The 72,089-nt window shown below is 41.2% G+C and overlaps 1 protein-coding gene and 1 pseudogene across 1 annotated transcript; one reads left to right on the top strand and one right to left on the bottom strand.

Moving 5' to 3' along the window:
- The first annotated feature begins 8,461 nt into the window (after positions 1–8,461).
- LOC117704389 (uncharacterized) lies at positions 8,462–14,150 on the top strand (annotated as a pseudogene).
- Positions 14,151–21,467: 7,317 nt separating this feature from the next.
- On the bottom strand, positions 21,468–54,609 carry LOC117702805 (uncharacterized). Its single transcript, XM_076928212.1, has 8 exons — positions 54,546–54,609; positions 51,194–51,334; positions 50,192–50,354; positions 48,922–49,053; positions 48,050–48,236; positions 24,491–24,663; positions 22,786–22,864; positions 21,468–21,524 (listed from the first exon to the last, which is right to left on the bottom strand). Exons 1-8 carry the CDS (start codon positions 54,607–54,609, stop codon positions 21,468–21,470), a joined length of 996 nt encoding a protein of 331 aa, XP_076784327.1.
- Positions 54,610–72,089: the final 17,480 nt, after the last annotated feature.

The raw sequence follows: 72,089 nt of genomic DNA on the forward strand, positions 1-72,089 counted from the left end.
AATGGTTTGCTCTTCCAAAGGCAAACAACTGGAGATTCCCCAGTTTCACAGCTTGAGTGAAGTGACTGGCCAAGAGCCATGCAGGAGAAATGACAAATAACTTAAAACTTATGGAATGCAGCCCATGGGTTACCACAGCCACAGGGGTAGGCCTTGGTGTGGCATGACCATTAAGATGACATTGGACATTGTGCTGTTATGAAGTACTGCTCTGCTTCTTGCCCTCACAAACCCTCTGAATCTATGAGTTATTTGAAAACATTATGGGTGCTTCCTGTCCCCCACCTGACAGTGTCTCTGGCATTCACAATATTAATGCTTGATTTCTTTCAGGCATTGCTGGTGGAGCACATCCTGATTCAGTCACCACCCTGAAAAATATGTAGATTGTTGACTTAGAAAATCCCTTAGAAAATCTTTGGGAGAATAAAGATTTTAGTGAAGGTCTGTAGCCATGTTTGGTACTACTGACTCTGATATGAAAACTTTAGAGAACACCATGAAGATCAAAGGCATACTTAAAGATATGGACCTTTTTTGTTCAGAGAACAAAACCATGGTAGCACTGGCTTACAGGACTCTCACTGAGGGTAGAAGGGGGCTAATTGATTTTGTATACCTTATTTTGCCCTCAGCTTCCTGATAGGACTTATAAAGAATTGCTAAGGAGTAGATACACATTTTGAGGATTTAAGGTAGATATGACTGATTTTTATATAAATGTTTACATTTGTGATACTTTTAAGAATTTTACAAGATTACTTTAAAATAAATAATAAAATAATTACTTCTTTTTTTATTACAACAAATTGCTGCCTTTCAGTAAGAGAAACTAGCTGAGAAATTTGCCTTCTTTGCTTACACTTTGTTAATCTATAATAAGTTGCTTGGTTATGAATGTAAGTAGGTTTTTAAAAATAATTTGTTTTTTTACCTTAATACATAATGTTATTTCCTTTAATGCTAATGATGTATTAACACATTTTTTTATCATAATCATTTACTGGTAGGAAACAAAACACAATCATATTGTAATTGTATACTGCTTGAAAGAATTTGCTCGGACATATAAACAATGGAGGAAAGAATAAAGCATGGTGTGGTGTGGCTGGAGAATTGTCTCTTCCATCCATCGACCATGTGTGTACATGTGAAGGTTGTGTTAGAGCGGGTTGGAACATTGTTTCTACTCTTTACCAATTGTGTTACTTATGTATGTATATATGTGTGGAATACTTAGAGCCTGCATGTTGGAGCTTTGCTGTAACCATTTACTGTGTGAATATGGATATGTCTATCTGTAGGTCTGAATACATGTGTGTGTGTGTGTGTATGTGTGTGTGTGTATCTATGTACTTTTGAGTACATTTGACCTCTTTGGACAGAAGATAATCCCCATGGATTTGTTGAATCTTGAATTAGCACATAGGCATGAAAGAGTTGGCTGAAAGAATCACACAGTGGTCAACATATTACAGGAATACCTGCTCTAGACTTAATTCTTCTTCACAGAGCAGATATCAAATGCTTTATATATTATGCCAGAAGAGAGCAATAAATTATCAAAAAGCATCCCTTAGTTCAATAAAGTGTATTTTATGAAATACCACACAATGTTAAACCCTGTGGGAAGTAACAATTACATGGTTGGAAATTTTCAGGTAACTCCCTGACACTCAAGAACTATGTTGAGTATTGTTAGAAAATGTGAAGCCAGCTTAAAGGCATGTGCACAGAAGGCACCATTCCAAAAGTATCCAGAGGCAGCATGATGAACTACATTCAGGGCAAAGAAGTTGCCTCCCAGACCCAGAAATTCTGATGAGATCCAGCTAAGAATAAAGGAATCATATATGGGATTCACTTATGAATCAGGTGACAGTACAACTGGACAACAACAACAAACATGACCTTCAGGGAGAATGACCTGAGCTTTCAACCAGTGTTGTACCTGCAGCTGATGAGATTCATGTATGAGCCTCAGATGGCCAAAACATCAATGTGAAAGACAAATTCAGCTTCTCAGATTAATCAACATTTGCTGAATCTTGGTGGAAAAAAAGAACCTAAGGACACTGCAAATTATTTACCATGCAGTCATGAATCCCACTGGAGAGAATAATGATAGATAGTATGTGGTTAATCTGAACCACAAGGATGTCTACAAATGGTCTAAGTTGGGGGTTATGTGGTGTGCTAACAGTGTATAACAGAGGAGGTAATGCTCTCTTTCAAGATGGGTGCTCCTAAACTTATGGAGCATGAGGTACTGTGGACTCTTCTAGATACATGCTGTCCATTGTGTGTGTCATGAAGAATGTGTCCAGGATATGAAGTGCATCATCCACAATTAAGTTAAACCCAGTGTCACAGACAGAACTTAGGATTCCTTCTCCACTCTTAAAACGCCCTTGGTAAATGATGACATATTAGAGTTTCAGAGGAATCATCTCAAAAGTGTAATTGTAAAACTTTCTGTGAAATAGCATTTCAGAGAATTCTGCTGCTACTGGCTAACTGCCACTATTCATTTCTCAATGTTATAGGTCTGGACCAGGTCATTATTAGACATACCTGTGTGGGAACAGTAAGAACTTGTATCATAGTTCAAGCTAAGAACTTAAGAAACTCACTATTTGCAATTAATGTAAAAAGTGCCTACTTGGGAATGAACAAAGCTTTAAAAGAATTAGGCTCAACAGCCATTCCACAGCCAGGGAAGCAATAGCATATCCAGGTCAGTGCTGCTGTGTGCTGGATGTGTCAGAAAAAGCAGGAGGATAGCTATGAGTATCCACAACAAAGCATCAAGAACCCTTAGGATGGTAGAAATTATAGTCTATATTATATTGTGTACATTATATTATATATTACATTACGAAATTATTGGTGTACAACAAGAAGTGCGTCTTCTTAGGAGTAGAATTACTTGAGCAGAGGTAACATGAGGGTCCAGATAGGCAAGAGAATTCTGTTTGTACACAGAGGTGTGCTGGATACCCCTCTTGCTGAGCTTGCACCAGGCAGGACTTGAGAAGGCAGAAGCACATCCATAGTGGCTCAGAATTCAGGAGAAAAAGTTCAAGAGTTAAAATTAATACTTGTTTTGATCTGCCATCTGATAATCTTTAGAGGAGATGAGTTAACTAAAGTTAAAAGTCTTTGCTCAAAAGCCTATAATACCTTTAATCCTTAGCTTTGGAAAGGCTGCACCTAAAAAGCCCCAAAAAAGCCTAAGAAGCATTGTCCGGATAGGCTATTACCTCTAAAACTGCCTTTACACCCTGTCTTCAGGGCTGTCCACATGGTTTAGTTCAGTGCTGCGCAACTGCAGCAAAAGAACTCTGCTCATCTTGATTGTTTGTTTGTTTGTTTGTTTGATTGATTTTGGTTTGGGTTTGTTTGGTTTGATTTGGGGTTTAGGCTTTTTATTCCATTGGTTTGTGGTTTGGATATTTATTTTTCTTTCTTTTGTTCTGGTCATTATTTTGGTATTTTGCTGTGGCAATATACACTGACTATACTGATCTAGCTGATTAGAGATTCCTTTAAGCCCCTATTAAGTGAAATGGCTGCATTTTTTGTGAATTAAAAAATCAGTTTCCAAGTCTTCACTTTTTGACCGCTGTGTGTTGGCACACTCCTGTAGGCCCAGAATTCACAGACAGAGATGGATCTCTATGAGCTCCAGGCACCGTGGGCTACATGGTGAATTCCCAGCCAGCCAGTTCTACACAGTACTTTTTAGGGGGCATGGATGTCATGATCTACTCTGTGGATACCCACTTAATAATGAAAAATGTATCCATACTGTATCCTTTAGGTCATATACTTAGAAACCCCTAAAATATGGTGCACACATTCACATGTTTCTGAACTAGTCATGCAGACCAAATTAATGAGAGTCACAACTGTATTGTTCTAAAACCTCTTAGGAAAGGAGTATTCATTCTGGGTGTATACAAGAAACCAGGAAATCCAGAGCTATCTGCCTCTCATTTCCTTGAAATACAGCCTCCGTAATAACTGTAAACTTGAAATGATTTCCCAGATTGAGACTTCCCAGATTTCCATGTTGAGAAAACCCAGACATGTGGAGACTTGGCTTTATTCTTATCTAATATTAGTGTGGCTACACATTCAGAGCTTTTAGGGTTTTGCTTGGTTTTGGAGGGTTGTTGTTTATTTTCTTTTATTTATATGTAGCTTTCTCTGCTGGATGTCTGTGCACCACACACATGCAGTTCCTCCCAAGGCCAGAAGAGGGCATTTCCTTCCACCTAGAGCCAGAGTAATAGGATTGTTAACTGCCCTCTGGGTACTATTGTGGATGGACAAATGCTCTTAATGAAGAGACTTCTCTCCAGTCCCTACATTCAATCTTTGTCCTTCCAGACTTGTGTGGTTTCTCATTGAAAGAGATTACCCCAAAGCAGAGCTAGAAGTTACTGGAGATCTTTATTTAGGTACAGGTGCCTGAAGATGGCATGCTAGTTTTCTTAGGTCACCAGGCACCCATGCAGTACTCTTGTGGGTTCAAGATTATGCCCTAGAATCACAGATTGTCAGGTTTGGAGGAGATCTGTCACCTCTCATGCCAGATAACCATGCAGATTAGGCATGGAATGCCTAATAATGAAATGCCCAATTGAGTCAATCCTCTTAGGGGCAGAGGTGGAGGAAGGAAACACCATTTAAAAGTCAGCTGAACAGTGTTGGGATGAAGCTTCAAACTATTGTGCCAGGATGGAGCCTGAAGCAGAGGTCACATGCCTCTAGTGGAGGGCATGCCTGTGCAAAGCTCGGAAGGGGGATTGAGAGATGGTTGATGTTGATCTTTAACCACAGTAGACTTCAGAGTGTATTGAGGAAGTATTTCTTCCAGTGGATGCTTCAGTCTTGAGAAGTTCTGCTGGAACAGATCTGATTTCTGAGACTAACAGTGAGTCAGAAACTTCATGTGTAAAGAAAACAATCCCCTGCCCCCCCAACCTGATGCTGTCAAACCATGACTTTTAATCAGCAACTTGAGAAGTATTGAGGGAAGGGGTTCCATTACTCACTGTTGGTCACCTCTTTCTAAGCTCATGCTGACACAGAGGGGACACCTGTAAACACACAGAAAAACAGTCACCCTCACATGATATAAGTCTTTTGTCCATCTGTCCATTCTGTGCAAGGAGCCTGGGGCTTACTTACTTGTAGGTCCTCAGCACAGTGCTTGACTCTTGATGAATGCTACCAGCCAGGCAGATTAACCTGGCTCTCACTACTGCCATTTGTGTAGGCGAAAAACAGCTGGACATCTTCTTTCATCTACTAAACTTTCCTGAGTATGCAGTGTGGACTAAGGCCTTTTTTCTTTCTCTTTCAGATAGACATCCCTAGTCTTGAAAGCATTCTGTAAGCCATTCTCAAGGACCAAACTTGTAGCAGCCAAACTGACTACTGAGTATCATTTGCCCTTTGTCTTATAGCTGTTGTCGCAGATGAATGAAGTTACAGGCCTGGAATGTAACTCAGGGGGGTGTTCAGTGTCCAGTGTAGGGGTATACCATGGCTGGGGGGAAGATGGGAGGAGTGGATGGTTCATGGAGCACCCTCATAGAGGCAGGGAGAGTGGGATGGGATAGGGGGTTTCTAAGGGGAGGCCTAGAAATAGAAAACATTTGAAATGCAAACAAAATATCCAATTTTTAGAAAGAATTAAAAAAATAAACCAGATTCACTTCATACTGACCTTCAAAGTTGGAAATTCCTGCAATAGAGGTCCAGCATCCCATTACCTTTGTCATTGTCAGGATACTAGTGGGAGTAGGTTTGATGGAAATATCCTCTCAAGAATATTCACAGAGTCAATGCTTCTTGTGGAGCATCTGAATGAAGTACCAAGTTCAAGATTAGTTCTGCATGAACTTCCCAAAGACAGTGGAGTGGAGCAAGAAGAAATCAAGTAGAAGGCATCCATTTCCATCTCCTTCAGCACCTTTCCTCAGGACAGGGTAACTTGGTTAGGTAGAAGAAGGGAGGTCCTGAGAGATCTGGCCCTCATCTGCTCAGAGAAGGTGCCAGGTGTATTGGGAAAATGTGGGTGACAGGGGTGTATTGAGCAGCATGTAAAGTGAATAAGTAAAAAGTATATTAATACAAAAATTATATTACATTCTTTAACAGAATGGGAAAATGTATTGCTCTACTAACTCTAGGGTGGATACACTGGCAAACACTTTAACATCTAGAGTGACTAGATGTTGTACAGCAGGATACCTTTGTCATTTACATATACTGTGTACACAGCAAAGATAAATAAAATGGAGGACTTGCAGCCCAATGGACTCTGCTCACCTTTTCCAGAACTCTTGAGGCCTCTGTTCACCCAGGTCTCAGGGCTCATCCAAAATGCAGTCCAGAACAAACCCTGGCCAAGTGTTCCTGGGTTCCTGGCAGATGTCTGCCTCAGGCTGCAGAGGCACTAAAGGGCCAGACATGGCCTTCAGAGAGCAGACATTCTTTCAGCCATTCCAGGCGTTCTGCCATCCAAATGCAGACTTATGCAGAGGCCTGTCATCTCAAAAACAATCTCTTAGGTAATCCAAAAATGGGATGTCATCCTATAGTCGTGATGTGTTGGGTAGACCATACAAGTTTACTAACATCTCTATGACTGTTTTCCTGACTTGAAATTGAATTTTGGGATGGATCATCTGTGGAGTGGTTGCTAAGAAAGAAATCATTGACTAACATGAATAATGCAGCCTTATATAAATGGGTTTAACATTCTAGGTGCAGAATAATTAGCTGTGGGAATTAAAAACAAAAACCAAACCAAACAACAGGAATACTAACCACAACAATTTTAAATACAAACTGTTGAGTGCTGGGATGAAAGGCATGTATTAACAATGAACAGCTTTGTAGGTATTCATAATATAAAACAAACAGACATACACTGCTATTGCAGTTGTAGCAGTTGCAGCAGAGATTGCTGTGTGATATTGTGTGCTGCTTCCTTTCCCCAGATAGCTCAGGCCTCCAGTCCTGTACCAGGTGTGCTGGACATAAGAGTAGCCTAGTTGACCTGCCTGCTGCCATGGCATGATTCTGCAGCAACCCTTCTTTTGGTAAACAGGAGTCTGAATCCAGTTGGCCCATTGTTGGGGCATCCAGGAAACTTCAGGGCAGGAAACTACCAAGACACCATCAGTGAAATTTCAAAAGAGAAATCACATTGGGAAAACATGTGCCCTAATGGGAAGAAAAGGCCCTCAAACTTCTAATGCATCAACAATCTTCCCCTCTTCTGTTGAGCTTTGCATGGTGATATTATGTGGCTCAAGGTAGTAGTCAAAGGCACATGTCACCCCGCAAAAGCCATACATGACTACACTGTTACATCTGTGAAGTTATGTGGCATTATAGCACAGATTCAGCACATCCAGGATAAGAATGCAGAAGCCACAATGCCAAAGGGACTCCCTCCTGAACTTATGGGCCCATTACAATTGAGGTTCAACCTGACCTCAGGCCATCCCACTCCCTGCCTAGCATCCTGATTCTTATGTGTGCTATGAGTACAGTGTCATGGTACAACCCCCAACATCCTCATGCCTGGACTTGGGAATTGAGGAAGACAGTTATTGGAGAAGTGACAGCTATGAGGCTACAATGTAGTAGTGCACCATCCAGGTTGACCTTTGCTCACTGACGGCCACTTATACAATTGTCTGTTTGTATTTGAGAAAGGAAGGATGTGCACGTTAATACTTTGAAGAAGAAAAAGTTTACAATTTTACATTTGCCCTGTAGTTGAGACCCTATGTTCCAAAGAAATGGGAGCTTTCCTTGTAAAAGATAGGATTGTAAACCAGAGATTTTGTGAAACACATGCATGTGTATATGGAAACAATGCCCACTATGAAGGAATGGACATTAAGAAAATACTATCCATGTTTTATACAGTTAAAGATATAGAAGAAAGATATTGGCCTCTGGGAAACAGGGAAAACCCGGGGAAGTGGCCTGTATTTCACATGAATTGGCTCAGGTGGTATATTTATTATTGAGAACAATTTCCCACATTCATGGTCTCTAGAGATTTGGGTGCTAAAGAATTTTTTTTTAACCCATGTCAGGGTCCTAACCAACTCTTTCCATCTGAAGCACTTCACTTGTCATGAAGCAGAGAGAAAACTCTAACTTTGGATGGAGAAGTTGCCAAAGGGTATTCCCTGGGTCATATGGGAGGCTCCAGGAAAGAGCACCCCAGAAACTGCACAATTTAGGGACAGCTATTTAGCAGGTAGGTCATGGCAGTATCCAGTGACATCATCAGGAATGCCTTCCTTGGACATTCTCTTGTATCTAGGAAAGAAGTAGAATATTCTGTGATGTCAACTGTGTTGTGGTGACAACAACTACCTGTGGGATATTTCTTCAGTGCCTTTTGGGTTCACAAACAGGCATGTTTTCCAGGCTGCTTAGGCTTTTTCGGAAAGAGAATGGTGATCAAGGAGAGACCACTCCCAGTAAGAAAGAAGCTGGCCTCCTGTTTTGTAAGAAAGGAAGACTGAAATCATTGTGGGGAAGGCACAGTGAGTCCTGGGTAGAGTTGGGGAACTTTCTGGAAGAAATAGGCTTGAGCTGGGCCTTCCAGGAGTATGCCTTACAAGCTGGAGCCTTGGGATTTCTCAATGGTAGAACAATAGTCAAGAATTTCTGATTATTAGTTTGACAGAGAGCCAGGTACTGACAAGCCTGCAGCTACTTTTCTGGGAGCTATTTAATTTCGTTTTGAGTGGCAAAGAATGCCATCAGTAGGAACTATGAGATTAACAGTGTGTCTGTTCATGGTAGGAGTTGAAGCCCTTCATCGTCTAGATTACTACAGGTTAAAGGAGTCTCTGAGGACAAGAACAGAGAAGGATGCTACACTGGTCATGTGTGGGGTCTCAGACACTTTGGGTTTCAACACACATGATTAGACCTTGATGGTACTAAGCAATGTGAACTCCAGGATTTACCTGCATCACATCTGATATGAGCTGACAATGATCCCTAAGTCTGTATGTCTGAGGCATATTATGGATTTCAGTGCATAATACTCTCTGTAATAGAGAGTGTGGCATATGTATGACAATGGTGGTTGGGAAGAGGGATATAGCTGAGCAGAACAGCTCAAAGATAGCTTTTCTGCTCCTTCTGGGATTCATCGTGTCTCTAGCTTTTCCTCTTCCTCACCCTTCGTTTGTTGGTAACAGAATGGTCTCTGCTGCCCCTGGGCCATCCACTCTGCAAATTCATTTGTGTTTATTCATCTCCAGACTCTGCTAGGCAAACATCATCCCAGAATTCCACCATCAGTAACTGGAAAGATATGACGAGATTGGAAGAACTGAAATTGAAGATCAAGAAGATGAGCTTTGAGGAGGAAGAAATTAGTCAAATGCTGAACCTGTACAATTATAATGATTTGAACTACAGGTAGTAATTATGCTCAGTCCCCTGTTGACTGTATTGTGCCCTCTCTATTAACCCAAGTTTTCGTCTCATCAAAGTTGTGTGTCATCTCTAATCATGCATGTTAGAAAGCCCTGACAGGTGTTGTGAAGTAGGATACTTGACCTTGAGGTACTTGGAGTTTGATTGGTTCTGTCCACAGCTGGAAGGACTTGGTCAGATTTGCTGCCTCTCAGTGTGTAAATGAAATGCCTGCAGGTCATCACTGCTTTCCTCTGAGTTTGGTCCTTATACTCTGAGACTATGGCACCTCCCTGGATTTAGCTGGCATTCTAATTGTGTTTGTGGGTGGGTTGGTGTGTATGTGTGTGAATGTAGTTGTGTTTGTGCTGTTCAGGATCTGAGGCTCTGCGACCTTTGATGGGGTTTGAGGATTTGTCAGATGCACAGTTTGCAGGTCAGGATAGTGTTGAGTCAGTAGACAACCAAATTGTTCAACTGAGTACTTTGCTCTTTGTGTTTGCACTGGTGACACATAGGAATCTCCTGGGGAGGAAGTGTTATTAAGCCTCTCCCTGGAAATACTCTTCTTGTCCTCTGAGAATTCATGTAACAATAGAAACCAAGGATTGAGAGACCTGCCTTAAAAATAAAAGAAAAGTCATCAGAAAAATCTATTGGGCCCAAGATTGTGTTGAAGACTAGGAGAAACTTCTCATAGAACCAGTGTATTCCTTCAGGCTCACACGAAATGCTCTTGGAGGTCTCCTCCCTCCATTTGCTCCACTGGCTCTGCTGTCCTGTGCCAAGGATTATAAGTTTAATCAGCACCAATAGGCCCCATGTCCAAAGAGCAAGGATGTGGCATCTATTATTGGCTGGGGTAGTCCAGGATACAGCCCTTCTGCACATGACCCTTACAGAAATATTTGCTCTGTGTGCCATGCCCTAACACAGGATGAACATTGAATTCAACATCATTAAAAGAAACCACGAAAAGACCATTATGAATATCCAGAAAATGACAGAGTCAGTAATTGATGCCATGGAGAAATACAAGGACCTCATTGAAGAAAACTATTCCTACAGGTGAGTGACTGACAAAGCTGAGACCCCAACACTAGACAGGGAATGCTTCTGTCCTTCTAGGACTTTGAACAAAAGTAAGGGCTCTGGTTCTATACTGTTTCTTAAAAGGAACTCTGCCTTGAGGCAAGGGTCATGGATTTGTACCTCTCACACTCAGGTGTCCTAAGTCTGAAGAGTGTAGAAGTGGATAAGTTTGTAAGACCTTTCAGTCTTTATTCTTCCAAATTCAGGATCCTCTACATAGAAAATATTTTCTCCTCGATGGGAATATCAAGCAACACTGAACTTCTATGGCTCTGACAATAGATTTAAACATCTGTGATCCATGACAAAAATGGAAAGAGTGTATTCCTCTTGGGTCTTCTCTCCTCTCTCAGAGGGGAATTGCCCTCTACCTGCTGATGGTTTTCTAGTACCAGGGACAGATAAGCACCCATGAGGAACATTTCATCTTCCTTGATGGACATAAACCCACTTGCTGTCAGGCCTTACAGAAGTAATTTCAGTCTGGGGGAATGTGGCTGGTCTCTGGATGTGACCTGCCTCTAATTGGTGCTGCTGATATGTATACTGGGGACTCTAGTCTGAGGCTGTCTAGGGACTAGGACACTTGCAGGGATGATGTTACTGGGAGGAGTGACAGGCAAATGGAAGCTGGCTGGGAATCACCATTATGTTTGTTTGTGGTTCAGCACCAGGCACTGCCAACTCCTTAGAGAATGTTCTCAAGTGAAAGACAATGTCAGGGTATTGCTGCAGAGTGGGAACAGAAATCTGCTGGTGGAGCAGAGTGAACCACAAGTGTCCTATGGAGAAGATAAGAGTTTCTGTGAGGAGTCCAACAAGAACATCTATGTCCTGGGTGCCAAGCATCAGCAGGTAGGATGAGGCATCAGAGGCAGAGCCCTCATGAGTAACCACAAACATAGACCAACCAGTGTCACTCACTTGAATCATCGGCTTTGCCTAAATTACCTTTCCTTCAAACATGACAGATTACTCATGGTTTTATGCTTACTTATAAGTTTTGGTGTTTCTCTCTCTCTCTCTCTCTCTCTCTCTCTCTCTCTCTCTCTCTCTCTCTCTGTGTGTGTGTGTGTTTGTGTGTGGTGTGTTTGTGGTGTGTAGTGTGAATGCTTGTCCATCTAAGTTTTATTTGGCCAGGTATGGATGATTGTGTTTATACTAATATTTTGTGTTTGTTTAATGCAAGGTGATTTTGCAAGTGTTTTTTTTTTTTGGTATGAGTGTTTGTATATACAACAGTGTGTTTGTGTGTGTGTGTGTGTGTGTTGTTAATACGTGTGTCTCTCTCTATTTCTGTGTGTGTGTCTTTGTTCAGACATGCACCTGTGTGTGTTTCTAGATGCCAAGTTTAATGAGAAAAGCAATCTGAGATTTCAGTTTGCTTCCACGAAATATCAAATACAACAGTCCAATTATTCTGCATCAGAACCTAGCTCCCAAGAGAAACAGAACACAAAAAACTCTTTTAAAGTCAGATTTTCAAATGATTAGGGGCAAACTGTTGATTCTCATTGAAGTCATTTGGAGCAAGTCAAAAGAATATGGTGCATGGAGTTAAGGGGAGGTTACTGTATAAAATCCATGTGTTTATGTCCCTTTTCTGTTCTTGGTGAACTGTCAGGGCCCACTGGAATGTCAGGTGGCTCACTGTGACTTCTTAGCATTCCAGGTTGTTTTCCTCATTGTCTGCTACCATTTACTTTCCAGCTACCTCTACTCAGTAAAAGTTTGCCTTCAAGTTTGTCTTGGATTTTATTCCTTGAGACATTGAGTTGCTTGGAGCTGAATCTGCATCCAGCAGAAGTCCCAGAGCTGTGGTGCGAGAACAGGGCTGCTTCAGGAGACCCTTGAAGGTCATGATACTCTAAAGCACTCAACCAATGTTATCTGTGTAACATTCTGCAACTGCTGTTATTCAAAATCGCTTTCTCTGAGTTAAAATAAGTCTCAATTTGGGTTGGGAGTCATGAGAACCTTCATACAGGTCTGGTAGTATAAAATTTGGTAGGTCTGTGAGAAGCCTTGTTCAGAAAGTGGAAATGAAGTCCCATTTACTCAGTGATTTAAGAACAAACAGTAAAAGTACACAGAGCAACTAGGACACATCAGGGTTGTAGTGGTCTGCAGAGCAGCCCTGAAGGAGAAACTATCCAGATGTCCATCAGGTAAAGAGTGAAAATGTACCATTTGGTGCAGCCCTTCCATGGACTATTGCTCAGTGTGAGATAATCCAAACAAGCATTTGGCCTTTCAACTAGTCAGCCTTATCTTGCTCAAAATGTCCCTGACACAGTCAAATTATGGGGAGAAACTTGTACATTTCTATCCTAGTTATGGGTATTTCTTATTATTCTGGGCTCATAGCTTTGGACACAAAGTCAGTCAGGCTATGGTAAAGGGAGCTCCTATTGGAAGAAGCTGTTTACCTGGGGTCAAGTCTGGAACAGTAAACAAGAAAAAGAAGCTAGTCTACCACCAACATGTGATCCTTAGCTGGGAAACAAACCTTCTCTACACAGCCTTTGGAACTTGCTAAGCCAGATTATATAATAGGCCAAGAAGCCTGATTCCAAGTTAGGTTTAAGGGAGGAAAGCATATCACTGACTGCACTGTTCATATGCTATGCCACTATGTACCTATCCCATTCAAGATTTCATTTTTTATACCTGGAAATATACTGGTAGATTTTTTTTATTAGCAATAACTTGGAAACTAAACCAGTTACTGCAATATACCATGCTGAAAATGTGTGGTGAACACATATATTTTGTGTGTTTGAGAGTGTGCCCTACAAAACCCATAAACATACAGCTGTATGTTCTGTTTCTTCATGACCATCACCTTATAGTTCAGTGTCTAGCCTTGGGAGTAATTTTCTTTAACACACTCTTGCTGATTATAGGACCAGGGCAGTGCCCATGGATTTCATGGGAGATGGTTTTTTTGTGTATTTCCAGATAAAGGGATTGACAAATGGAACACAGGCAGGTTCCTGCACTGGAGAAATAATCAAAGCCTTCACTTCAATTCTTGACAGGTTCCTTATAAGACATCTATATGGTCTTCTACGTAGCTCTCATCTCTCTTGAACTCAGATTCAGACATTGCTACAATGTTACTACTCAGTATAATATACCTGGACTACTGGAGAAATATGTTTTTTTTAACTCCAGTACAGTGTATTTCACAGTTCAGTTTCTAGCAGTTTTTAAAAGCTGAGAAAACGATCCAAGCCCAGGTGCTCTATGACACTTGGGGATCAAGGAATGGCTTCAGCTGATGGGTCATGCTGGACTGTCCAGATGAATAGAACTGGTGTTCGAGGGAGAGCTGAACTGACAAATGCTTACCAGGTCTTTGGCCCTTCCTTCTACAGGTCTAAAATGCTCCTGCAGAAACTCAAACATGGCACAGACCAGGACAAGATCAACCACCAAGAGAACTGCTGTGTGATGTGCACTGAGTGTGAGCAGCAAATGCACCACTATGGCATCTCATCCCTAATCTCCATGGCAATCGTGGGCTGCAGTTTCTTCTTTATCTTGCTTTCTTTGGCGTGAATAGGCCTTAATTTCATCTAGCCACTATCCCAGCAAGAGTGCACATTTGGAGGAAGACAAGTGCTGAGGCACATCAAGAACTTCTGGGCATCCAGGAAGAGTCTGAGAGTGTACATGTTTTCTTGTGCTGATGGGTCATCAATAGTAACTTTATAAATACCAGTCAACAAACTTGCAGACTTTAAGCCAAAAACTGTCACATGTCTCATGCTCAATCTTGAGAGGACATATCCTTCAAACACAGACTCCAAAAAAAGGAGACCTACTTACATTTCTCTTGAAAAGATTATTTCCATCAGTAACTGCTTTGCTAGTATGTTGCCAAGGCCAGCCACAGGCTGTAAGTCTGTGCTGCAAAATTAACAGCCAAAGAATGCTGCTTCCCACAGTTCTGGAGTTTAGATTTTGGTTTGAGTTTTTCTAACTTTGGTTATTTGGTTACCCTTATTTTCATTTGAAATTTGTTATTGATTTGTTGTTGTTTTGTTCTTGTAATTGATTTGATATTTTGATAAGGCTATACACTGTACATATTTACTGTCCCGTTTCAGTTACTTTTGAGTAAATTGAATGTATTATTATGAATGAAAGAGTGATCTCTAACTCTTCACTCATAAGAACCTTCCTTATTCAGGTGAGGTGTCACCAAGTTGAAATCCCACAGCTATCAGACAGAGATGGATGTCTAAATTCTCATGGAGCTTGGGTTTCTTAATTAATTCCTGATCTAGCCTATATGGGTCAGTGAACAGGGTCTAGCAAGAGAGAGAGAGTAGTGATGGAGGGGCAAGAGGCAAGAAGAATGAAGACAAGACAGAAAGTCTGATCAAGTCCCATTTAGCAAAAGGATATTCTGGGTATTTATATGCTTTACCAGGTGGCTTGCAGTCATGGACAAGCAGGGGAACAGAGCTGAAGTTGCTGTACCACGTGTGCCTTGCAGCTTGGGACACTAAACAGCAAAACAAGATATGTTAGAAAAGCAAGATGTTTATCAGAGTGTGCTCAGCTGTTGTAGGCTGTTTGCAAAACAAGTCTCTTGTGTTGGTATATTGCTCAGATGGCTGCAAAGAGGATAGCCACTTTCTGCTAGGAGTCAGCTCCCAAGAACTTCCCAGCCAGACTGAGCTACAAAGGTGTTGGGATCCCACTCCTAGCAGAAAGCAGCTATCCTCTTTGCCGCCATCTTGGGCCATACATTTGTAGGTTGATCCTTGTCCACCCTGAATAAAGACTTGTTTTTCTAGGCTGATATTTTTGCAAGCAGCCCACAACCACTGAGCACACTCTGAGAATCATGTTGTTTTCCTCAGACATATCCTGGACTTGTTGTTTAGTGTCCCCAGCTGCTAGGCACTTGTGGTTAAGTGTCTCCAGCTGCACTCCCCTGCTTGTGCTTATATACCAATGATTGTGTTTCAATAAAGAGACTTGATCAGAAAACTGTCTTGTTTCCATTCTTTGCGTCTCATGCCCCTGCATTCCCACTCTCTCCCTTGCAGACCCCATTGATTGACCCTCATGGCGGGTCACTTGTCATCCAATGTGAGGCAGTGAGAACAAGAGGCTCCTTGAGGGACATTATTGAAAGAAGGGTCTTCGACTGGAAATTTAAAAATGTAACAAAGGTGGTCTCTGCTGGAACCTGCTGCACTGACATTGGTAAGTCATAGTATGAAAAATGGGGCAAGAAATAAGTCAGCATGAACTATATGTGGAACAGATGAGAAATGCTTTAAAGACCCAAGGAGAAAGGGTGAAATTCAGCATTTGTTGTCATTTTTGATTTCATTAAAGCCTTATCTCCCTGATTTCCACAAGAAAGAACCATTGATGACAAAAGATGGCATAGAGTTGGAGATGTACTTAAAGAATTTTACAGCTCATTTGGGACTGAGAAGGTCCCAGTTACTGCCTTTTTATAATGGAACTTGAGAAATGAAATGATCTCACAAAGTGTCTGTCTATAGGTCTATAGTGGTGGTCATTGAAGAGGGTGAAAAAATTTTAAAAGACAGTGAAAAGAAAAAAAAGAAAGGAAAGAAAGAAAGGTTGATTCTTCGAAGGAAGAGATAGACATAATTTCTCTAGATAGTGATGATGATCAGGGAGGGACCTCTACAAGGTCATCCAGCAGGCCTCAAAATTTGGATCAGACTTTAGAGACAAGAGAATCCAAGGGGGAAGGAAGCCAAACCAAATACAGTCCCTCAACCCAAAGAAAAAAATGACTTAGCAGTTCAAAGAAAAAAGATAAAATGCATATACCCAAAATTAAAATCCAAAATAAGACCAAAGGATGATAACTATTTGTCTGAGTTAGACTTGGATAATTTGAACTCAGGTACTGAGTTACCTTCAATGGTGTTCTTATTCTTCTCCACTGCTTTGACCAGACATGTCTTTTGTGCTTCCACATGAACTTTAAAATTGTTTTCTAATTCTGTGAAGAATAAAAATTGGCAATTCATTGATATTGCATTTTGTTTATAGATTACATTTTGTAGAATGACCATGTTTATAGTATTAATCCTACCAATCTCTGGTCATGGGATATCTTTCTATGTTCTAGTGTCTTCTTCAATTTCTTCAGTGCTTTAGTATTCATTTCAGATGGCTTTTATGTCCTTGGTTAGGTTTACTCCAAAATATTCTCTTTCTTAGGCTGCTGTGAATGGAACTGTTTCCTTAATTTTTTCTCAGCATATAAATTATTGTTAAATATGTTGGCTAGTTTATGGTCAAGTTGATATAAGCCAGAATCAGTTGGGAAGAGAGACCCTCAATTGAGAAAATGCTTCCATAAAAGTGGCCAACAGGCAACTTTATTAGACTGTTTCCTGAACAATTATCAATATGGATGAATCCAGCCCACTGTGTGTGTTGCCAGCCCTAGGCATTGTTCTGATTTGTAAAAGAAAGTAGGCTTCATGAGGAGTAAGCCAGTAAGCAATGCCTCTCCATAGCATCTGCTTCAGTTTCTGCTTCTACCTTTCTGCCTGTGTTTAGTGAGTTCCAGGCAAATGAGTGTTGTTCCAGAAGCAGAACATAAACCTATCAAATGCATCATAACAACCACATGATACAGAAACATGGTTTGAAAGTGAGCCTCAGAGCAAAGTGGTCACAACAGATGATCACAACATGTGGTCATAATTATCTTTAGAAGAAACAAAGGTATTTTTGTCACTCTGGAACAGGTAGTAGACAGTCATTTGAGCTAAGGTTATTGATAAGGTATAGCCAATCCTTAAGAAACTTATTTAATCATAAACAGCAATGAACATAATTTTTCTTTACTATAAAATTGTTTTCAAGCCTAAGCCTAAATCAGGATGCTACCTGATTTATCAATATTATATAAAAGGCTATTTGTTTACTAGGAGAGATTTGAAAGAGTGTGAATTCAGATAGAAGGAGAGGTAGAGAGGGTCTTAGAAGAGTTGATTTAGAGGAAAACAATCAGAATGTATTCATGAAAAAAACATTTTTAATAAACAAAAACTAGAAAAGGAAGGAAAAACTGGCTGCACTCATTCTTCTTTCAATCTGAAATTTTGAGTGAAGCTAAATTCAAAAATAAAACATGAATTAACATGACAGGAGAAATTCTAAGACTGCATGAAATGATCTGTATTGACCACATTTAATGAGGTTTACAGTGAGAATTAGAAGTAAAATGTAGAGCAAATAGATGTAGAAAAGTGTTTGAGAAAATGTAAGATTAAGACAAAGTGGTAATTATTAACGAAATGAGTGCAGTTAAGAAACCTAACAGCAAAACACTGAAAGTTTGGAGTGGGGAGTAACGCACTGCAACCCCAACATTAAAATCAGAGGACAAATTTTAGGTGGTCTGCTCTTTCCTTCAACCATGTAGGAATAAGGGAAGGAGCCCTGGTTCGGAGAGTTGGCACAAAGGACTGTACTTGTTGAGACTGCAAACCACCTGATCACCTCAGTCATGGAACTGAAGAAGCTCTGTGTCTATACTGAAGTTCTCTGTGTAGGTCTCCCCATCATTCATAGAGAGGTGATTCTTTTTGCTCTTGGATTTGGCAACACCAGTCTGGAGATGCACAGGATTACTTCCTCCACAATCTCAGAAGTCACACAATTCAGAGGAGATTCACCAGAATCAGTTTCTCATCTGAAGAAACATTTTCTAATATACTGTGTGATCTACTATGGTAACAGCACACAATCTACCTGTAGGGGGCAGTTCTGATGTTAAGGTCCTGTTCTCAATTGTTTCTTGACCTCTCAGTAAACAAACCCATAGGCTAATTGCTGGGCAGAAGGTACAGGTCCCTGGAGCAAAACTGACCCAAAGGTGCATGCTTTGGTGAAAGAAGAACAATGCCGCAATGTGAGGTATCAAAATAAAGTGGCCACTAAGTCTGCTCCTACAGGCAGGTGGTCAGGGAAATTAGCAGGGGACGGATGTGACTGAAAGTTTAAATGGAGGGAAGGTGGGAGAGGTTGAGATAAGAAATTGATGAAGACACTGTTTTCCAATCTGGAGATAGTACAACCCCAAGAGGAGAAGTAGAAAATGAACAAGTGTGTGTGTGTGTGTGTGTGTGTGTGTGTGTGTGTGTGTGTCTGCCTGTCTGCTGTTTGGCTGTCTTTCTGTCTGTGTTTTAGCCTCAGATTTAAGGGAATCTAGGAGGGTCTTCACAGCAAAGTCACTTGCCAGAGTAAAGGTAGAAGTAGAGCAAAGATACAGACAACATCTACCATCCCTTTCTCTTGCTAGCTTTGAGCTGAAATATTCACCCCACAGTCCTGTGTCCTCTGCTGAATGTTCCATTACCCTGGCCTTGTCTGAAGCTTAATCTAAACACTGTTTTGATAGTACTTGATCATGATTTATTTCCCACTTCCACCACTCAGAGAGTTCTCAATTCTGTAATTCATCTGATAAAGCCTAATCTGCACTGTCATGAAGAATGAGACATGAGAAATGTGCTCCATTCCTGACAATAAGAGATCCTGAGGCATGACCCACTTTAATGCCCTACATGGAGGCCTCAAAGTTTAAACACTGAGCATGCTTGTCCCATGTATGTGTCCGTACAGGTCTGAAGAAACATCTCCCTTTTGTTGGGTGTGATCCAGTGCAACTAACACACCACACAAGGAAGGAGAAAAGTCCAAGCAGGGGCTGGATAGATGGCTTATCCATTTGAGAATTTGTTTCTCAGAGGACCTAAAGAACAATGATTAACAATCCCACTCCCTTCAGTTCCAGGTGAAATACACTGACCTCCTCTGGCCTCAGGGGAATTACATGCATGTAGTATACAGACACACAGCAGGAAAAACACCCGTACACATAAAAGAAATAATGGAAAAACAGAAACAACACTCTAACCAAATTTTAAAAAGGCATCAAATATGTTTTCCAGGACAAGAGGACAAAAATCATCATCAGTACAACAATAACACCACCAAAAACAAAACAAAACACACAAACAAACAAAACCCAACATCTCCCAATAGGTCTTAAAACTCATTACCTCTGCTGTCCAGTTATAAGTGATGCTACCTTTCAAGGAAACAAGAGGCATACAGCTCTGTGGTTACTAATTTCTTTGATAATCCCTTAGTGAATAATTTTATTTCTTGGGATGTATTAGAGAAACACTCTTGTGTTTCTCCTCTGTATATTCATCATGAGCATCCAAGGAGTAGTACATTTTAACATAGCTGAATTTATGACCACAAAGATACAGCATGGATGTGGTTTTCAGCAGGAATTTGGGATCCAAAAAGTGTGTCACACTATCCACATCATAAGCACAATTCTTTGTGTAGCTCTGACTGGTTGGGAACTAATAACAAAGCCTAAGCCACTTTACATTTGAAGATGTCCATTCCTACCTGATACTTCTACTGTTACAAGACTGTGAACCACACATGAATACAGACGATTATTATGAGATAAAAATTAGAGATTGCCTTTTTATTCATTAAAATATATTAATTTTATTCAATACCAGCTTAAAGTGGAGGAGTCAAAGTATACATTATACAGCCTTAGCAAAACAGCAAATTACAGTAACAAAAAATAATAAATGACAAACTTCAAAGGAGAAGAAAGAAAACCATATACTCAAGGCAATCAAAACTCTAACCAAAATCAAAACACAATAATTAAGCTAAGCAGCATTCCCTTGCTGTAGAATTTGCTGCACTAACCTATAGCCTGTTGCTGGCCTTGGAAATATAGTACAAAGGCAGTCAGCAATGGTAACAATCTCTTCAAGATGAATGTAGGTGTGCCCCATTGGGGTGGGGGTTTGCTGTTGAGCAATTTCTTCCAAGGCAAAGCATGAGTCATGTTACAGACAATACCTCAAAGTCTTTAAAATTTGCTTGACTGATCTCTCTGAAATTATTGTTGATGACTCATGAGGACAAGTGAAAATTTACATTTTGAGGTTCCTCCTGGATGACCAGCAGATCTTCATGTCCCCCAGCACTTCTTTGAAGCCTTCCATACATGCACTCTTGCTGGGCCATAGTCTAGACAAAAATAAAGGCCTTGTAACATATAGGAACCCAAAGAAAGGAAGAAAATGCAGCCTAGGATTGCCATGGTTATAGGGATGAGATGCAATGGTGGTTCACTTGCTTTGCACACTCAGTGCTGCTGGTGAGGAGTTGTGTCTGAGGGAGACCTTGACCTGTTCTGGGCCCTGTTTGAGCTTCTGTTGAAGTATTTCAGACCAATGGGAGGAAGAGACAAAGGCCTGGTGAAGACCTGCCATGTCAGCTATCCAGCAAACACCAGGTATATTCATCAGGACAATCCAGTATGACTTTGAGCTGAGGTCATCCCCTGTATTCCCAAAAATGAAGGGCCAGAGAGCACCTGGGCCTGGAAGTTTTTCTCAATTTTAATAAATGGCTTGAAAGTGAACTGTGAACTACACACTGTGCTAGAGTTAAACTAAAATGACACACTTCTTCAATAGTCCATATATAATGAATTGAAAAATAACTGTGTAGCAATGTGTGAATAGAGCACTGTATAGCGGCCTTCTAGAAAACCTAGCCACCATTCAAGTGAAGGCTGCTATTATATCTGGAGTGCAGGAACCTGCCTGTGTTTCTCTTGTGAAACCCTCAATCTGTGAATTCCCAGAGAATCCATCTCCCAGGAAATCTATGCTCACTGAAGAGATACTATAATCAGCAAAGGTGTGCAGTATATAAATCTGCCCAAGGGAAAGTATTGAAATGTAAAAGAGATATTAATGAAAAAAGAAAGGATACCACTATATTTATAGCTTCTCTAGTATTATTTGTGGGGAGACTGTGGACCCCTACTTCTTGTTCTGTGGCTTGTCCTGCAGGGCAGTAAACAGGGTCCAGGAGATAACCTGAAAGAGAGAATGGGAGAAAACAGCCAAATGCAAAGGAAGATATTCCTCTAGTCTGATCAAATCCTAATTTTTACTTTTTTACACACAGTGGTTATAAACACATAAAGGCAGAATGTGGGAAAGGGGAAGACACAGGACTGTAGTTTTTCAGGGGGAGTACAGGGTATCAGCTGGGTAAAGGTTCAGGGAACAGGCAACTATGACCCTCTATATTCACTTGTCCTTATCTAAGTTGGTACTATATAACAAGTCTACCTATCTGTAGGAAGCCGCTGTTCACGGTGGTATAATCCACCATTCCAAGATGGCGCTGGCCTCATGTCTTCTCCAGAAGTAAACAATTAACTGCGCAGCTGCAAAGGCAGAAAGCACGCCAAAGTCACTGCCAATCCCAAGGCATAATATTGGGTGGTGAGCGAACAGCCAATCAGAAGTGAATACATCACACTAGGGTGTATCTAAGTGGTGCCCCTTCCTGCTCTTTCCATCTTTCCGCTTTACCGTGACAAGAAGTAAAGTCCTCGTTTTGCAGTAACTACCCGAATACTGTCTCTCCTGTTTCTCTTCCATGGGCATGGGGCGACACGGGAGGCACGAGTTATACCTATCCATAATGTATATGACTATCTAGGCTGGTAAATTTCCACCAGGACTACTTGTTTACAAGATCTTATAGCCATCTGTTCAGTGTTTGTCCACAGAAACCAGGACTTTGTGTTAGCAGGCTGACTTAGACCTATGGCTGATTTTAGGCCTTCAGTGTATAAGCAAGGCTGCCCCTGAAATCTCCTCCCTTCTCCAAGTATAGAAAGACCATGGCAATTCCAATGTTGCAAAGGCAGGGATAGAGGCCTGACCTCCACTAATTAATGAGGACCCTGTAATGGCTCTGATCCTCCTGTCAATGTCCAATGAGGCATGAGGGCCAGACCCATCCCGATGTCTTTTTCCTGGAGAAGGGATACTTTTGACATTAAACCTTATGCAATCAGGCTTGTCCCTCAGGGAACCCAAAAATATATTTTAATTTTTATTTATATTCCCTTGCAGTGCTTAGCCTCAAAAGCTATGCAAGAGTTTAGATCACCGGCCAGAGGGGGTTCTGGGTGGCCCCTCTCTGCCTTTTCTAGAGGTGGGAGTCCCCTCTTTTAGGTTGAGTAGAGAATACCCTGGATAGTGCAACAACCTCGTCCTGTGTCTCATGGTCTTCCATAGCTAACTTATGATAATGTACGGGTTTTGCTATCAAATTATCTACCTGTTGTTTCGCAAGGTTAGTCAGCCTATGTAAGGCCCAGAAACCAAAAGGAACAAGTAAAAGTATCCCAACTACTGGTCTTAAAATGAAAAGAAATACAGTTAACAGTCATGGAGGGGTTGAAAACCAATTCTTGTACCAGACCTCATCTTTGTCCCTCATGTTCTCTTTAACCATCCCTGTCTTCATCTATGTAAAAGCAACATTTTTCTTTAAGGGCTGTACACAGTCTAGACCACTTCACAGTCTTTTCTATTATAAAAGAGTAAACTCTAATTCACTAAACTCTAATTCACACAGCCAGCTTCAGAATGCAAGAGCCAGGAATGAACTCTCCAGCAGCACTCACAAAAAACATGACTGACAAGCTGCTATTCAGGCTCTGTCATTGTGTCCCTAGACCTACATAGTGTAGAAGTGACTGACCATCTTGGGATACAAGGAAAAGGAAAAAGAACCAAAGACCCCCAAAGACAATAATTAGAACTATTCATTTGGCATTTTCCCTTGTCTCTCAACCTTTAAAATTGCTTCCTGCCTGAGATTCCCATAAAGCAAGTGAGCAATGGCCCTTTATTTCCTCCTTGTAAGATACATGCTACTGTAAAGAGAATATATCGCATGGCATTCCTGTAACTTAGTGGCATGTAGGTGCTTGAAGTGTGATTAGTCTATCTCCCTCATGAACTGCAGATTCATGCAGAGCAGTAGCATTTGCTTACCAAACGTCATGAAAGAGGCTACTTGCATAGAATGTAAATGATTAAATGAAGAATTAAATGAGACATAGGTGAGTAGCAGGATAAGTCTGTGGACAGATACATGGGTTTGTCCATGTTTATGGTTAGACATGAGGGCAATCGGACCCTGATGTCACCCCCTACCTGCTGCTGCTTGGCAGAAGATCATAGATCTTCTTGTTGGCCTCCGCACAGAGCTGCACTGTTTCCTCACAGCACACTTGCTGTTCAGTCTGCTCCCCCAGTAGCTTTCTGTTCTTATTCCACTACATCTTTACTTTGTGCTTCAGCTGAGTACACTCACTCAGGAGACGGCAGTGCCTGCTGCTGAACAAACAACCGAAAACCACAATTTCCTGCCAACTTCAATTTGCCCAGAACTCCTCCAAGTACTATCCTCCTTGCAAGGGCCCTGATCCACAGACAGCTGCAGACTAGGGGCCACAGTTTACTCGTGGACACCAAATAAAAGCCTGTCAAATCCAGAGACCAGCCACATTCCACAAGGCTCAAAGTACTTCAAGGAAGAGACCATCATCCACATGGGTGCTTATATGTCTGTGGTATTAGAAAACCATCAGCAGTTAGAGGACAACTCCCCTCTGAGAGTGGATAGGAGTTTCAAATATATGCAAACTTTCCATGTGTCTCATGGATCCCAGAACTATACATTTCCTGTCTGAGCTCTAGAGGTTGAGGTTTGATTAATATTCCCATCGTGGTGCAAATCTTTTCTATCTACATAATCCTGAGTTGGGAAGAATAATGATTGGATTGTTTGAGACACTGTTCAAACCTAGGACAACTGAGTTCAAAGGGTACAAATCCAAGACCCTTGCCTAGAGGCAGATCCTCCTGTTAAAGGCAGACAGTATAGAATCAGAGCCCTGACATTTGTTTAAAGTCTTAGAAGGGCAGAACATCCCCTGCCTAGTGGTGTGGTCTCAACTGTGTCAGTGACTCACCTGTAGGAATTGTTCTCTTCAATCAGCTTCTTGCAATTCTCTATGGCATCACACATCCTGCTGGTCATTTTCTGCATGTTCATCGTTGTCTTCTCATGTTGTAAATGAAGCATCCTGAATTTAATATTCAGCCTGTCATAGGGTTTGGACCAAGGTGAAAATTTCTCTATGAACTAAGGATTCAAGAATTACATGAATTCAGGCTGTATCCTGGACTACCCCAGCCTGGTATATGCCATACCCTTGCTACTTTGAACTGGGTTCTCTTGCTCCATAGTAAACTTATAATGCTGGGCAAGGAACAGCAGAGAATAGATGGGGAACAGATGGAGGTAGCTGACATTCAAGTGATCTCACAGTGGACCTCACAGAACAGAATAGTTCTTTAAGAAGTTTCCATGAGTCTGTGCCACAAGTTTCTGTAACAGACATCAATGATGTCTTCTCTTCTTTTTTTTTTTTTAATTTGATACTTTATTTACATTTCACATGCTATCCTTTTTCCTGGATTCCCCTCTGAATACCCCCTATACCATTTTCCCAACCCTTTGCTTTTAAGTGTGTGTCCACTCCACCCACCCAACCACTCGTTTCTACTTACCATCCTGTGATTCTTCTCCACTGGGGCATTGAGCATTCACAGGACCAAGGGCCTCTGCTCCCATTGGTGTTCCACAAGGCCATCCTCTGCTACATATGAAGATGGAGTCATTGCTCCCTCCATGTGTTCACAGGTTTGTGGTTTAGTGTCTGGGAGCTATGGCTTCTGGTTGGTTCATATTTTTGCCTCTCCAATGGGGCTGCAAACCCCTTCAGCTCCCAGAGTACTTTCCCTAACACCTCCATTTGTGACCCCATTCTCAGTGCAATAGTTGGCTGCAAGTATCCTCCTCTGTATTTATCAGGCTCTGGCAGATCCTCTCAGGAGACAGCTATATCAGACTCCTGTCAGAAAGTGTTCTTGGCATCAACAATAGTGTCTGGGTGGGGAACTGTATGTGGGATGAATCCTCAGGTGGGGCAGTTCCTGGATGGCCTTTTCTTCAGTCTCCACTCTACAATATTTCTCTGTCTCTCCTTCATGACTATTTTGTTCCCTCTTCTAAGAAGGACCAAAATATCCACATTTTGGTTTTCCTTCTTCTTGAGCTTCATCTGGTATTCGAATTATATCTTGGGTGTTCTGAGCATTGGTGATAATATCCATTGATCAGTGAGTGAATACCACATGTGATATTTGTGATTGGGTTACATCTCTCAGGATGACATTTTCTAGTTCCATCCATTTGCCTAAGAATTTCATGAAGTCATTGTTTTTAATAGCTGAGTAGTACTTCATTCTATCAATGTACCACATTTTCATTATCCATTCCTCTTTGAAGGGCATCTGGGTTCTTTCCAGATTCTGGATTTTATAAATAAGGCTGCTATGAACACAGTGGATCCTGTGTCCTTCTTCTGTGTTGGAGCATCTTTTTGGTATATGCCCAGTAGTGGTAAAGATGGATCCTCAGGTATTACTATGTCCAATTTTCTGAGGAACTGCCACTCTGATTTCCAGGGTTGTTGTAGTAGCTTATAAACTCACCAAAAATGGAGGAGTGTTCCTCTTTCTCTACATCCTTGCCAGCATCTGCTATCACCTTAGTTTTTGATCTTAGCCATTTTGGGTTTGAGGTGGAATCTGAGGGTTGTTTTGATTAGCAATTACCTGAGGACTAAGGACATTTGACATTCTTTTGTGGTTCTCAGTCAGCTGGTATTCTTCAATTGAGAATTCTTTGTTTAACTCTGTACCCCATTTATTAATATGGTTATTTGTTTCTTGATTCTAGCTTCTTGAGTTCTTTGTATTTATTGGATATTAGCCATCTTTTCAAATGTAGAGTTAGCAAAGATATTTTCCCCATCAATTGGTTGCATTTTTTTTCCTATTAACAGTGTCCTTTGGCTTACAGAAGTTTTGCAATTTTATGAGGTCTCATTTTTCAATTCTTGATCTTAGTGCATTACCAGTGGTGTTCTGTTCAGGACTTGTGTATTATATTGAATAGGTAGGGAGAGAGGGCAGCTTTGTCAAGTCTCTGATTTTAGTGGTATTGCTTCAAGGTTCTCTTCATGTAGTTTAATGTTGGCTACTGGTTTGCTGTATAGTGCTTTTAGTCGGTTTAGGTATGGGCCTTGATTCCTGATTTTTCCAAGACTTTTATCATGAAGGAGTTTTGGCTTTGTCACATGCTTTCTCAGCATCTAATGAAATGATCATGTGATTTTTATTCTTTGAGTTTGTTTAAAGAGGATTATATTGATGGATTTCCATATATTGAACCATCCCTGCATCTCTGGTATGAAGCCTATTGATCTTTATGGATCAAGTTGTTTTGATGAGTTTTTGGATTTGGCTTGCAAGAATTTTATTGAATATGTTTGCATGGATATTCATAAGTGAAATTGGTCTGAAGTTCTCTTTCTTGGTTGGATCTTTGTGTGGTTTAGGTCCATCCCATCCATATTTTCCAGTGTTGTTGATTACAGGATTTTGTAGTAGAATTTGATCACTGTTTTTGGACTTCCTAGCCACCTACTGACTGACCTGGGTGCTCTTTTCATATTTTTTTTACAATGCAATCCATTCAAAGTTTCTCGATAATGACTGTGGGTCACATTTCTTTCCTTCTGTTCAAATCAAACTCATCTGTGGCAGGTTTTGTGAGCAGACTATGATGGATCAACTTGAAGTTAGCTAGAGGTTTTGTTAGGAGATGTTCATGAATGATTGCTGTTGCATGGTCCAGCTTTGCTGTGCAGAGATTGTAACTTCCATTTAGAATTACATATCTCAGGATCAAAAAGTTTTGAAGGGGGAAATAATTTGTAAGCCAGGGCAGGAGAGCCTGGCTGAATCTAAGAACCTTGTAGACAGCATGGAAAACCCAGTAACTCTTCCTGAAGCTGAAAGATTGCTGAAAGAAACCAGTCTTCTCTTTTGCCTCTCTGAGTAATGAAGGGAAGTGTGTGTGTGCATTTGTGTGTGTGTGTGTGTGTTTGCCTGTGTTTCTGCCTTTCTGTGTGTGCGTGCAACTGTTTTTTTGTATGTGTGTGTGTTGTTTGTGCTTCTATTTGTGGTGTGATTTTATGTATTCATGTGGGCGTATGAGTATGGATGTGAGCCTCTCAGTATGTGTGTCTGTATGTTTGTAAATGTATGTGTATATCTGCATGTGCACATATGGCCATGTGTGTAGATCTTTGTACAATACTGTCTGTGTTTATGAGCACACATACATTCATATATATGTGCTTACCCAGGTATGATTGAACATCTGTGTACTCATGCTGAGCATATGTGAAGGGTAGTTTCCTGTATGGGCTTTTGTGGGTGTGGTTGCTTGTATGTATGAATGTGTGTGTATGTGTGTCTGGCTGGCTGCCTGGTTGTCTATTTGTCTGTGTTTGTATCTGAGTTCTCATAAACATGTTTGTGTTTTCCTGCATATGTGTGTATGGTCACTTGGTCATGGAAGGAACATCTTTAGCAAAGATTGCACCCAACTTAGATGAGAAAGTGCTATGGTCGCTCAGGTTCTTACCACTCTGTATCCATCGAACATTGCATGAAGCCTCCCAACTTTTTGCATGTCCACCTTGGAACAAAGGAGCAAAAAGTCTGTAGTTGTAAATATAAAAGTTCTCAGGAGTTTATAGAGGCAAAAAACTATTCATCCACAATAAAATCATTTGGTGGAAACCAAAGGAATGGGGTACATGAAAGTTAGTAGGCTGCTGTGGCAAATCAAGGTGCCAGGGAGACAGAAAGGCTGGCTGGGCAGTTGTGTCCCTTCTCTGTCCAGGGTGAATGATAACAGCTCACTGGAAGGTCAGGGGTTTACTGTTTCTCCCCTACAGCCTGTTTTCTTCTCATCCTCAATGCTAGCTAGCATTTTCTTTCCACCTTTGCCTAACACTGGCTCAGTTATCCTTGGTTGTGGAACTTGGCCTGAATTTTGTTCTTTGAGACATTCTGAAAAGCAGTGTGCTTGCAGCTGCTTCCAACAGAAGCAGAATTCCCACAGCCATGGTGAGGTGTGAGAACAGGTCTGTCTCAGTGCAGTGCAGCCCACTTATGCTCATGATACACTACAGCTCTGTTTCTGCAGCAATCAGTAGCTGCTTTTATCCCAACCTTGTTCACACTGTGTTAAAATTGACTTCCTGGAAATTTGGGGGAGATGAGGACCCTTCAGATATTGCTGTTGGCAGTGCATGATAGAGCCCTGCCAGAAGTCATGTACCATTCTTCAGAAAGTTGAACTGCAGTCTCTGGGTTACCCAGTGATTCCAGAATGAGAATTGGCTGTCCACAGAAAAACTAGGGGACATTTGTGTTTTAGCAGTATTCCTTAGAGCAGCCCCAAACTGAGTCTATCTAAATGTTCATCAGTCAAAGAATGAAAATGTACAGTGTGGTCCAGCCCTTCCATGGAATATATTGTAGTATGAAATCATACATCATTTGGCCATGAGATCATCAGCCTTCTGTTAGCCAATCAAATCCCTGATACAATCACCTCATAGGAATTAAAGATTTTGTATGAAGATTTTCTAGTTTCCTGACATCATTGCTTTGTGCATTAAGTAAAGCATTCTATGGTTAAGAGAGCTCGTTTTGGAGAAAAATGTTTATCTTGAAGCAACAGGGAAGCAGTGGGTGAGAGCAAGGGGCTGGGTCTTTCTGGGGAACCAAGCCTTTTCTATACAGCCTGGAGAACTTACTAAGTGGGCTTTGCTACAAGGACAAGGACTTCCAAGCGTCACCTTGTCTGTGCACTTTGCCAGAGTTCTTTATCTCCTCTACACACTATGTTCTTTCTCCATCCGACAAAAGTTAACTTTCTTTTCTACAGTAGTACAGGTTATTGCCACTTGCATTTGCATTAATTGGGAAACTAAACAGGTGACAGTGTGCTTGCATGTGTTCACACATGTACTTGTGTATGTTCACGAGTGTGTATGTATCTGTGCACATGTATGTGTGTGCACACAAAAACACACAAATGCTTATAACCCTCCACCAAATCACAATTATCTATTGAACAAGAGCAGGAAAGACTTAAGGAATGCCTGTAGTTCTTGCTGAAGCTGAAGGAGTTAGTCACCTACTCAAAAGACTTGGCAGTAGAACTGCAGCATCCCTTCAATGTCTTCCAAATGAACTTAAGAGCTCAGGCTGGGAGGAGGGGTAAAACCAATTAGGTCCCCTGTATTTTTGAACTTTTGGGGTTTCTTATCATTTGCATGGTTCTCAGCTGTGCATATGTTGTGGATAATCCAGCATGGTATACTGTGATGCTATCATGATGCTACCCTGACAGAGTAAACACCACTAGCATCATATTATCTCTTCTGATCTGTGTTGAAGTGGTTCCCATATTATTATATTATTATTATTATATTATTCACAAGTGTTGCTGAAGATAATGTAGGTTAGAGGTGAGGACAGTTCCTCTCTCGTTGTATTAGTCATTTGCTCTTCCAAAGGCAAACAACTGGAGATTCTCCAGGTTCACAGCTTGTGTGAAGTGACTTGCCAAGAACCATGCAGGAGGAAGGACAAAAGACTTAAAACTTATGGAATGCAGCCCATGGGTTACCACAGCCACAGGGGTAGGATTGGTGTGGCATGGCCATGAAGACTCTGTATCCTGAGGAGAGTATGCTGTTATGAAGCACTGCTCTGCTTCCTGCCCTTACATTCCCTCTTAATCTATGAGTTATTTGTAAACATTAGGGGTATTTCCTGTACCCCACCTGATAGTATCTCTGGCATTCACAATATTAATGCTTGATTTCTATCAGACATTGCTGGTGGAGCACATCATGATTCAGTCCCCACCCTAAAGAAAATGTAGATTGTCAACAATGATCACCACACTTAAAAAACATTTGGAACAGTAAAGTCTTTACTGAAGGTCTGTAGCCATGTTTTTTACTACTGGCTCTAATGTAAAAAACCTTAGGGAACACTATGAAGATCACAAAGCCATACTTTTATTAGTTAAAGCTCTGGACCTTTCTGTGTTCAGAGAACAAAACCATGGTAGCACTGGCTTACAGGACCCTCACTGAGGGTGGAAGGGGGTTAATTGATTACTTATACCCTTATTTTGACTTCAGCTTCCTGATATGGTTTACTAAGAATTGCTAATGAGTAGATATGCATTTTGAGGATTTAAGGTAGATATGACTGATTATTATATAAATGTTTATATTTGTGATTCTTTTAAGAATTTTACAAGATTACTTTAAAGATAAATAATAAAACAATTACGTCTTTTTTTATAAATGCCAATTCCTACCTTCCAGCAAGGGAAATGAGCTGAGAAACTTACTGTTCTTACTTACATTTTGTGAATCTATAATAAGATGCTTGGTTATGGATGTACGTGGGTTTATAAGAATAGCTTTGTTTTTTTAACCTTAATACATAATGTTATTCCCTTTAATGCTAATGATGTATTAACACATTGTTTTTTATCATAATCATTTATTGCAAGGAAACTGAAACATATTCACATTTAATTGTATACTGCTTGAAAGAGTTTGCTGGGATATATAAATGATGGATGAAAGAATAAAGCATGGTGTGGTGTGGCTGGAGAACTGTGTCTTCCATCCATAGACTATGTGTGTCCATGTAAAGGTTGTGTTAAAGGCGATTGGAACATTGTTCCTACTCTCCACCAGTTGTGGTTACTGATATATGTATATATGTGTGGAATACTTGGAACCTGCTTTTGGAGCTTTGCTCTAATGTTTCAGTGTGTGAATATAGACATGTCTATCTGTAGGTCTGTATACATGTGTGTGTGTGTGTGTGTGTGTGTGTGTGTGCATGTGTATCCATGCATGTATAATTGCATGTATAAACTTATTAGATTCTGCCCTTTGCTTCATTCATTCATTCACTCATTCATTCAGTGTGTGTGTGCGTGTGCATGCGTGTGTATTTGTGTGTATATGTGAATTTTCTCTATTTCCTTTTTTCACTTGCCCCAAGGAGTTAAAAAACATCATAGATTATGTACTGGTCACAGGGTGTTATTACCAGTAAATTAGATTTTCTGACCTCAGGAAAAAAGTCTGTTGAGTAACATGTTTAATCACTGGTTGCCTTTGGCAGCAGACCCCATTAGTATCTGAAGCTACCCCAGTCAACAGCTCTATCATTTACAGCTAATGGCTGCCTGTTTCTATTTACCCGTTACTAGGATGCTAAAACTAGAGTCATTGGCATTGACTGGTCCTGGAAAGTATTTAGAGAGTACATCAGACTCACATTTGACCTCTTTGGACAGAAGGTAATCCCATGGAAATTTTGGATCTTGAATTAGCACACAGGCATGAAAGTATTGGCTGAAAAATCACACAATGGTCAACATATTTACAGGAATACCCTGCTGAAGATATAATCTTTCCTCACAGAGCAGCTAGCAAATGTTTTATATATTATGCCAGAAGAAATATATTATCAATAAATTATCAATAAATTATCAAAAAGCATCCCTTAGGTCAATAAAGTGTATTCAATGATAAACCCTGTAGGAACAAACAATTATTTGGCTGGGAAATTTCAGGTAACTCCCTGACACTCAAGGACTATGTTGAGTATTGTGAGATAATGTGAAATCAGCTTAAAGGCATGTGCACAGCTGGCACCATTCCAAAAGTATCCAGAACTAGCATGATGTACTACATTGAGGGCAAAGATGGTGCCTCCCAGACCCAGAAATTCTGATGAGATCCAGCTAAGAATAAAGGAATCATATATGGGATTCACTTGTGAATCATGTGACTGTACAACTGGTTAACAACAACAAACATGACCTTCAGGGAGAATGACCTGAGCTTTCAACCAGTGTTGTACCTGCAGCTGATGAGATTCATACATGAGCCTCAGATGGCCAAAATATCAATGTGAAAGACAAATTCAACTTCTCAGATTAATCAATATTGCTGAATCTTGTTGGAAAAACAGAACCTAAGGACACTACAAATTATGTACCATGCAGTCATGAATCCCACTGGAGAGAATAATGATCAGTAGTATGTGGTTAATCTGAAGCACAAGGATGTGTGTAAATGGTCTAAGTTGGGGTGATGTGGTGTGCTAATAAAGTGTATAACAGAGGAGGTTATGCTCTCTTTCAAGATGGGTGCTCCTAAACTTATGGAGCATGACATACTGTGGACTCTTCTACATACTTGCTGTCCATTGTGTGTGGCATGAAGGATGTGTCCAGGATATGAAGTGCATCATCCACAATTAAGTTAAACCCAGTGTCACAGACAGAACTTGGAATTTCTGTTCCACTCTTAAAACGCCTTTGATAAATGATGACATATTAGAGTTTCAGAGGGATCATCTGAAAAGTGTAACTGTAAAACTTTCTGTGAAATAGCATTTCAGAGAATTCTACTGCTGCAACTGTTTAACTGCCATTATTCATTTCTCAATGTTATAGGTCAGGACCAAGACATTATTAGACATACCTGTGTGGGGACAGTAAGAGCTACTATCATACTTCAAGCCAAGAACCTAAGAAACTTCACGATTTGCAACTAATGTAAAAAGTGCCTACTTGGGAATGAACAAAGCTGTAATTCATTAGGTTCAGCAGCCATTTCACAGCCAAGGAAGAAATATCATATCCAAGTCAGTGCTGCTGTGTGCAGTATGTGTCAGAAAAACAGGAGGGGAGCTATGGGTAAGCAGGACAAAGCATGAAGAATACTTAGGATGCTAGAAATTATAGTCTATGTTATATGGTGTATATTATATTATACAATGTGTTACAAAATTATTGCTGTACATCAAGAAGATGTTCATCTTCCTAGGAGTAGAAATATTTGAGCAGAGGTTCCAGATTGGCAGGGCAAGTGTGTTTCTACACAGAGGTGTGCAGGATACCCCTCTTGCTGTGCTTGCAGCAGGCAGGGCTTCACACAGAGCAGAAGCACATCCATAGCTGCTCAGCATTCAGGAGAAAACGTTCAAGAGTAAAAATTAATACTAGTTTTGATCTGTCTGCGATAATCTTTACAGGAGGTGAGTTAACTAAGGTTAAAAGTCTTTGAGCAACAGCCTATAATACGTTCCATCCTTAGCCTTGGGAAGGCTTCACCTTAAAAGCCCCTAAAGAGACATAGCAATGAATATCTCCATAGCCTATTACCTCTGAAACTGCTTTTATACCCTGCCTTCAAGGCTGGCCACATGGTTTAGTTCACCACTGCTAAAATGCAGCAAGAGAACACTGCTCATAGTGATTTGTGTTTATTTGCTTGTTTGTTTGATTTTGGTTTGGGTTTTGTTTGGTTTGAGGTTTAGGCTTTTTGTTCCACTGGTTTGGGGTTTTGAAGTTTCTTTTTCTTTTTCTTTTTCTTTTTTTTCTTTTTTGTTCTGGTCATTATTTTGGTATTTTGCTGTGGTTATATGCATTGGCTATACTGATCTAGCTGATTAGAGAAATGGCTGCATTTTTGTGAATTAGGAAAAATCATTTTCAAAGCCTTCACACTTTGACAGCTCTTGTCACCATGTGTGTTGTCACACTGCTGTATCCCCAGAATTCAGACAGAGATGGATCTCTATGAGCTTCAGGCTACATTGTAAATTCCCAGCCAGCTAGCCAGTTCTACACAGTAGTTTATAGGGGGCATGGAAACTATGTAAATACCCACTTAATGATGAAAAATGTATCCATACCGTACCCTTTAGGTCATATGTTTAGATACCCCTAAAATATGGTGCAGGTATTCACATTGTCCTGAAATAGTCATGCAAACAAAATTAATGAGAGCCACCACTGTATTGTTCTAAAGCCTCTTAGTAAAGGAGTATTCATTCAGAGTTTTTTTTTTTTTTTTTTTAAGAAAACCAGAGCTATTTGCCTCTCATTTCCTTGAAATACATCCTCGGGGATAACTATAAAGTTGAAATAATGACTTCCCAGATAAAGACTTCCCAAATTTCCATGTTGAGAATTCCCACACATGTTGAGATGTGGCTTTATTTTTAGGTAATATTAGTGTGGCGACACATTTGGAGCTTTTGTGGTGTTGCTTGGTTTTGGAGGGTTGTTGTTTGTTTTCTTTTATTTATATATATCTTTCCCTGCTGGATGTCTGTGCACCACATGCATGCAATTCCTCCCGAGACCTGTAGGGGCTGAAGGGGCGATCAGAGCTGGGCTGCCTTGAGTACCTCTGCATGCTTGCCCACTCCTGAGACCAGCCTCACCCCTCCTACTCCCGAAGCAGATTCCCAAGGCCTATAAAGGCAGGTTGCATGGGGCCTGCGAAAGAGACTTGGGACTCACCCACTTCTCCGTGGGATCCCAAGGCAAGGCACTTGGTGTCCTGACTAACAGTCCCATGTGGAGCCTGATTCTCACTGCAGAGCATAGCCTGCTCCGCAGACCACAGCCCTCAGCCTCTGTGTACACAATGCCAACTGCCAGCAGGGGTCCCCAGTAGTGATCCATCTCAAGGCAGGAGAACTCAGAATTAACTGAAGGGATCACTGGAAACCTACTGACTCCTGGGACATGTTCCATTCCAGGATCAGTTCTGGAAGAAATCTGCAGTTGTGCATTTCACCGGTTGCCAGGTGATACTGTACTAATCCTAGGTCACACTTGGAGACCAACTGCTCTGCAGCTAACATGTGCTTGGTGTCCAGACAGATAGCAGTTTCCCAGAGAACTGTTAGCACAGTCAAAGAATGAATCTGAGTTAGTGAGTGACTTTTACACCAGATTTACTCCTTCCCATCTCACCTTCCAATCTCTTCTATTAAGGACAGCTTCCCAGAGCACTCAAGTATTATGAACCAAAAAAAAAAAAAAAAAAATGTTGCTGTCAATAAGGTGAAAATTTCAGAAGGAGGAAGTAGAGAAAATGTCAGTGGGTAATCTACTCCTCTGAAATGAAGCCGTCCTCGGAAATTACTGACTGAGATCTCAATAACAGCATCTCAGGAATTTCATGCACAGCATTCCCAGACTAGGCTGATTAGGAAATGTAAAGAAAAATAAATGCCTGTCAACATTTTCCATGATTACACTTGATTTGCCACACAGTGCCAAATGGTGTTTTTTTAACTATTTAATTTTATATCTTTTTTTTTTTTTGAGACAGGGTCATCATGAGCTTTGATTAGCTCAGATCTCGCTATTTATTTATTTATTTATTTATTTATTTATTTATTGTAGGTACACGAAAGAATATTATGATACCCATGTGGGGGTCAGATGATAACTCAGTGTGGCGGTCACATGAAGCAAGGTGGAGAGGATTTCAAAATAAACCTGTAGCTCTGACTTCAAGGACCCTTTTACAGAGTTCTGAAGACTCAACTCAGATTCAACACTGTAACTCCCAAGGTAGGTCTGGGTCTTGTTTTTAATGTGACCCTTGTTCCCAAACTGCCCCTCTTTCTGATATCAGTCTGCTTCTGCCTCCTGAGTGCTGGGATCAAACAGATTTTCTGCACTCCACTGTTCTGCATGTTTTAATGCTTCTTATATAATTTTTGAATTCCCTGACTTTCATCGGAGTGTAAAAGACCTTTGAAGCTTATGTTACCCTGGGCTGACACCTTGCGGTAAAATCGACTCTTGCAGCTTCTATTTCTAAGGATGGAAGAAACATCATTAAAAGGAGGGTTAGAGAAACTGCTAGTGAGTGGGATAAGGCCCACAACCACAGGGAAAAGGGTCCAGTTCTGAGCACCCAGCTTGTCCTTCAGTGTCCCCGTCGCTGGCTAGAATCTTTATAATAAAGTTGATACACCAGAAGACTAAATAAATTAGCTCCTACAAATAAGTCTGTACACCTAAACTGCACTCAAATACTTTTATCACATTTTTTATTTATTTATTGTAGGCATGTGGATGAATGTCACTGTACTCATGTGGAGGTCTGATGATCACTCGGTGTGGTGGTCACAAGAAGCAAGGGTTGAGAGGACCTCAAAATAAACCTGTAGCTCCAACTTCAGAGACTTCTTTCCTCTCACCATACAGTTCTGCAGATTCAACTCAGACTCCAGAAACTGTAACTCCCACCCAAGGTGATAGGAAACATTTGCAATGCACCATCTGAGTTGTGTCTCCAACCCGAGTATTGTTTTCTATGTGGTTCTAGGTCAAGGGCTTCCCAACTTGATGAATCTATGTGCATTTGAAGAATAATTTCTAGACTCCTATAGAGTGTGGGATGCCATTTTAGAGGTGAATGGAGAAAAGTGGTATGAAAGCAAAAGGAGAGAAGACACTACTGAGACTGATTATAATGGGAGGGCCCAGAAAAAGAGAGGCTGAACGTGATTGTTACATTTTGTATCACGGGCTGAATATCACATGGAGCCCATTGAGATATGTTAGTGTGGCTAAAGAGTTAAAATTAAAAATAGCTAGTTGGGGTACTGCTTAGCTCCAACACAGGTCTCCAAACTCTGACACAATCTGATTTTGTTTTTAATCACAGAGAAGTAGTTAAACACTTTACCATAACTGAAAAACCACCCTAGCTGTAATAACACATCTCTTCCTCCCCAATCTCCCCTTCTTTCATCTCTCCCCCTCCTTCTTTCCCCTCCTTTCCTTTCTTTCTGTTCTTTTTTCTGGGGATGTGAGCCCAAGACTTCATGCAGAACTACTGATCCAGAACATGCAGGCACTAAGGAGTCTGATCAAGATCTGCTTTCTGTCATTGCTGATGATGTCCTGGCAATAGTCATGTTTGTCCTTCATTCTACTTCGGGTAGCATCTGTTCATTTCCATGCATTTCTGCTTGCTCAGGGCCTTCATATTCCTAAGAGAGGATAGATCGCTTACACACAGCAACACAGACCTCTTCTCAGCAGCTTTTCTGAGTTCTCATAGCACCTTAGCTCCCTATTTCTTGTTTTATTTTAAACACAAAACTACCTAAGTGCTAATATGCATATTTTTAAGGGTTTGCTCAGGTGCAATTGAAATGCTAAGTTCTGAACCCCAAGACCTGGTTGCTCCAAGATAAAAGGATCTTCATGTACACCAGCCTTTCTTGTGTAAACCTTGCTCCCCAATTTAAAACTATTGGTTAAATGAAACTGGCAAAAGCCAATTACTGGGGGGAAAAGAGTGAGGTAAAGTGTGAGTTTCCAGGCTGTGGGGGTGGGGTTTGTGTCACAGGTAGGGACCACAAGGAGAAGATAGGATTGAGATAGGAGGAGACAGTATAAAGATACAGATAGAAAAAAGGCAGGGGAGGAAGAGGAGGAGAAGGAGAAGATGACAAAGAAAACAGGAGGTCTCCTTTAGTCCTGATGGACCAGCAGCAGGTGTCAGATTGTGATGCCTCTCCAGGATGCGAGACTGCTGCAGCATCAAGAACCCAGAAAATTTTCAACAACAAGTATTTGGGAAATACAGTGGGGTAGTAGCCAGATCTTGGGGGTCAGTATTTATCATTTTAATACATAGCAGTACCGGATCAACCCCCTATATATTCCTTCAGTCTATTAATAAGTACTTACTAAGAACACTGTGTTAAAAGAAAACCTACAGAATCAACTAATGTGGGATCATAGAAGCTCACAGAGACTGAACTGACAACCAGGGAGCCAGCATGGATCTGCCCTAGGCAATTCTGCATTTGATATGGTTGTGTTTACTTTGATCACCTTGTGGTAATCCTAAGAGCAGGAGAGGAGGATGTCTCTATCTCTTTCTTTTGCCTTTTTAAAGGATAATTTGACTCCTACTGGGTTGTGTAGTTCCAGCCTTGATGTGAGGGGAGGTGCCTAATCTTGGTGCAACTTGATGTGCCATATTTGTTTGACATGCCTGAGAGGCTTCCCTTATTCTAAAGGGCAAAGAAGGAGGAGTAGATGCGCCAGGGCAGAGATAAGGGGAGGATCAGGAAGGAGAGGACAGAGGGGCAACTGTGGTCAGGATCTAAATATCTATGAGAGAACAAATAGTTAAAGAACACTGTGTTACATGCAGTGTTGTGTTAAAACCCATAAATTCAACCCCGTTACTTAGAGTCCTGCAAAGACATTGTACTTGGAAGATAAATATCTGTAATCAAAGTGCAAGAAAACAGAAAACAGGAAATGGGGAAGCTATGTTTAATTTCACTCCAAGTTTGAACTTTCTATCAGCTTCATTTTGCTGCTTTGAAAGCGTTTGAAATGTGGGTATATATTCAGCATACTGATGCAAAGCCTTCTTCATCCCTTAGAGACAGTACCCAATGACTGTCTGTGTGTAAGTGTCTATAAACATATGGGGAAATAAATGCATGACTTGGAGCTATGGTTAAACACAGGACAGACTTTTGTTAGAGAGAAGAGGAAATGGAGACAAATCTGCTTCTCCATCTTTTCTTCCCTTACCTTGATGGAAAGCCCTGCTGAGGCTGTACACTGAGGAAGAACTGGGGAAAAGGCAGAGGGAGTCTTCACCATGTTCTTCCAGTAATCTAAAATGGTTTGGGAAAGAGAAAGGAGGTAGTTGGGGCAGCAGTGGACTAACAGACTCAAGGATGGGAACACAATGAGAGAGGCATTCAAGATGGAAGGAAAAGTGAACAAGCAAGGCAGGTAGTGAAGAAAGGTATGGTAAAGCCTTGCACAACACAAGGATATGTAAGAATGTAATTTCAGATCTCAGCTTGAAATTAAAATTAAAAGATTCTTAAGTTTGAGTCAAATATTAGCTGCCCCAGAGGCACATCCCAGGAAGAGCACATTCCAAAGACTCAAACAAACATTCCAGGAAAAAAGACCCAAGATAGGAGTCTATGAGCCATTAAGAAGTAAACCTTGGTAAACAGAAGCTACTTAAGCTGACCTTCTTTGTTGTAAAAAGATAAGGTGTAAATTTGAGTTACTTAGAAACCAGGCCTGGGAACAGAAACCAGGCCTGGGAATGGCTGTTGGAGTTTGGCCTTTATGGTTATTGTTAAGAAGTAACTGTATTAGTGCTCTCATAAATTTTGTAAAACTAGTATATAAGCTGCCCTTAGCTTTAATTTGGGGTTCTTCTTGCCTGCATGCAACAGAACCCTAGTATCCTGGTTGTCATCTGGTCATCTTATCATTAATAAACCTCATATTATTGCAAGGAATCCTGTCCTTGAGTTTCTCTGGGGGAGCATATTCCCTGGTTTTGTTATCTTTAGAGTCCAACAGATGGTCTTTGAACAGAAGCCCAAAATTCTATGATTTTGTTGAATATGTTTTCTGTGCCATTAAACTGGTATTCTTCATCCTCTTTTATTTCTGTTACTCTAATATTTTTGATCTTTTCATTGTGTCCTGAATTTCCTGAATCTTTTGGGTTACAGGTATTTTACACTTTGTATTTTCTTTGACTGAATTGTCAATATCATCTGTGGTATCTCCTTTGCCTGAGATTCTCTTTTCTATCTCTTGTATTCTGTTGGTGATGCTTGCATCTTTAGCTCCTGATCTCTGCTGTAGGTTGTCCTTCTCCAGGGTTGCCTACATCTGTGATTTGTCTAAGGTTCTTTTGCTCTTGTGTTTTCTTGTTTTTTTATTTATTTATTTACATTTCAAATGTTATCTCCCTGCATATTTTCTCCTTCACAACACACTTTTATACCACCTCCCCTGCCTTTATGCAGGTGCTGCCTCACCCACCCACCAATTCCTGACTCAGCCCCTAGCATTTCCCTACCCTGCACATGGAGCTTCCACTGGACCAACCTCAGCTGCTCCTTTCCTAAAAACGGTCTCTCAGGGCCTGGAGACCCTGTGGTTTACAACCAAGGGTATAGATCACAACACCCAAAGAATGATCCCATTATATAATTGCCATGATGGCAAACACTTAATGAAAATACACATATGGTCACAACTTATCTTTGATGACCCTTATTGTACTTCATCTTACCTTAGCTTCTGTATGTACTTTTTATTAACGCATTAAAGAGAGAAATTATCCTCTCATTAGTCATGATACATTTGTCCTACTCTGACATTTGATACTGGGTCTGAAGAACACAGTGAATAACTTTTACCAGTTTTGAAAAAACACAAGATTTCTGGGAGCATTTTAAAAAATTATTATTTAGATTGCACCTCAAGGGAAAAGAACTCCAATGCCTGAAGCAATCATGCTAATTCCCCACACTACACAGCAATCTATTCTTCCCAGATAAATCCAGTTCTTCCTCTTCCTTCATCATCCCAGGGTCAAACCTATATAAATACCCTTAGAAAACACTATGGCCCCCTTATAGATTGATTTGATTGATTCAAAAATTGAAGCCTCGCTCTCCTAAATCTGTGACCTTGTTTAGTAATAGACTGTATGGTGGATTGAATAAGAATGGACACCATAGGCTCATATGCTTGAATGATTAGTCACTGGAGAGTGGCAGTGTTTGAAAAGGATTAGGAGGTGTGGCCTTCTAGAAGATGGACTTTGAGGTTTCAAAAGCTCATGCTAGGCCCAGTTCTATACCTGCCTCTATGCCTACAGGTCACAATGTAGCTCTCTACCAGTGCTCCAGTGTCTGACAGCATATTGACATACTATCCACCATGATGATAATGTGCTAAACTCCTGAAACTGTAATCGAGCCCTCGATGAAATGCTTTCTTTCACAAGAGTTGCCTTGTCTATGCATAGCACTCGAATATTATCTAGGACAGACAAGTTAGAGGCATAACAATGTAAGATGGGGTCTTAGAAGGTTCAGATGGATCTGTGCCTTAGTTACTATTTTAGTTTTTGAAACCAAGTTCCTGACAAAAAGCAAGTTAGGAAAAGTCTTATTTTGGTTCACTATTGGGTCATCATGGTGTGGAAGATGTGATGACAGGCATGTAAAGCTGCCTGCTCATTTCTTAGCCAATTAGGAGAAGGGGTAAATGGAATTCCAGCACACAGCTAACTTTCTAGCTTTCTCCTTGTCTCCTTCTTAATTGGGTTTTTAATTAAAATATATCTATAACATTCCCTGGTCAATATTATCTAAATGGCTGGTCAATATTATCTAAATGGCTATTTGTTGTCTAGGAGAGATTCGAAACTGTGTGAATTCCAATAGAACTAGTGGGAGAGAGGATCTTAAAAGAGTTGCAGGAGAGGAAGCCATAATCTGAATGTATTGTATTAAAAATCGTTTTCAGTAAAAAACATAGAAAAAGAAGGAAGAATATGTCTGCATTCTACTTTCAATTTTTAATTATAAATAAAGCTAAATTCAAAACTGAAAGATGGTAGATGAATTTTCCAGACCACATGAAAAATATCCTGGCAACATCTACCATCCCTCTCCCTTGCTAGTCTTGAACTGAAATACTCACCACCACAGTCCTGTGTCCTCTGCTGCAGGCTCCATCCTCTGGGTTTGTATGAAGCTTACTCTAAACACTGTTTTGATGGTACTTCAACATTATTTATTTACCACCTTTAGGAGAGTTCTCAATTCTGCAGTTCATCTGATAAACCCAATCTGCATTGTCATGCAGGAAGAGACATGAGAGATCAACTCCAACCCTAACAATAAGATATCCAGAGGCATGATCAGGAAGCCACTCTAATGCCCTACATGGAGGCCTCAAAGTTTAAACACTGAGCATGCCTACCCCAGGAGTGTGACCCTACAGGTCTCAAGAATCTTTTCTCTTTGGTTGGGTGTGATCCAGTGCAGATAATACACCACTCAAGGAAGGACAAAAGTCCAGGCAGTGGTTTGACAGATGGTTTATCCACTTGAGAATTTGTTTCTCAGAGGACCTAAAGAGCAATGATTAACAATCCTCTGTCACTTCAGTTCCAGGTGGAATCCACTGACCTCTTCTGGCCTGGCCTCTGGGGACTTGCAAGCATGTAGTGCAAAAACCTACAGCAGGAAAAACACCCATACATATAAAAGAAATAACTCAAAAACAGAAACAATGCCCCCAAAATTTTATATAAAAAACAAATTTTTATAAAAGCATCCAATATATTGTCCAGACCAAGAGCAAAAAGAAAAAGAAACCATCATTATTATTAGAACAACAATTAAAAAAAGGATAAAAAATCAATACTAAAAAAATAACCAACATCTCCAAAACGGTCTTGAAATTCATTATCTCTGTTGGGAATTCATAAGTGATGCTATATTTCAAGAAAACAAGAGGCATACAGCTCCATGTTTACTGATTTCTTTTATACTCATTTATTGAATATTTTTATTTCTTGTGATGTATTAGAGAAATACACTTGTGTTTCTACTTTATTCAACTTAATCATCTACATAGTGGTACATTTTTAAATAGCGAAATTTATAACAACAAAGTTACAGCATGGATACATTTTTCATCATGAAGTTGGGATCCACAGATTTTGACACACTATCCATATCAAAAGCACAATTTTCTGTGTAGCTGTGACTGGCTGGGAACTAATAATGAGGCCTAAGCCACATGCTACTTGAAGAGGTCCACTCCTGCCTGATACTTGCAGTGTTAGAAGACAGAGAACCACACATGAATACAGAAGGTCTCATGAGGGAAAAATTAGTGATTACATTTTTATCCATGAAAATACATTAAATTTATTCAATACCAACTTAAAGTGGGGGAGTCAATATATATAGTATATAAAATTAGTAAAACAACAAATTAATAACATAACAAAAAATAAACAGCAAAACTTCAAATGAAACAAAGAAACCATATCCTCAAAGCAATCAAAATTCTAACCAAATCCAAAACATTATAATTAAACTAAGAAGCATTCTTTAGCTGCAGATTTTACAGCACAGACCTACAACCTGTTACTGGCCTTGGACATATTGTCCAAAGGCTGCCAACGATGGTAATAATCTCTTCAACATGTGCACTCCTTGTGAAGAGTTGTGTCTGAGGGAAATCTTGACCTGGTCTGCCTGTTTGAGCTTCAGGAGGAGTATTTCAGACCTAGGGGAGGAAGAGACAAAGGCCTGTTGAGGACCTGCCATGTCAGCTATCCAGCAAACACCAGTTTATTGACCAGGAAAATCCAGTATGACCTTTCAGCCTAAGATCATTCCCAGTATCCCCAAAGGAGAAGAGCCACAGAGCACCTGGGTCTGGGACTTTTTCTCAGATTTAAAAAATGGCTTAAAAGTGAACAGTGAACTACACACTGTGCTGGACTTAAAATAAAACACCACATTTCTCCAATGGTCCATATATATTATACTGAAAAATAACTGTGTAGCAATGTCTGAATCAAACACTATACAGAGGCCTTTGAGAAAACCTAGCCACCATTGAAGTGAAGGCTCTTATTATATCTGGAGTGCAGGAACCTGCCTGGTTCAGGTTCCTGAACCCCTGCATCTGTGACTCCCCAGAGAAACCATCTCACAGGAAATCCATGCTCACTGAAGAGATACTATACTCAGCAAGAGTGTGCTGCATGCAAATCTTCCCAAGGGAAAGCCTTGAACTTTAAAACAAATATTCATGAAGGAAAAAGGATACCCCTATGTTTATAGTTACTGTAGTATTATTTGTGGGGTGACTTAAGGGACAACAGGCTCAGGTCATACCAGAGAGCTCAGAAGGGAAGAAAGAGTACACAATAGACACAAACTCTGTGGATCACATGAATGATCATGGACAGGATTTCTTTTAAACTAGATCAGAACAATATTCTGAGCTGCTCCTAGGTGACTGAGGCAGAGAATCATGTGGAAGGCCTGAGACCCAAAAATACAGTTATACAGGAATAGGAAATCTTCTTGGCTCCTGCTATCCCATCCTAGTACCTCATATCTCAGAGAGAGCAAAATGATACTGCATTGTTTGAGCCCAGCAATGGACACACACACACACTAACACATACATAGACACACACACAATCACACCCAAAGACAGACATACACATTCCAGAACACACACAAGCACATGTTCATACATACAGTTGCAGGAACATTTTGACTTTCACTGTTCATGTTAATATAAGACATCATCCAGGACACTATAAAGCCATAAGAAATAAACACTTGAATTGAAAAATCCTGGAGAGATATCTCCGCAATTAGGAGCACTGATTTGTCTTTTGGAAGTCCTCAGGTCAATTCCCCCAAACCGCAAGGTAGCCTACAAACCATCTTAGTAAAATCAGATGCCCTCTTCTGGTGTCTGATGAGAGAGACAGTGTACTCACAAACATAATCTGATTAATTAAAAAAAAAAAAAAAAAAAAGAAAATAAAAAACCTTGAATGGGACACGAACATAGTAGGCATAGCCTATAGACAGCTCAATAAAATAAATGCTTTTCCCTAATAAACAAAGGATGGAAATATGGAGATTTGGCCTGGTATGCAAGCCTGCTTAGGAAGTTCCCAAGGCTGTGTACAGTCGGCTTGGTTCCCAGCAAAGACACATGGAATCAGGGTGGACAAGCCACTCCCTGCATCTTGCTCACTGTTTTCCAGGGACTCTAAAGTTAGCAGCATCTTCCAATAGGCCCTCCATTTTCCACAGCCTGTGTGGCTTTGTAACCAAAGCTATGAGCCCAGACAACTAGGAAATCTCTGTAACTAGGATGCAAAGTGAGACTTTTCTTCACATAAGGAGATCCTGTCCGGGATAATTTGTGGAAAATATGTCTAACTAGTTCAAGAACAAATGGTGGTTTGTATGATCACCCTAGGCAATAGTCCATAGAAGGGCTGCACTACAGTATACTTGTTCACTCCTTGACTGAAGAACTTCTGGATAGTTTCTACTTCAGGGCAACTCTGTGAAGTACCACTACAACCATGATTTGCAATAATTTCCTCTGTGGACACCTACTTCTTGTTCTAGAGTCGCTGGGTCACTGGGGACTACAGAAACTATACAGTTTCTGAAGAGTTGGACATGGCTTCTCACAGGGCTGCCCCATTTTATATCATCAGCCATGTCTGAAGTTCCTCTTTTCTTCCAGCCCCCCTTGAGGATGATTTTAACTCAAACCAAATCACTTTTGAATGACAGTCTTTACAGAGTGCTACAGACAGAACACAGGGTGAGTGCTTGAGACTACCAGGAGCCTAAGGGGCTGTCTGAGGCAGCCCTGTTCTAGCACCTCATCATAGGTATGGGCCTTCTGCTTGATGCAGATGCAACACCAAGCAACTCAGTGTTTCACAGAGTAATACTCAGGACAAACTCCAAGGCCAAAGATAACTGAGTCAAGCTTAGGCAAAGTTGGAAAAAATGGTAGGAGGTAATGAGGAAAACAAACCAGGATGCTGAGAAAATGCAATGAGCCACCTGACCTTCCAGCAGGCAGTCACTATACACCAAAAGCATAGAGGTGGACACAGACCCTTAGCCACCCTTGTTGACTGTCAGTCCCATGGATTTGACACAGCAGCCTCCTACTCACCTCCATGTACTAAAGTGTTTGGTTTTCTTACAAGTGATTTCAATATGGGTAAATAGATTTCCCTCTATAACCAGTTTCAATAGTGATAAATAGATTTCCCACTACCAATGGTTGACAATCTGACTTTACACCACTATTTGTCTCCTTTTGTTCTATTGAGCTAGGTGTAGCAGCATGGTGACTTTCTGCTCTGTTTCATGTTTCCCTGATGCAAAGTGAACTGACACTGACACTGTGGTGAGCCCCACACTCTGATCTTAGAACAAGAGGCTGGTGTTCAGGTCCATAAGTTTCCTTTGAATAGGACCACCTTAGGGCCACCTTTTGTCTCATGTGTGCAGCCAGCTGTTGCTGGGCACCCCTTTGTGCCTCATATCCTGCTGTGGTTACAAGAGTTATATGTCTGCTTTGTGGTTGTTTCTCACATGGGTAGGCCTCCAAACCCCGGGCTAGGAAATTGTAATGAGTGAAGGAAGGACTGGGAAGGGGAAACTGAAATCATATGTTAAGATTTCAGAAGGGTGGGCTGGGCTAAATGTGAAATTATTGACGTTTAAGTGTTGGCAACATGGGTTCTGTTTGTTTGATAAAGGGTTGAATAACTGACCTGTGGGTTATGTGGAGCCTAGGTGTCTTGGGTAAGACCCATCCTGGCAAACAAACACCCTCCTCCTTTCCCTGCTGATTTAATCTAAATGACAAGAAAGCTCATAAGAAAGCACAGTGGGCCAAGTTGTGTATCTGACACAGGGAGCAGACAGCATTAGCTTCTTCTAAGTTAAGAAATTGTTTTCTTACAACAGCAACAAGAAAACGCAAAACAATGAAACATATAAACATGTTCTTCCTCTCTGTGAGTTATGAAAGCTTGTAGCAGTTTCTTGAGACAAAGCAATTCCAGGAGCTCTGCCTGGGAGGTGACAGAAGATTCAAAGATGCTGGTCAGACAGCTTAACCAAAACAGAAAGCCTGATCAAAACCACATGGAATTAACTGGCCTCTCAACACACACATCTATATACATATTGTCACAGATATGCATATGACTCCCCCCTCCCCACACACACATTCCAGAAATCATAAATGAGGGGGAAACAGTAAGGAGACCAAAATGCAGGAGGAACCACTGAATGTAGACTGTGAATATCTGATGTTTCATGTGAGACCCAGGACTCTGTAATTCATCCCGTGGGACTAAATAAAACTTAGTAACTTCTGCAGACTAGGTTGAGAGAGTTTGAGAAATCTTTTTCTTGAAGCCTCACATCTCTCACCCAACCCTCAGCCTGAGAGAAGTCTTTCAAACATCCCTGTTCATCCAGTCAGCTCCTGAATACAAGCTACAGGAAAGAACTCTAGCAACAATGACAGAAACCACGACTGATGGGTGAACTATCTGTCAGGCTCTGTCAGTATGAACCAAGGTCTAGGCTCAGGTAGGAGACCATGTTGCAATGCAGGGTTGAGGAAGAGAAAAGACACAAGACCTCTACCCCCACCTTTTTTTTCTTAAATAATTTTTGTTAGAAAATTTATTACATTTCAGACGTTATCCCCTTTCTTCATCTTCCCCACCCAGAAACCCCCTATCCCATCCCCCTCCTCCTCCTTCAATGAGGATGTGCCACCACTGAGCCCGCCATACACCTACATGCACTTGAATTCTCCCACACTGGGGTATCTAGCCTTCATGGGACCAAGGACCTCCTCTCCCACCTATGTCTGAAAAGGCCATCCTCCCCTACATATGCAGCTGGAGCCATGGGTCCAAAGCAAACGAGCTACAGGCCCTGACTTCATCACTCAATGTTCTGTGCTACTGCAAAGGAGGCAGCCACATAGAACCCCTCTAGTACAATGGCATGTAGGTGTGTAATGTGTGTTCACCCCATCTATCTTAATGAACTTCAGCTTGTAGTTGATCAGGAGGGTGTGCTTGCCAATCATCCAGTTTTTGAGAGAGCCTAACTCCACAGAAAGTCTTGTAAATGATCACAGAACAACTGGATAAGAATTAAGAGAGTGCCTGGACAAGGTGGAGGATGGTTATCTGGGCTTGACATTGTTTATGGTTAGACATGAGGGCAACCTGCTCCTAAGCATCCTCCATGCATCTTACCTGTTGGATATGCTTGGAAAATTTGTCATAGATCTTCATGCTGGCCTCCACACATAGCCTCCTTGTTTCCTTAGAACACACGTCCAGTGTAATCTGCTCCTTAAGCAGCTGCCTGTTTTCATTCCAGAGCATTTTTACTTCACTCTTCATATGAAGAGATTCTGTCAGGAGGTGACAGTTCCTGATGCTGAACCACAAAGAAGAAATGGTGATTATTCCCAGGCACCATTCATCTTTCTCCCACTTCTCCAAGTACCATCCCTTCTCATCATGGGCCCTGATCCCCAGATAGCCCCAGACTACAGACCAGAGTAGCCATGGGACCTCACATATAGGAAAGTCAAATCCAGAAGAAAGCAACATTCCAGAAGACTCAAGGTACTTCTGAAAACCCTGACACCAACAGGGACTCATGTATCTCCCAGAAGAGGACATGGGACCCATGATTGCATATATGTCTTTGGAATTAGAGAACCACCTCTAGGTAGAGACAAGGCAAAGCTTCTCTAGGAGAAGAGAGAAGACCCAACAGATACACATCATTCTATGTGTCTCATGCAAACCAGATCTGTAAATGTGCTTTCAGTGCCCCAGAGACTCAAGGTTGATTGATGTCTCCATCAAGGTGCACACCTTTTCTATTTAGAGGATACTGACTTTAGAAGGACAATGATTGGAGGGGCTCACAGCCTCATCACACTTGATCAAAATGATTTCAAGAGATCACAATCCTAGAGCCTTTCTTTGAGGGAGGAAGCTTCCTGTTGAGAGGCAAAAGTATAGAACCAGAGTCCTCACTTTGTTTTAAAGAAAATGATGGGCAGACACATTCTGTGCCTAGTGCTGGGGAAACAACAGTGTGAGTCACTCACCTGTAAAGTTGATTATTTTTAGTCAACTCCTGGCACATATACAAGGCCTCACTGATCTGCTGCGGAATGATTTTGAGCTCGCTCATCACCTGGTCGTGTTGCATCTCCAGCATAGTAGTCTCAAAGTTGAACCTGTGGAAGGAGCAAATAATCCCTGAACTAAGGATTCAAGGATTACATTAATTCAAGTTGAATCATGAACTACCCCAGCCCATATATGCCACAACCTAATGCCTTGTATTGGGTCCTCTTAGTGCTTATTAAACTTGTTACAATTGATCTGGGCACAGTAGAGCTAGGGAACTAAAAAATGGGAGCTGACCTACTTTGGCTTCATGAGGGGTCTTGAAGGAATAGATTAGGTCTTCAAGAACTTTCCAGGAGCCTGTGCCACAGTCCTAGGTCCAACTTAAACCTGTGATGACACTTTTTCACCTTGTAGACAAGGTTTTCTCAATCCTTGGTTCTATCACTACATAATTTCCCAAATTTCAGTATTTACAAGGAAAAGGGCTTACTGCCTATATCAGGATTTTCTAATGCCCATCAGTGGTGCACACAGAGATCATGTGCTGTGATGCTACAAGTGACCCTCCATGGCCACATCACTATCATTACCTAAAAAGTCAGTCAGGTAAATTCTCCAGCCCCATCACACTACACAGACTCCCTGGATCTTAAGTGGAATACACACACAGAGACAAACATACACACACACACACACACACACACACACACACACACACACACACACCATCACAATCCCAAATGCATACAGTGATGTGACATTATCTCAGTGTAAACTGAACAGAATTTGAAAAAAGCAGTGATGACTTACCAGAAATCCACTCACACTGAGGGGCAGCAAATAGAATCAGGTCCTCCCAGTTGTTGACAGGACTAAATGTACCCAAAGCAGCTCCAGAAAATTACAAAAATGATTCACCATAAACACACAGCAGCTAGCATCTCCCACAAAGCAATACCAGTCCAGGCATCTTAAAATGCATGATAAGAGCTCACACACTAATACTGCTATTTCCTGAATGATTCATGCCACAGGCTATAGTTTTCTTTTAGAGGAATCAAAAGAGCTTGTGACCCCATCTCACTCCTATCTGAACTTCAAGTTCTGTGTCGAATATCCAATCAGCAAAATGCATTTGGACATGAGGATAGCCTGGAGTTGTAGCCTCCTGTGATATGTGGAAATCTAGGGTCAACAGAGAGGGCCCAAGATAGTCAGCTGAGAACTGGGCATAATGATTACCTCTTGTTCAAATCCTTGTTAATATAATGTGCCAGGATTCCCCGGAGTTCATCTCTCTCGTTCTTCATTCTTTCAAGGTCCCTTTTGAGCTTCTCCAACCTCTTCACTCTCTGCTCCTGCTCACTGATGGTGTAGGTTTGGGAGGACTCTTTCCCAACAGACCCTTCAGGTAGAGAAACACAAGGAAATTTGTAGGGAAAATACGACAGGAAAAGGAGAAACCATACTTACTCCCACAGAGAAGCCTGAGGAAGAGGGAATTCTAGAGACACAGTGAATTCCTGAAAGAGCAGGAAAGCTATCTTCAAGCTGGACTCCTCACCTATGTCCCTGCTCCCAACCACCATCACTAAACATATGGCTCAGTCCCTACTGCAGTCCCACTAACCCTGATGTGCTTAAGCTTTCCCAGTCAAGAAGAAATTGAGGGCATTGTCAGTTTATATCTGAAGATGTAGTCTGTACTGCTTAGCACAAAATAGATTGACCATAAACACCAGCACCAAAAATCTCTCACAAGCCAACACCTATCCTTGCTTCTTAAATGCATGATGAAAAACCACACACTACTACACTTATCCCAGACTGTAATTCAGCCCACATCATGTGTGTTCCAGACACATGTATACTTGTCAAGTATCCCTTGAAACTTGACAAGGGGATTATCCCTCTCTGTTCTTGGCATCACATATTCATGTAACCTACAGGAATCTATTGAGGATGAAATGCTTCAGCACTCTATCCTGAGAGCAAGGCTTTGTTATTCTCACAGAACTCTCTCCTGGCATCCTTTGCCTCTCAGCAGGAAATTCATATCTCTCAGCAAAGCAACTGAAGGCTTGTCAATTCCTGGATCTCTGCGAAAGTAATCATCAGAAATTCTGGACTCTGGGTCTGCCATTAAGAAATTTTGAGGCTCCAGATGCTAAGCCCTTCTCCTGTAAGGACCTGCTCAAGCGCCCTTCCTCCAGGAAGCTTCCCCATGCACTGCCCAGGACTCACTGTGTCTTCCCCAGAGCCATCTCCTTCTTCCTGCTTTACAGAATGCCTTCTGCCTAGGTCTGGTCTCTGGTTGTATTGTATTGTCCCTACGAAACAGCCTGAGCAGCATGGACAACATGACTGCTTGTGAACCCAGAGGCTCTGACAGAATACCCCACAGGCAGTTGGTGTCACCACAACACTGGTGACATCACAGAAGATTCTAGGGTTCTCCTGGATACAAGAGATTGTCCAGGGAAGTGACTAATGATGATGTCACTGGAAACTGCCATGGCCTACCTGCTGACCAGCTTGCCCCACATTGACCAGTTTCTGAGGTGCCCTATCCTGGAGTCTCTCTTTGGACTCAGGGGATACCCCCTGGAAACTTTTCCTTTTAAAGCTAGAGATTTCTCTCTGCTTCATTACAAGTCAAGCACTTTGGATGGGAGAGTTGGTTCAGGCCTTGGCATGGGCAGCTCATCTTTGTTAGTACCTTAAGGTCTAGGGTCCTTGCTTGAGGGAGATTCTTCTCCATGATAAATCTACCCTTAGGTTCCGTTCATGTACTACAGTCCACTTCCCCAGGGTGTCCTGTTTCCCAGAGGCAACAATGGTTCTCCTGCACCTTTAATCTTATGCAAATTGGATTATATCTTCTTATTGTGCACATGCCTTGAGGGGAGACATTGCTTTAATATATACAGACATGTGTTTCCACAATCCCATTTTTGAAATGTAAACTCCCTTGTTCATGGCAATATAGGAAGGAGTTTACATCCAGGGGAATAGCCAATTGTAAAGTTTATGTCTCTTCTTCAAAAGAGAAAACCCCACTATCTCCCTTTCTCCATTACAACCAGACATAGTAGGCATCTTGAGCAAAGGTCAACAGGGACATTGGATTGCTGCTCTGTAGTTCCATTAGCCATCACTTCTCCAATATCTACCTTTCTGAGTTCCAGTGAGAACTCAAGAGTTCACTGAGATCCAGTGAAACCTCCATTTAAATGTGTCCAGTAGTTCAGGAAGGACTGTGTTTGGCACTGTCATCTGTGGCTTCTGCCTTCTGAATCTATGGTACAATGTGACCTAACCTCTCAGGTGTAAGAGTGAAAAAATCATGTAAGTCCTTTCCAAATTGTTTGTGTTGTCCTGGGCTACTTCCTTCAGCCAGGTAGTATCACTATGACAATGATCAAAGGCGGCAATTCTGCAGAGAAACAGCAGTGGATTTATTAGGTAAAATGAAAAGGATTTGGAATAATAGTCAATCCTAGTATAGAAATGAATTTCATTATGTGCTTGTGGTTTTATGAGAACAGCAGGAATAGCAGGGTGATTTCAATAAATGAAAGTATGAATTTCATTGTATAGTCTTACTCTTTGCATATATATATATAATTTAATTTTGCAAAGATAGGTTTATTAAGACCAAAAATAAAACAATGAAACAGGGAAAAACATCCAGGACAGAAATAAACATGAATTCTCCTGCTGGGTGTGGCTGCTCCTCTCTAAACTCAGCTTTGGCTCCATACTGAATCCAGACCAGCACTTGCTAAACTCAAGCCAATTAAACAAAAGCCATCAGTTACAAACCAAATGACAACCATTTTCTGGAGTTAATTACCATTACAAGGTTAATTACCATTACTTAGTGTGATTCCAATATATCACTTAAAGCTATTCACTGGACAAATGCACAACCTGAACCAACATAAAAAAGCACTATACTTGAAATATTAATAGTTAGTGGCAAAGTTTTCCTAATAGAAGGGGTCTTTTTATTTTTTATTTATTTATTATTTATTTATTTATTTATTTATTTATTTATTTGGTTTTTTTCTGAGAAAGGGTTTCTCTGTGTAGCCCTGGCTGTCCTGGAATTCACTTTGTAGACCAGGCTGGCCTTGAACTCAGAAATCAGCCTGCCTCTGCCTCCCAGTGCTGGGATTAAAGGCATGGGCTACCACCGCCCAGGGAGGGGTCTTTTTATAACCATTGTAACTACTTTGTTTTTCTCAATGGGTTACCATTGTAACTACTTTGTTTTTCTCAAGCACACTCCGTACTGGTACCCAGGTTACTGACTTCACATACAACCTCTACCAACAGTAAAAGTTAAAAGCAACATCAGGTTAAAGCATACCTTTACAATACTTGTAAATCACAGGTGGACGTAATTTTCCCCCATCCTCCTTTGCTTTGACAAATATATAAGGTTTGTTACAAAAATAATGCAAAAATGTTGAAACCAATCTACTATAACTCAGAAATCTGATCAACTCTTTCCCAGTATCCAAAGTCAAGATAAAAAAAGATAAAAAAGGCAGGCCTTAACTTACTCCTGGTTCTGGCCATATCATTTCTATAATTCACATGTTCCAAAATACACTAACTTCCAGTCAGCATCTCCATTAGTTCATAGTCCAGCACTGACTCTCTTGGGGAGGCAAACCTGTCACTTCAATGTCAATCTCACTGAGGACAGCAGCCACCTCCTGAGCCAGCCTGCAGCACGCACAACTTAACCTTTAGTACAGTCCTAGCTTTTCAGAACAGGTCCAGAGGGGAGAACACTACTTCCTCCTCTTCCCACCTTGGCGCAGCACTCCTGTCTTCTTGCACCCTGACTCAGGCGGCCTGGAATGCTTCTTGCCTCCCAGGCCTCCTTTCCTTTTCTCTCCCTGACCCAGCAGGCAAGCTGCCATTTCTCTTGCAGAAAGGTCCTGGCCGGCCCCCTTTTCTCTTGCATTTCTGGCTCATCTTCCTCCTCTTGGCACGCTCCTCTTGGACCTCTTCCCTCATCTGCTTGTTGGTGGCACTTGTCACGTTCAGCTGAGGTTTATTACTGTTCATGATTCGAAGTAGCTCCCACTGGTTCTTTTTCTTGGCTGGGAAGTACCCAAAGGGGGGCTGAAACTTCCTCTTCTTGCCAGAGGGTCGGGGTGATTTCTCCTTGGGGAGGCGCTCCTGGAAGCTTCCCACTGAAGCTCCTCCTTACTCTGGTGTCCCTTAGGGTGCAGCCCAGCTGAGCTGGGCATCTGCATCTTGTGCTCACAGGCCAGGTTCTACAGAACGTTCATCTCTTTCTTGGCCATGCGTTCTTTGTTGGCCTGAATCCTCTTGGTGAACTGGTCTTCCATGGGGTTGGCACTCCTGGGCACCTTGATGAGCCATTCCTTAGTGTCATCCTGTGCGTGCTTGTAGCCCCAAGACACCCCCACTGTCCACTCACCTCATCCCACATGAGGTTGGTCTTCTTTTTGGGACGGATGGGATGCCCTTAAGGCCAGCGGGTGAGGGGCAGTGGCCAGGGCAACAACTTCTCGCAGGGCAGGCATGTGGCAGGCTCCAGCAAGCGCAGTACCACCGCCTCCTCCATGTGCTCCATGGTCTGCAGCTGCCAGCAGCTGGTTGATGAGAAGCTGCATGTTGTCCCACGCCAGGGCCCGCAGCTCAGCCTCCAGCGAAGGCCTGGCCTGGCGCAGCACTGTTGGGGGATTGTGGTCCTAAGCCAGCAAGTTGCCCAGGTCGAATTCCAGCTCTAGCTCCTTGTGCACCTTGATGAGCTGCAGCTTCTCTGCCTCCTCTTGCTCTGCCTTGGCCAGCAGCTCCTCCACTCTCTTGCCATCCATGGCTCTTGATGCACACCTCTGTACCCTCACTTTGGGGCAACAGCAGAATGTGTCCCTACTACAGCAATACTCTGTTTTATATTTCTGAAAGAGATGAATTAATGATCAGAAAGTTTAGAGAAAGCTATTTAACTATCTAGTGAACTCCTGCAGACACGATCTGCTTTCCAACAAATTATACCTTTCTGTACACCGTGTTTTGTGCCAGTCAGCAATTCAAAAAAAATTTGTGTTGAACAATTTGTTGTTTCCACAGGGAATAACAAGAAATAAAAATTTTAAAGACTCAAATGAAGACCACAGAGTGTTTCCTATCATGTTCTTTTTGAACTGCTTGCCTATTTAAGTCTTTTTTTTTTTCATAGCTCCAAGTGTGCTGGAGGAGAAGCTTCCACTGCTGTCAGATGTTCAGGCTCTCCTCCTCATTGCACACAGAATCATCCCCACAGTACCCACAGTTGCCAGTGTCTAAGGATGAGTTCTCTTGTCACCTGACATAAATCATTCTTCTATCCAATATCTTTCTAATCACGCCACCCAGAAAGAAAATGGCTCTGTAATTCGTGGATTTTAAAACAGCCTGAGTGAACCAGCAAGAAGAGTTTTCTGGCTAAACTTTACATTACAGCAAGTAAGAGAGCTAAATGGAAAGATGAAAATAATTTTGTTTTATGGCGTATATGCTTGTGACTTTTAGAATTGCACATTGAATATTTTCAAACGGTAACTGTTTGGCACCAAAAATTCCTGCCACCTTTTAAATGATGTAGCAAGAAACATTGCTATTGATCTAAAGTGAGACAACTGATTCTTTACACTAAACAGTTTATTTGGTTTAAGCAGTGAGTCACTGATTACATGTTGACTCTCTAGTAATCTACCTATAAAATGCTTACAAAACTGCTATTATACAGGCCCTCATGACTTTTGCTTTCAAACTCAGAAGCACAGGTATTAGAAAGGACCCAAAGGCTCTAGGGATATTCTGGTCCAGTTGATTCATAGAAATGCAGGACCCAGGGTTTTCAGGGACCCATGGAGGTTATACAGCTAAGCACTGATAATTGGTCAAGTCACTTCAATTGTACTATAGAGCTTCAGCTACAGGCACCTGAGCACAGAGATCAGCAGATTAGAAAAGAGTGCCCTTCCCAACACTACCTTTTATCGGCATTATTTTACCAAGTAACTGTCATCTCCCAGGTTCTGCTGAGGCTTCATTTTCCACAGTTGTTCTGGGTTTGTAATATCTTTACTGACCCCCATGAATGCTATAAGATAGTGTGGCCTCAGCCACCTAAAGAAAGAAAATGGAAGTCTGTTCCCTTTATGATACTATTCTTTTGTTGTTGGTTTGTATTTGAGACAGGGCTTCTCTTCTCTGTGTATCCCTGGCTGTCCTGGACCTTGCTCTGTAGACCAGGCTGGCTTCAGCGTCAGAGATATGTCTGTGTATCGCTCTCAAGTGCTGGGACTAAAGGCATACACCACCATTGTCCAAAAACAATACTTTTGTTTGATGGAACAATGTAAAGTACTTACTCAGTTGAGAACCAGAATAGAAAAACTCAATTAAAATTCAAATAGTAAATAAGCTACACGTTTAACTAGCCTTCAACCAGTTCACTAATGTCAATTATTCGTTCAATGAGTGACCTGTTACTTATATGAAACATATAGGATTGCCTGTTTCTCTTTTCTACAGGAAGATTTTACTCCAAGTTCTCAATTAGACAAAAGCCTGCTCCCCTTAAAGATAAATGGAATTAGGATTGCATTTTTCACTTTTGGCATTGATTCTATCATCAAGGCTTGAGGAAGTTGATAGAGAACTTCAGGAAGATAATGTTTCCTAGGCTTCCACGTTAATGATGGAATCTGTAACAAAAATGATCTGCTTTTTGTGCTGAAACATTCCTGAAGGTAGGAAATAGAAAAGATACACTCATGAAGCTGAATCCCATTACTTACTTCAAGGTACAAATGGCTGCACTGCCAGAGTGTCCTTTGGACAAGCCCTGTTGGTAAAAGTGGCTGGTCATCTATTTCCGATGGGTATGAAGTTGTGTTCAGTCACTGACAAGCCCACTTTCTCAGTCAACCCTGCAGAGGGGAGATTGTTAAAAAATTTTCCCAAACCAAGAAAATTATTCCTTAAGAGCTTCATGGAGCCTGATCCAGTCTTGGCTTTGCACATCTTATGCATGTCAAACAGGAGGTCATAGACTCCATCATTTTTAATGAGCTGTAATTCACTTCTAGAAGGTTATACCTCCAATCTGCACCTTGGCCAATGAAAGAAAAACAAGTTAGGCACACAACAGGTAGGTTGTTGGAAAATATTCCAAATACTTTGGGATTTTGGACCACCTGTGATGCCTTATTGAATGGAAAGTTAATTTCAGGAGTAGATTATAATACTTAGAATGTTTCCAAGTTCTAAAGGTCAGCTTTTTCCCTGACAACAGTATTGTGTATTTTCTTACTAAGGTGCTCTGGGAATTCCAGAGTTCCCTATCTTGGATCATTCAGGAGGAGACTATAGGTTGATCATCCATCATATGAAAACTCACAGTGTTGAAATTCTCCAAAGTACAAAACAGGAGTCTCTTCATGGAAACACAAGTGGACCTCACATGAGGATTTGCACAGAAATTTCAGGCATAGTAAATATATTCTAATTGTACATTTCTATAGTAGCTTCTCAATATATAGTCCATGCTGACTTGGAACTTTCTAGGGATAGCAGACCTCCAACTCAGAGATCCACTTGTCTCTGCATCCCAAGCGCTGGGATTAAAAGAGTGTACCACCACATCTGACAGTAAGTCATAATATGTATATTAAATTATCTTCAGGCTAAGCATATTTATATAAAGTGTAAGCAAAGCCTGTATGAGCTTCCTGTATAAACTTTTATCTTATCTGCAAGGTCTCTTATTTTGATTATATAAATTATTACATTTGTATGTTACATATGTGGACTTTAAAAAACCCTACCACACAAAATATTTGTGGTTCTAAGTGCTGATTTGGAATGTAAGATCCACAAATCTGTTTTGATTGTCCCATGTAACAGCCATCCTCTGGTTATAGAAAAAAGCAAATGACACAGGCCTGGCCATCAAGAGTTAACTCCTGTGATCACACTGAGTTGCTTAGGGATGGCAGCCAAATCTAGTTGGTAAGTTACAGTCCTCTTCTGATATCATCTCCAGTGGAAGAGAATAAACTGATACCCTTAACATGTTTGCTAAGTTAGAACGCTACCCATGTAAGACAAAAGATGTCTTCATGTGAACACAACAAAGCAAACACAGAAAAGCCAAACAAGAAATAAAGAAGGGCAGTGAGAAATCCTGCTGGCAATAGTTTAAGCACCGGGAGCCAGGTCACTTCTCACTCAGTTACATAGTTAATACCTTCCTCTTTTTTGTTTGACTGACTGCTTGTGTTGAGTTGTGTATTGACCATTGCCATTGAAAGACTTCTGGGTAAAATCTATGCCATTCAACAAGTTCTTAGAAGGCTGATTATTACATAGGCATTAAAGAGGAGAAAGAGAATGAGAGTTCAAGCCTACCTGTGAGATGCTTACAGTCTGTCTTCAGGATATATTACTCCATGCCATTTGCTGACTTTAAACAATATTATAAAGTGAGTGGTTTGGCATGAGGTACCTAGGAATAGAGTAGCATGCATTGTACTAAAGTATAAGAAACAGTTTACTCTAAGTTTAGAGTGTATTTTAAGTCTGGTGGTTCAAGCTGGTTCAAGCTGGCAGACAGTAATGCATAAATATATAGGTGTTCACTGTTAATTTCTTAACCAAACTGAACAATGATGGGAGACACAGGAAATACAAAGTCAAATGATATGTCTGTTCTCAAAAACATTTTGGTGCAGGACAGGCAAACAGTCCAGCAAGAACTGTGTGGTAATGCCATGCATCTTAAAGGATGACACTTTAGAGACAGGTGGGGACCTGCAGCGAGTTGTGGTGCTTGCTGACAGACAGCCACTGCCTAGAGATTGTGGGTGGAAGGCCAGAGTGGCCCAGAAGAGATGCCCAGCCATATGTCTGCATGGTACCATGCTGAGGGACATCACTAAGGAAAAGAACCCATGTCAGTAAGGGTGATTGTTGACTGTGTGCCCCAAACTGAGAAACCAAAGTACCAGTTAAATGAAACATGCCTTCTTTCACCAGACATTAGCTAAACCTATAAATGAACTTCTACAGGAGAGAAGGTTTCATCAGTCTTCACAGCAAACCCAGCAGGAAACATCATAGTGCAGAGATGTCAAGAATTCCCAGAGTTGAACCAACACGCACCAGCCTCCTTCCAAGGTAAACAGTGAATTCTGTTTTGCTGGAATAGGATGGCTGGCTTGCTGTTGCTACTAAATGTTGACACAGCCACACAGACTCATGTGTATGGCCAGGAGTTTAGATTCCAAGAAACCCAATGACTGGAATGCATAGTGGTTTGCAGCACATGTCTCATGAGTGTTTCAAATGTATTTTTGCTTTGTCACAATTAAGTATTGAAAGATGGGAAGCTGTTCACAGAAGTGCTGTTTCTTAAAGCGTTAATTCCCCATGTGCTTAATGTTAATATTAAATACATTGCCTTGATTTAATATCGAGATGTGGAAGCATGCCCCACCCCAAGGCAACAGTATAACCACATTTGAAGTGGACTTAAATTCCACCACCATGGTTGGGTGTGATCCAGTGCAGCTCATACACCACACAAGGAAAGACAAATGTCCAGGCAAGTGCTGGATAGATGGCTTATCCATTTGAGACTTTGTTTCTTAGAAGATCTAAAAAGTGACATTAAGAATCCTCCATCTCGGGTGCTGGAGAGATAGCTCAGCAGGTAAGAGCACTGACTGTTCTTCCAGAGGACCCAGGTTCAATTCCCAGCATCCACATGTCAACTTACAACCATCTATAACTACATGATCTGGCACTTTCACAGACATACATGCAGGCAAAACACCAATGCACATAAGATAAAAATAAAAAAAAAAATCCTCCATCACTTCTGCTCCAGGTGTAATCCATTGACCTCTTCTGGCCTTGGGAGAATTGTATGCATGTAGTGTACAGACATATAGCAGGAAAAACACCCATACACATAAATGAAATAATGTAAAAACAGAAACAACGCCCTAACCAAATTGAAAAATATCATCAAATACATTGTCCAGGCCAAGAGAACAAAATTCATCATCAGTAGAACAACACCAATACCAAAACAAAACAAACAAACAAACAAACAAAAATCCTAACATCTGCAAAATGATCTTGGAATTCATGATCTCTGCTTTGCAGTTATAAGTGATGCTACCATTCAAGGAAATAAAAGGCACACAACTCTGTGGTTACTAATTTCTTTGATATTCCCTTAGTGAATTTTATTTCTTAGGATGAGCATCCATGGAGTAGTGCATTTTAACATAGCTGAATTTATGACCACAAAGATACAGCATGGATATATTTTTCATCATGAAGTTAGTTCGACAGATTTTGACACACTAAGCACAACAAAAGCACTATTCTCTGTGTAGCTGTGACTGTTTGGGAATGAATAATGAAGACTAAGCCACATTACACTTGAAGAGGTCCATTCCTACCTTATACTTCTAGTGTTACAAGACTGTGAACCACACATGAATACAGAAGGTTCTTATGAGATAAAAATTAGAGATTATGTTTTTATTCATAAGAATACATTACTTTTATTCAATACAAGCTTAAAGTAGGAGAGTCAAAGTATGTAGTACATAGCCTTAACAAAACAGCAAATTAATTATAGTAACAAAAACAAATAAATGACAAAACTTCAAATGAAAAGCAAGAAAATCATATACTCAAGGAAATCAAAAGTAACCAAAACCAAAACACAGTTCTTAAGCTAAGCAGCATTCTCTTGCTGTAGATTTTGCAACAGAGACCTACAGTCTGTTGATGGCCTTAGAAATATAGTGCAAAGGCTGTGACTAATGGTAATAATGTCTTCAAGATGAATGTAGCTATGCCCCAATTGGGGTGGGGTGCTGTTGGACAAGTCCTTGCAAGGCAAAGCAGGAGTCATGTTACAGACAATACCTCAAAGTCTTTAAACTTCGCTTGACTTATCTCCATGAAATTATTCAGGATGACCCATGAGGACAAGCAAAATTTGCATTCTCAGGCCCCTCCAGGATGACCAGCAGATCTTAATGACCCTCAGCACTTCTCTGAAGCCTTCCAAACATGCACTCTTGCTGAACCAGAAGCTAGACAAAATAAAGGTCTTTATGATATATAGTTACCCAAAGAAAGGAAGAAAATTCAGCCCAAGATTTCTATGGTTATAGGGATGAGATGCAATGGTGGTTCACTTGCTTTGCACAATCAGTACTCCTGATGAAGAATTGTGTCTCTGGGATACCTGGACCTATTCTGTGCCCTGTTTGAGTTTCTGTTGGAGTATTTCAGACATAGGGGAGCAAGACATAAAGACCTGGTGAGGACCTGTCATGTCAGCTATCCAGCAAACACCAGGCTTATTCAGCAGGACAATCCAGTATGACCTTTGAGCTAAGGTCTTTCCTTGTATCCCCAAAGAAGCAGTGCCACAGAGCATCTGGGCCTAAAATTTTTTCTCAGATTTAATAAACAGCTTACAAGTTAATTGTGAACTACACACTGTGCTGGAGCTAAAATAAAACACATTTCTCCAATAGTCCATATATATTATATTGAAAAATAATTGCATAACAATGTCTGAATAGAGCACTGTACAGAGGTCTTCTAGGGAGCCTAGCAACCATTCAAGTGAAGGCTGTTATTATATCTAGAGTGCAGGAACCTGCCTGGGTTCCTCTTGTGAACCCCTCCATCTGAGAATCCCCAGAGAATCCATCTCCCAGAATCCATGCTCACTGAAGAGACACTATAATCAGCAAGAGTGTGCGGTATACAAATCTTTCCAAGGGAAAGCATTGAACTGTAAAAGGGATATTAATGAAAAAATCCGTGATACCACTGCTAATAGAGAAGAGCAGAGATGGGACACGGACACTTAGCCAGCCTTGTTGACTCTCAGGCTCATGGATTTGACACGGCAGCATCCCACTCACCTCCATGTACCACAGTCTTTAATTTTCCTACAAATGATTTCAATATAGATAAATAGATTTGCTCTACAACCAGTTTCAATAGTGATGAAATTTTTTCTCTACCAACTGTTGAATATCTGACTTTACACCATTATCTGTCTCCTTTAGTTCTATTGAGTTAGGTGGAGAGGCATGATGACCTGCTACTGTATTTAATGTTTCTGTGATGCAAAGTGAACTGATAGAGTACTTTCTCATTAAAGCTGGACTGTATTATCATTTAAGATGTTTGCTGACCAAGTGTATATATGTAGAGATACATATGAATATGTACATATATGTTCAGAAACAAACCAGTTCATGCCTTCGTACATGCACACACACACATGCACACACAGAGACATACCTAAATACACACTTGTATATACAAGTAACCATACTACAAACACCTAAAACAAGCACCTACCAATACAGAAATACACAACATAAAATTGCTAGCACACACATGGACAAAAGCACACAGACACACACAGACACACACAGACACAGACACACACAGAAACACACAGAGACACACACATCAATCCAAAGATTGCTATGTTTCAGCACATTTCCTGACACTTGAGAAGGGAGTTGGACCTAAGCTGTGTAGTAGGCTCTTAGACAAACCCTGGCTCTGCTGGTCAGGCCTGTATTTATTTCTGTTTCAGGAACTTTTCCCATGCAGATACTTGCTGATCCTACAAGAATTAATAAGCTCTATACAGATAGGCTGGTCCACACAATTCAAGATACTAAGAAAGAGGGTTTTAAGAACATCCTCCAGGAAGTTTCAAGTAGAAACATATTCTGCTCTCTAAACCTACCTTGGCTCCCTCTCAGAAGACCCTGGTAGCACCATTAAAAAGACAGTTAGTCATGTTTATTATCCATGAACTTTACAACACATTACAGTTCATGTGATATTAAAACATCCCTAATGAGGTTCAAAGCAAGCTAGGGAATTAGCATGCAATGATTTCTCTGAAATGCAGCACTCTACAAAACTGTGAGGGGGAAGTGTCCTGAAGCAAAGTCATGTCCATGAAATACTCAGCAAAACAATGTCAGCAGAGGGATGCACTGTAGGATTTCATGAATCCTCATGGTGAAGCCAATAAGACACACCATGAATTTCCAGGGTGTTATCTCAGTACAGGATAGGCAAAGAAGTCTAACTTTTTATTTTTATAATAAGTATATTTTAAAACTTTTTATTATAAAAGACTCTAATGACAAAACAATAAATGGGGTTCCTTTCTTTCTGTCCTGGGAGAAGGCTGGACCAGAGCCTCTCTGAGTGAGGCACCATAGAGCAGGAGGGATGATCTGGGTCCTAGATAATTCCGGAAGTGGCATCCTTAGACACCTCTTCATTCCATAAAGCTGGAAGGGGTGGTGGTCACAGGACCAGGAGCTCCTCTGCCTAGAGTGATAGGGTAGCATTGGCAGCCTAGGAGGTAGAGCAGAGGGAGAGGCCCTTGCAGAAACAGCCAGGAAGGTCACTTCCAGCCGGGGCACCTGTCCCCATGACCTGAGTGTTGGAGCTCCTCTTGCTGCCACCATATGGTAGGCATTGAGAGGAAGAGTGCTGTGTGAAAGTCCCTGGGTCATGGAGGATACAGACTTGGAGATTCTGGAAGAAGCTTGGTATCTGGGGCCACTGGATTCTGAAGACCAACAGATGGCCAGTTATAAGAACCCAGGTGAGATGGCCTCAGTGGTCAGTCAACCAAATCCACTGCTTTCCCACCAGACTAGGGAACCATCCTATGTGCCACGGGGGTCCCTGGCCTCTTGCCCTCTTCCCTCTAAGAGCCTCATACTCCCTTTTGAGAATGAGAGGCTGGTGTTCAGGTTCCAAAGGGTCATTTAAATAGAACCACCAAATCCTTTGAGACAACTTTTGTCTCATATGTGCAGCTGTTGTTGAGCAACCCTTTGTGCCCCATATCCTGTTCTGGTTCCATGAGTACCATGTTTGCTCCCTGGTTGTTCCGCAAATGGGTGGGCCAACCAACCCAAGGATAGGAATTTGTAATGAATGAGGGAATGGCTGGAAAGGGGAATCTGAGGTCACATGGTAAGATTTGGGAAGGGTGGGCTGGGCTAAAAATGAAATTATTCACTTTTAAGTTTTGGCAATATGGATTCTGTTTGTTTGATAAGTATTATTGGGTTGGAAAACTCACCTGTGCTTTACGTGGAGCCTAGGTTTGTAGGATAAGACCCATCCTTGGTCACCAACACCCTCCTCCCTCTCCCTAGGGATTTAAGCCTAATAACAAGAAATTCATGAGAAAGCACAGTGGGCCAAGTTGTATGTCTGAACCTGGAACAGACAGAATTGGCTTCATTCATGTTAATAAAGTGGTTTTTTACATCAATAACAACAAACTGAAAACAATAAAATCTGTAAAAATGTAGAGAGAGCTACCATGTTCTTCCTCTCTATGAGTAGCTTACCCTTGTAGCAGTGACCTGAGACCAAATAATACCAGGAGCTCTGCTGGTAGGTTACAGATGATTCAAAGATGCTTGTCAGATTGCTTAACCAAAGCAGGAAGTTTCAGATTCAGTCAGAGACCTGGGCTTATTTTGCAGAAAGACTGCAAAACCACACGTAACTAACTGGCCTCTCAGCATACCCAGCAATATACATATTGGCACAGACATGCATATCCCCCTCCCCAAGACACACCAGAAATCATAAGTGAGCAGGAAACAGTAAGGAGACCTCAATGCTGGAGGATCCATTGAATGTACAAAAGCTCAAGTTTCAAGTGAGACCCAGGACTGTGCTATCTATCCCTTAGGGAGTAAAAACGCTTAGTGAGCAGCTTCTCCTGCAGACTAGGTTGAGAGATTTGTAGAAATTTTTTTCTTGAAGCCTAATATCTTTCACCCTAACCCTCAGCCAGAGAGAAGCCTTTCTTCACACATCCCTGTTCATCCAGTCAGCTCCTGAATAGAAGCTCCAGGAAAGAACCCTAGCAACACTGACATGAAACAGGACTGACAAGCTGCTTCTCAGGCTCTGTCACTGTGAACCAAGGTGTAGACTGGGTTAAGAGACCATTTTGCAATGCAGGGAAAAGGGAGAGAAAACATACAAATCCCTTGTCCTGTGCCCACCCCGAAAAAAAAAAAAAAGATAATGAGAACCACTCATTTTGCAATTCCAGTGGGCACTAAAACTTGCAAATTGCTTCCTACCTGTGACATCATATGAACCTTACAAAGCAAATGAGCTACAGTCTCTGACTATATAACTCAAAGCTCTGTGCTCCTGTCAAGTAGGCACCCAAATAAAACTCCTCTAGCCTGTAGGTGTGTAATGTGTGTTTAGCTTATCTATCTTAATGAACTGCAGTTTGTAATTGAGTAGGAGGTGTTGCTTGCCAATCATGCAGTTTCTTGAAAGAGGCTAACTCCACAAAAGTCTTGTAAATTATCACAGAACAACTGGATAAGACATAGGAGAGTGCCTGGATAAGGTGGAGGATGGTTCCATGGGCTTGACTCTGTTTATTAGTAATGAGCGCAACCTGCCCCTGATGCTTCATGCATCGTACCTATTGCTGCTTGGTACATAGGTCATAGATCTTCACACAGCACCCTTTCATGTTACCTCTGGCCCTGAAGGAGTCATTAAGTCTATGTCCTCAGCATTGAAAGCAAGAAACTCATAAAGGAAGGCAAATAGTTTGGAGGAGAGCCAAGAATCCCTCTTTGTTATTAATGTCCTTCCCACCAGCTGTGATAAGCCCTCTTTCCTATAGATCATAACATCCACATATGCAGTAACTAAAGCATAGTGGCGTCCTGATACTTGATAACAGGTCTTCTTTTTCACCATATATTTGGACTATAAGTCTTAGGTCCAAATCGTTTCTGTTGTAATAAATGCTGAAGCCCCTGTGTACCTGGTTCCATGTTTAATGAAGATTTCCCACCCATCCTGAGTGATGCATCAAACTCTTACATGAAATCTGGGGGTTGCCATGAGTTCTAAACCGATCTCTTTCATCATGTTTGTTTCCTCTTACAGTTACTGATGAGCATCTGTGGGTCATCATCTGGCAAGATTGATGCCAGCAGGGTTTTTAAACCAGACTCCAGGATGGTTCAGAAATAGGACCTGCTACTGTTTCACACATGCATTAAACAGCCGGGATTTTGGTGTTCCTTTGAGAAGAGTCTCAACTGCATGGGGTGAATGTAAGTATAAGATGCTAACACAGAGTTAACTTCTCTGCTTCTTTCACTAGAATCCTGGTAGCCACCACAGCTCTTAGACAAGTAGACCAGCCTGACTATACAGGGTCCAATAGCTTGGACAAGTCTAGTACACTGTGATTCTATGGGCCTACAATGTGTGGTTCCACACCCTTTGCAGTAACTTTTGTTTCATGGGCCTATAGATGAAAAGGTTTGGAAGTATCCTAAAGTGCTATGGTTAGAACCAAAATCACCTGTCTTCAAAGTCTCAAAGATGATTTGTGCAGACTCATTCCAGATTAGAGAACCAATTTGTGCTGGGAATTTGTGCTGGGAATTTTTCATTGGGGATTTTTAATGATTCTTTCTACTCCTATAGGGGATATGGGATAGTTTAGATAGTTTACCTTATCTTGATTTGATTTGGGTATGTGGTATCTGTGTATAAAATCATCCATTTCATCTAGATTTTCCAGATTTGTGAGTATAAGCTTTTCTAGTAAGACATGATGTAGTTTAAATTTCCTGTTTTTGTTGTTATGTCTTCATTTTCATTTCAGATTTTGTTAATTTGGGTACTGTCTCAGTGCCCTTTACTTAATTTGGCTAAGGGTTAATCTATCCTGTTGATTTTCTCAAAGAACCAGCTCTTGCTCTTGTTGACACTTTGTATCTAGCTCTTTGTTTCTATTTGGTTGTTTTCAGCCCAGAGTTTGAGTATTCCCTGCTGTCTACTCCTCTTAGGGAGGTTTGCCTCTTTTTGTCCTAGAGACCTCAGGTGTGTTGTTAAGTTGCTGGGCTAAGATAACCTCAGATTCCTTATGAAAGCACTCAGTACTGTGATTTTTTCGTCTTAACACTGCTTTTCTTGTGTCCCAAAAGTTTGGGTATGCTGCATCTTTGTTTTCATTGAATTATAGAAAGTCTTTTTTTATTTCTTGCCTGTGACTCTGGTTATAACAATCCTGTGGGGGTATGGGTATGATAAGACCCTAGGAAGTACTCTACAAAAGGAGAAGGATGCTCTTATGACCCCTGTGTGACCTCACATTTGTCATGTTTGTGGGCTTTTGTAGTGGTGCTATGAGCCCAGCTGGTAAGTCCTGGAATAGATCCCTAGTGTCCCATTCTCTTTTTCTCTTTCAGGATACTAATGAGGGTAGATTTGATGAAAATATAGTCTTAATCCAAATAAGCATCCCATTAATCCTTGTGGACCATCTGGATGAAGCACCAAGTTCCCGGATAGTTCTGCATGAACTTCCCAAAGCCAGCAAACTGGAGCCAGAAGAAATCCAAGCAGAAGGCATCCATAACCAGCACTGCCAGCACTTCCCCAAGCACAAGGTAATGTGGCTTGAGTGGAAGAAGGGATGTGTTCAAGACAGCTGGCACTCCAGTATCATAGCCAGCACCTACCATGTCTAGACCAGCACATAAAAGAGCATGAAGGAAGAGGCTTCACATAAATGATTGCCTGGGTCAGGCAGCAGTTCCTGTAGACTTTGGGTTTGCTGCTAGGCAGCCAGCACCTCTGGACTGACTGACACTTGCCCAGCATCTTGTTTACTGCCATGCCACACAGTCACACTTAGAGCACAAATATGAGTGATGCAGGGGTGAAGAACCATAGGACCAAGACCTTTAGTGCACCTGCAGCACCAGCAAGATCACATTGACCATCAGCCATGCAGAAAAGAGCACACTGCCCATAATCAGAAAGGACCTAAGTTCCACTTAAGTGGATGGTCAGAAACAATAGGACTCATTCAAGGTCCCTGCTCCATTAAACTGGAGGGGAAGCTACAGTCCAGCCAGATGTGGTGGAGACCTAAGACCTTCCTTTTGTAGCTAGGCATAGAGTTGGTTCAGCAGAGAATGTCTGCAGGAGGCAGGGTGTTGTTCACAGTTATATCCCCTATCTTAGCATCAATAATAGTGTCTAGGTTGGGTAACTGTATGTGGGATGAATCTCCAGGTGGGGCAATCTCTGGATGGCCTTTTCTTCAGTCTCTGTTCCACAGTTTTTCTCTGTATCTCCTCCCATGGGTATTTTGTCCCCTTTTCTAAGAAGGACCAAAGTATCCACATTTTGGTCTTCCTTCTTCTTGAACTTCATCTTGTATGCAAATTAAATCTTGGGTATTTCCAGATTTGGGGATAATATCCATTGATCAGTGAGTGAATACCACATGTGATTCTTTGTGATTGGGTTACATCTCTCAGGATGACGTTTTCTAGTTCCATCCATTTGCCTAAGAATTTCATGAAGTCATTGTTTTAATAGCTGAGTAGTACTCCATTGTGTAAATGTACCACATTTTCTGTATCCATTCATCTATTGAAAGGAATCTGGGTTCTTTCCAGATTCTGGCTTTTATAAATAAGGCTACTATGAACATAGTAGAGCCTGTGTCTTTCTTATATGTTGGAGCATCTTTTGTGTATATGCCCAGTAGTGGATGTTGAACATTTCTTTATTCATCATCTGGTATTCCTCAGTTGAGAATTCTTTCTTTAACTCTGTATCCCATTTATTAATATGGTTATTTGATTCTCAATTCCATCTTCTTGAGTTCTTTGTATATATTGTATTATTAGCCCTCTTTCAAATGCAGAGTTAGTAAAGATGTTTTCCCAATCTGTTGGTTGCAATTTTTTTCCTATTAACAGTCTCCTTTGGCTTACAGAAGTTTTGCAATTTTATGAGGTCTCATTTTTCAATTCTTGATCTTAGTGCATTACCAGTGGTGTTCATGTGGGTATATGAGTACAGATGGGAGCCCCTCTTTATGTGTTTTTGTGAATGTGTGTATCTGTGTGTGCACATATGGCCATGTGTGAAGGTCTTCGTACAATATTGTATGTGTGTATGAGCACACATGCATTCACATATATGTTCTTTCCCAGGTATGGGTGAGCATCTGTGTCCTCATGTTTAGTATATGTGTAGGTTTCGGATGCCTGTATGAGCTTTTGTGGCTGTGGTTGCTTCTGTATGTTTGAATGTGTGTGTATGTGTCTGTCTGTCTGTCTGTCTGACTGTGTTTCTATGTATTTTCTCATACACATGTTTGTGGTTTTCTGCACATGTTTATATTCACTTGCTCATGGAAGGAACATCTTTAACAATGATTGTACCCACCTTAGGTGAGAAAGTACTATGGTCACTCAGGTTTTTACCACTCTGTATCAAACATTGCATGAAGCCACCCAACTTTTTACATATCCACCCTGGAACAAACAAAACCTGTATTTGTAAATATAAAAGTTCTCAGGATTTGTAGAAGCCAAAACTATTCATTTACAATAAAATCATTTGGAGGAAACCAAAGGAATGGGGTACACAAAGGTTAGGAGGAGGCTGCTGTGGCAAATCAAGGTCCTGGGGAGGCAAAAAGGGTAGCTGGGAAGTTGTGTCTCTTCTCTATCCTTGGTAAATGGTAACAGCTCACTGGATGGTCAGGGGTTCACTGCTTCTCCCCTACAGCCTGTTTTCTTCTCATCCCCAATGCCAGCTAGCATTTTCTTTCCACCTTTGCCTAACACTGAATCAGTTATCCTTGTCTTTAGAACTTGGCCTGGATTTTGTTCTTTGAGAGATTAGAGTAGTCGTGTGCTTGCAGGTGATTCCAACACAAGCGGAATTCACATAGCCATGGTGAGGTGTGAGAACAGGTCTGTCTCAGTGAAGTGCAGCCCACTTAGGCTCCTGATACACTACAGCTCTGTGTCTGCAGCACTCAGTAGCTCCTTTTATCCCAAACATGTTTACACTGTGTTAAAATTGACTTCATGGAAATTTGGGGGAGATGAGGACCCTTCAGATATTGCTGTTGGCAGTGCATGATAGAGCCCTGCCAGAAGTCATGTACCATTCTTCAGAAAGTTGAACTGCCGTCTCCAGGAGACCCAGTGATTCCAGAATGAGAAGTGGGTATCCACAGAGAAACTAGGGGACATTTGGGTTTTAGCAGTATTCCTTAGAGCAGCCCCAAATTGAGACTATCTAAATGTTCATCAGTCAAAGAATGAAAATGTACAGTGTGGTCCAGCCCTTCCATGAAATATATTTTGGTATGAAATCATACATCATTTGGCCATGAGATCATCAGCCTTCTGTTAGCCAATCAAATCCCTGATAAAATCACCTTACAGGGATTAAAATTTTACTTTGCCTCCGTTTTATGAAGATTTTCTAGTTTCCTGACCTCATTGCTCTGTGGTTAAGAGAGCTCCTTTTGGAGAAAACTGTTTCTCTTAAAGCAAGAGGGAAGCAGTGTGTGAGAGCAAGGGGCTGGTCCTTGCTGGGGAACCAAGCCTTTACTATACAGCCTGGAGAACTTACTAAGTGGGCTTTGCTACAAGGACAAGGACTTCCAAGCGTCACCTTGTCTGTGCACTTTGCCAGAGTTCGTTATCTCTCTGCACACTGTGATTTTTCTCCATCTGACAAAAGTTAACTTTCTTTTCTACAGTAGTACAGGTTATAGCCACTTGCATTAGCATTAATGGGAAACTGAACACATGATAGTAATGCACTGTGCTTTTATGTGTTCATACATGTAGTTGTGTATGTCCACAAGTGTACATGTATCTGTGCAATCACACTGTAACACACACACACACACACACACACACACACGTGCTTATAATCCTCCATCAAATCACTATTATCTACTGAACAAGAGCATAACAAACTGGAGGAAAGAGTGCAGTACCTGCTGAAGCAGAAGGAGTTGGCCACCTATTGGCAGTAAAAACTGCAGCATTACTTGAGAGTCCTCCAAAAGAACTTAAGAGCTCAGGCTGGGAGGAGGGCGTAAAACCAAGTGGGTCCCCTATATCTTTGTCCCTTTAGAGTTTCTTAACATTTGCCTGGTTCTCAGCTGTCCATATGTTGTGGATAATCCAGCATGGTATACTGTGATGCTATCATGATGCTACCCTGACAGAGTAAATCCCAATAACATCATACTATCTCTTCTGATCTGTGTTGAAGTATACCCCATATTATTCACAAGTGTTGCTGAAGATAATGTAGTTTAGAGGTGAGGACAGTTCCTCTCTCGTGGTATTAGTCGTTTGCTCTTCCAAAGGCAAACAACTGGAGATTCTCCAGTTTCACAGCTTGAGTGAAGTGACTAGCCAAAAACCATTCAAGAGAAATGACAAATAACTTGAAACTTATAGAATGGAACCCATGGGTTACCACAGCCACAGGGGTAGGCCTTGGTGTGGCATGGCCATGAAGACTCTGTGTCCTGAGGACAGTATGCTGTTATGAAGTACTGCTCTGCTTCCTGCCCTCACATCCCTCTGAATCTATGAGTTATTTGAAAACATTAGGGGTGCTTCCTGTCCCTAACCTGACGGTGTCTCTGGCATTCACAATATTAACGTTTGATGTCTTTCTGTCATTGTTGGTGGAGCACATCATGATTCAGTCCCCACCCTAAAGAAAATGTAGATTGTCGACAATGATCACCACACTTAGAAAATCTTTGGAACAATAAAGTTTTTAGTGAAGGTATGTAGCCATGTTCTTTACCACTGGCTCTGATATAAAGAAAACTTAGAGAAGACTATGAAGATCACAAAGAACTTTAAGAGCATTAGGCTCAACTGACATTTCACAGCCAAGGAAGCAATAGCATATCCAAGTCAGTGCTGCTGTGTGCTGGATGTGTCAGAAAAAGCGGGTGGAAAGCTATGGTTATCCAGGACAAAGCATAAAGAACACTTAGGATGCTAGAAATTATATTCTATGTTATATTGTATATATTATATATTATGTTACAAAATTATTGGTGTACATCAAGAAGATGTTCATCTTCTTAGGAATGGAAATATTTGAGCAGAGGTAACGTGAGGGTCCAGATTGGCAGGGCAAGTGTGTT

Source organism: Arvicanthis niloticus, chromosome 2 (genome assembly GCF_011762505.2).
Source record: "Arvicanthis niloticus isolate mArvNil1 chromosome 2, mArvNil1.pat.X, whole genome shotgun sequence".
Taxonomy (NCBI): Eukaryota; Metazoa; Chordata; class Mammalia; order Rodentia; family Muridae; genus Arvicanthis; species Arvicanthis niloticus.

Excerpts from the sequence above, each read along its gene's own strand:
- LOC117702805 (XM_076928212.1), bottom strand. The coding sequence starts at position 54,609 with ATGCAGCTTCTCATCAACCAGCTGCTGGCAGCTGCAGACCATGGAGCA. Across the intron at positions 49,054-50,191 it reads AACAAGGATTTGAACAAGAG|GTTCAACTTTGAGACTACTA; the intron begins GTAATCATTATG and ends CTCCTTCCACAG. Across the intron at positions 22,865-24,490 it reads GAAGAGAACAATTCCTACAG|ACCAGTAGTTGGGATACTTT; the intron begins GTGAGTCACTGA and ends TTTCATTTTAAG.